General features: G+C 46.3%; 7 protein-coding genes across 9 annotated transcripts; 2 read left to right on the top strand and 5 right to left on the bottom strand.

Annotated features, from left to right (window-relative positions):
- Positions 1-14,839: 14,839 nt before the first annotated feature.
- On the bottom strand, positions 14,840-15,868 carry LOC117845965 (pectinesterase inhibitor 8). The gene has a single exon (XM_034727062.2). It carries the CDS (start codon positions 15,676-15,678, stop codon positions 14,989-14,991), a length of 690 nt encoding a protein of 229 aa, XP_034582953.1. The 5' UTR covers positions 15,679-15,868; the 3' UTR covers positions 14,840-14,988.
- Positions 15,869-24,899: 9,031 nt separating this feature from the next.
- On the bottom strand, positions 24,900-25,733 carry LOC117843074 (pectinesterase inhibitor 8). Its single transcript, XM_034723640.2, has one exon. It carries the CDS (start codon positions 25,587-25,589, stop codon positions 25,023-25,025), a length of 567 nt encoding a protein of 188 aa, XP_034579531.1. The 5' UTR covers positions 25,590-25,733; the 3' UTR covers positions 24,900-25,022.
- A 2,304-nt stretch (positions 25,734-28,037) lies between these two features.
- Positions 28,038-28,939, bottom strand: LOC117864609 (pectinesterase inhibitor 8). Its single transcript, XM_034748738.2, has one exon. It carries the CDS (start codon positions 28,784-28,786, stop codon positions 28,226-28,228), a length of 561 nt encoding a protein of 186 aa, XP_034604629.1. The 5' UTR covers positions 28,787-28,939; the 3' UTR covers positions 28,038-28,225.
- A 6,139-nt stretch (positions 28,940-35,078) lies between these two features.
- LOC117852880 (uncharacterized) lies at positions 35,079-40,239 on the top strand. The gene is made up of 3 exons (XM_034735169.2): positions 35,079-35,233; positions 35,711-35,749; positions 37,377-40,239. The coding sequence occupies exon 3, from the start codon at positions 37,377-37,379 to the stop codon at positions 39,405-39,407; it is 2,031 nt and encodes a 676-aa protein (XP_034591060.1). The 5' UTR covers positions 35,079-35,233; positions 35,711-35,749; the 3' UTR covers positions 39,408-40,239.
- Positions 40,240-42,813: 2,574 nt separating this feature from the next.
- LOC117844711 (protein GL2-INTERACTING REPRESSOR 1) lies at positions 42,814-44,072 on the bottom strand. 2 transcript variants are annotated; one of them, XM_034725483.2, is made up of 2 exons: positions 43,549-44,072; positions 42,814-43,467 (listed from the first exon to the last, which is right to left on the bottom strand). In XM_034725483.2, the coding sequence occupies exon 2, from the start codon at positions 43,453-43,455 to the stop codon at positions 43,036-43,038; it is 420 nt and encodes a 139-aa protein (XP_034581374.1). In that variant the 5' UTR covers positions 43,456-43,467; positions 43,549-44,072; the 3' UTR covers positions 42,814-43,035. The 2 variants fall into 2 exon arrangements, with proteins under 2 accessions (XP_034581374.1, XP_034581365.1); XM_034725474.2 differs by having other exon boundaries at positions 42,814-43,471; positions 43,549-44,070.
- A 14,456-nt stretch (positions 44,073-58,528) lies between these two features.
- Positions 58,529-60,679, bottom strand: LOC140222519 (uncharacterized). 2 transcript variants are annotated; one of them, XM_072293276.1, is made up of 3 exons: positions 60,510-60,679; positions 59,328-59,500; positions 58,529-58,946 (listed from the first exon to the last, which is right to left on the bottom strand). In XM_072293276.1, exons 2-3 carry the CDS (start codon positions 59,478-59,480, stop codon positions 58,779-58,781), a joined length of 321 nt encoding a protein of 106 aa, XP_072149377.1. In that variant the 5' UTR covers positions 59,481-59,500; positions 60,510-60,679; the 3' UTR covers positions 58,529-58,778. The 2 variants fall into 2 exon arrangements, with proteins under 2 accessions (XP_072149377.1, XP_072149379.1); XM_072293278.1 differs by lacking the exon at positions 60,510-60,679 and having other exon boundaries at positions 59,328-60,461.
- A 6,837-nt stretch (positions 60,680-67,516) lies between these two features.
- LOC117845112 (probable F-box protein At2g36090) lies at positions 67,517-68,889 on the top strand. The gene has a single exon (XM_034726031.2). It carries the CDS (start codon positions 67,685-67,687, stop codon positions 68,660-68,662), a length of 978 nt encoding a protein of 325 aa, XP_034581922.1. The 5' UTR covers positions 67,517-67,684; the 3' UTR covers positions 68,663-68,889.
- Positions 68,890-71,118: the final 2,229 nt, after the last annotated feature.

The following is a 71,118-nucleotide window of genomic DNA, read 5'->3' as shown; positions in this document are numbered from 1 at the left end:
TTACAACGAGCTCTTCCTCACCTCCATAGACGAGGAACATATCTTAATGCCCAGAATATATGCCGCTTCCCCTAAGTCCTTCATCGAAAAACTATTTTTCAGTGAAGTCTTTACGGACTCAAGCATAGGAATGTTATTTCCAATCAGTAATATGTCATCCACATATAAGATTAGAAATACTACAGAGCTCCCACTAACCTTCTTGTAAACACAAGACTCTTCTTCGTTCTTGGTGAAGTCAAACCCTTTGACCACTTCATCAAAACGAATGTTCCAACTCCTAGATGCTTGCTTCAATCCATAAATGGATCTCTGAAGGTTGCATACCTTTCCAGCATTTTTCGGATCGACAAAACCCTCGGGCTGTATCATATACACGTCTTCAGCTAGGTTTCCATTCAGGAAAGCTGTCTTGACATCCATCTGCCATATCTCATAATCGAAATATGCAGCTATAGCTAGAATAATCCGAATGGACTTAAGCATCACTACGGGCGAGAAGGTCTCGTCGTAGTCAACTCCTTGAACTTGTCGAAAACCTTTTGCGACAAGTCGTGCTTTATAGATGTGAACATTTCCATCCATGTCCTTTTTCTTCTTATAGATCCACTTGCACTCTATGGCTTTAAAACCATCAGGCGGGTCAACCAAGTTCCAAACTTGATTGTCTCCCATGGACTCTATTTTGGATTGCATGGCACTCTGCCATTTTTCGGAGTCTGGGTCCATCATTGCTTCTGCATATGTCGCAGGCTCATCATTGTCCAACAATAATATTTCCCGCATTTCGTGGAGCCTTGCCGACCTTCGTGGTTGTGGCGGTGCTTCTCTTGCCATGGGTATCTCAACTTGTTCTGCTACGTTAGCATCACTCATTGATTCTTGCCCGATCGGCTCATCTTGAACTTCTTCAAGATGCACTGTCTTTCCACTCTTTTCTCCTTTGAGAAACTCTTTCTCTAGGAAAACCCCGTTCCGAGCGACAAACACTTTGCCTTCTGATCGGTTGTAGAAATAATATCCCAAAGTTTCCTTTGGATATCCCACGAAAATGCACTTATCCGACTTGGGTGTGATCTTGTCCGACGGAAGTCGCTTGACAAACACTTCACATCCCCAAATCTTTAGAAAAGACAAACTAGGAACCTTTCCAGTCCATATCTCATTTGGTGTCTTAACTACGGATTTAGATGGTACCCTATTAAGTGTGAAAGCTGCTGTTTCTAGAGCGTATCCCCAAAATGACAACGGTAGGTCCGACTGGCTCATCATTGATCGAACCATGTCTAACAAAGTTCGATTACGTCGCTCGGATACACCGTTTCTCTGAGGTGTTCCAGGCGGCGTAAGTTGTGGAACAATTCCGCAACTCTTTAGATGATTGCTAAACTCGTGGCTCAAATACTCGCCTCCACGATCACATCGTAAGGCCTTAATTTTCTTGCCACGCTGATTTTCAACTTCATTCTGAAATTCCTTGAACTTTTCAAAGGTTTCAGACTTGTGCCTCATCAAGTAGACATAGCCATATCTACTAAAATCATCAGTGAAAGTTATGAAGTATTGGAATCCTCCTCTAGCCGTCGTGCTCATTGGTCCGCATACATCACTATGTACGAGTTCCAATAAGTCTACTGCTCTCTCAGGAAATCCTGTGAAAGGCGTCTTGGTCATCTTGCCTAGCAAGCAAGCCTCACATGTCTCGTATGATTCAAAATCAAACGAAGTTAGAAGTCCATCAGAATGGAGCTTTTTCATGCGCTTTTCACTTATATGACCCAAACGACAATGCCACAAGTAGGTAGGACTCAAATCATTAGGCCGAGGCCTTTTAGCACTTACATTACAGACAGGTGAACCATCAAGATTTAAAACAAATAATCCATTCACAATGGGTACAAAAGCCATAAACATATTATTCTTAGAGATCACACAACCATTGTTTTCACTCGTAAATGAACAACCATCCTTCATCAAGCATGAAGGAGACAAAATGTTTCGACTTAAACTAGGAACAAAATAACAATTATTCAACTCCATAATAAATCCTGACGGGAGGTGGAGTTGCATCGTCCCGACGGTCAACGCAGCAACTCTTGCATTATTGCCCACGCCGAAATCAACTTCTCCTCTTTCCACGCTTCTACTTCTTATCATTCCCTGCATCGAATTGCAAATATAAGCAACCGATCCGGTATCAAATACCCAAGAATTAATAATTGTATCAGCGAGAAATATGTTGTCTATAACATTAACAACAAGCGTACCTGAGGTAGAAGTACTCTTACTTCCGCCATTCTTCAAGGAAGCTAGGTACTGCTTGCAATTTCTCTTCCAGTGACCAAGTTCATGACAGTAAAAGCACTCTTTGTCTGGAGCAGGTCCAGGTCCAGCTTTAACCTTGGGCGGTGGGTTTGGCTTGGACGTTCCAGCCTTGCCCTTCTTCTTCCAAGAATTGCCCTTCTTCTTAAAGCTAGGCTTGTTCTGTATAGCCATCACATGGCTGGTACTAGCGCTTTTCTTGATGTCAGCCTCTGCTGTTTTAAGCATGCCACACAGCTCATTCAGACCCTTCTCCGTCCCAAGCATATGGTAGTTCGAGATGAAGTTCCCATAGCTAGGCGGAAGAGACGAAAGAATGAAATCAGTGGCCAACTCTTGGCCCAGTGGGAAGCCTAGCTTCTCCAACCGTTTAGTGTAACCAACCATCTTGATTACGTGTGGTCCTACTGCTGCGCCTTCTGCTAGCTTGCTCTCAACAAAGGCCTTAGACACATTGAACCTTTCAGTCCTGGCCTGTGTTTGGAACATGTCTCTAAGCGCCACGATCATATCGTGCGCCTCATGGTTTGTTTCGAACTGCATCTGCAGCTCGGGTTCCATGCAAGCAAGCATAAGGCAGCTTACTTCGAGGTTAGCATCACATGCTTTCTTGTAAGCATTCTTAGCAGCAGCGGGTGCATCATCAGCAGGTTCTTCTGGTAGTGGGTTGTCTAGAACATCTTCCTTTTTCTCAGCCCTAAGAACAATTCTCAGGTTACGGATCCAATCCGAGTAATTTGTTCCATTCAACTTGTCCTTCTCAAGGACCGAACGCAAAGCAAACGGTGTAGTGCTGCTAGGTGCCATTTAATCTACAACAAAGTAATGTAAAATATACTAAGACAAACGTATCCATGATAGAGCAAATCACATTAAACTATTTTAACAGAATCTACTCCCACTAAAATCAATATCCCTCTATTGAAACTTAGTGATTCAGGATCCACAACTAACAAGTCCACTAGTGAGCTTTAGCATCACCGCTAGCAAACAAGGTAGATCGGTAAGCAACTTTTGCTAATCATATCACATATGACTCCTGTTGTTGGGTGACATCTCTATGTCTCGGTGCCCAACCTTTATGCCCCAAGGTCCTTAACCGTTAAGATAACCTTGTTAAGCAAACCAACCCTTATGCGCCTAAGTGTCCGACACAAACCCGTCTAGTCAAGGAAAACTAGTGGCACCCTAATTTCATAGACCCACCACTAATTGTACAAGACATGGGACGGTGCAAGTTTTAGTTGGGAGGGCATACTAACTTAAACTTTGTGAGGGATCATTCTACTTCTAACATCACAGCATGCAGAAAGTAAAACATAAACAGAATAGCATTCACATAGTTGTGACACAGTATGGCCCGTTTTCATATGGCGATCTCCATCTCCATAGAATCTGTTCACCATGGTGATCTCCATCTCCATGTTCCATGTGCGCCATCCTTCTGGTGATGAGTCCTCCAAGAACTAGAACATGCTATTACGCCTAATAGCTAGTAAGGAAGCTAGTAATGAAGATTACATAGTTGCTTGGATCATCACAGATTGGTACGCAGACCATTAAATACATTAATATGACAACACTTATGGCTCCTGCCGTGTTGCCGTACGCGCGACACGCAGGTCACGAATGAGTTACACACATGCATCACATACACAGAGGGGCCATACTGATCACAAGATACATACATCCTGCAAAACAGAGTTAGGCGTTCTAACGTTCCAAACTTCAGAGGCCCGAAACTCCATCTTAGAGGCCGAATTTGGGAAATCTAATTACGCCGAAACTGACAAAGTCAGTCGTAATTATGTGTAACTTTTTCTGTAGATCAATTTTCATATACAATTCGCCTCGATCCGAGATCGTACCGAAAAGTTACGGCTGTTTTACCGAAGCATACGCATACAGCAAAAATCCCGACCCCGGCAGTAGATCTCATCTACTATTGCACATCTAATGCGTCTGGCGTATGACAATGGATTTCGATTCGACCAATCATATTGATCTTCGCTCACTGCAACTGGATTTATGTGTATCACTTAACTCCGATGGCGGAAACCGACCGGTAGGAGTATGTCGTTACACTACCATTGCAGCAAGGGCACGAAACCAGGACATAGATCAAACTAAAAACTCGCATATCTCCATATGCACACATCCCGAATCCAAAACTAAGCAGCTACGGCTCTGATATCACTGTTGGGATACGAGGTAGGCTACACTAGCGCAAATCAAAATTTCTACCGCGTATAACCAGGAAGAACTGCCGTATAAGGATCACGGGATTACCACTCGATGCACTACTGGTGCGGAAGATGTAGATATGCGTCGATGCAGTGAAGACGATCACGTAGTCGTACGTAGTCGATCAACGTAGTCGTACGTAGTCGATCACGTCGCGTCCAGCAGCTCCTCAGCAGCTCGTCCACGTGCAGCAAGATCGCCTCCGGTGCCGCGGCTCGTCGTCGGCTCGTCGTGGCTCGTCGGCGGCTCGTCGATGGCTCGTCCAAGTGCTGCAGGCGCAACACCTCCAAGGTATCCACACGTGCAGGGAGGAAGTGTCGCAAACCGGACTGCTAGATCCGCGAGTTGCAACAGGCGAGGGCGTGGGAGGCGCGGCAGGTGTGTTTCGCCAAAAGGTGTAAACCCTAGGGCGCCCCCACCCCTCTATTTATAGAGGTTCCTGACGGGCCTCTGGGTCCGAGGCCCATTAGTACTTCTAAACCTAATCCAACTCGGATCAGATCCGAATTGGGCTTCCATCCCCTTAAGTGTGTGACCCTATGGGTTCGGATACGTATAGACATGGCCCGAGTACTCCTACTCGGCCCAATAGTCGGTAGCGGCCTCTAGCAAGACGTGCCAACTCCTATACGCACACGAAGATCATATCAGACGAACCATCACAACATAATATACATACTATTCCCTTTGCCTCACGATATTTGGTCTAGCTTCAAGCCGACCGCTCTTTCTCGATCCTGTGATTCGGAATCCCTTTGTAGGTTAACTCTTAACCGTACGTAGCATGGCCATGCATTTTCGGATCCGATCACTCGAGGGGCCCAGAGATATCACTCTCAATCAGAGAGGGGCAAATCCCATCTTGATTGACCATGTCTCATAACATGCTTCTTGACAAACCCGAAATCTACCTTTATAACTACCCTGTTACGGCGTAGCGTTTGATAGCCCCTAAGTAGGTCGATCCACATCTAGAATACATGCGACAATCTCAGGTCTAAGGACAAAGCGTATATGTTGTTTAAAGAGAGAACTACTTCTCGTGTTGGGTCAGTCCTAGCACATGTCTCCACATGTGTCCACATTATTAGTTCAACATCTCCATGTCCATGACTTGTGAAACATAGTCATCAACTAATACATGTGCTAGTCTAATATTCATGTGTGTCCTCACATGAACTCCGACTAGGGACAACTTTAGAATAACCATACAAGTAAAGAGTTTCACATACAATTCACATAATTGCAAATCAATTCAAGTAGCCTTTAATGGATATTCAATGAACACAATATACAAATCATGGATACAAATGGAATATCATCATCTCTATGATTGCCTCTAGGGAATACCTCCAACAGTCTTCCACTTGCACTAGAGTCAATCTAGAAGGTACCTAATACCCATAGCTCTTACATACGGATCATGCTTAGCCTACGGGAGTGGTTTTGTCAACGGATCAGAAATGTTCAGATCCGTGTATATTTTGCATATCTTGATATCACCCCAGTTAACGAAGTCTCGAATGAGATGAAATCGCCACATTATGTATTTGTTCTTCTGGTGGTTACTTGGCTCCTTTGCTTGTGCAATTGCCCCATTGTTATCACAGTAGAGATTCATTGGGCTGGACGTGTTCGGGAACACACCAAGCTCAATGAGGAAATTTCTTATCCAAACACCCTCCTTCGCGGCTTCCGAAGCCGTGATGTACTCGGATTCTGTCGTAGAATCGGCCACCGTCTCCTGCTTGGAACTCTTCCAACTAACAGCACCACCATTTAGCGTCAACACAAATCCTGATTGTGACTTTGAATCATCTCTGTTGGTTTGGAAACTAGCATCGGTGTAACCTGTTACAACGAGCTCCTCCTCACCTCCATAGATGACGAACATATCTTTAGTCCTTCTCAAGTACTTAAGAATGTTTTTCACCACTGCCCAGTGACTCTCACCTGGATCAGACTGGTGTCTGCTTGTCATACTTAGTGCATATGAAACATCTGGGCGAGTACTTATCATTGCATACATGATAGATCCAATAGCTGAGGCATATGGCACTCTACTCATGCGATCCCGCTCATCAGCAGTCGAAGGACACTAAGTCTTGCTGAGATGTATGCCATGTGACATAGGCAACAAACCCTTTCTTCACCTCTTCCATGCTGAACCGCTTCAACACTTTGTCAATGTAAGTATCTTGGCTTAATCCTATAAGCCTTCTTGATCTATATCTATATATCTTAATGCCCAGAATATATGCCGCTTCCCCTAAGTCCTTCATCAAAAAAATATTTTTCAGTGAAGTCTTTACGAACTCAAGCATAGGAATGTTATTTCCAATCAGCAATATGTCATCCACATATAAGATTAGAGATACTACAGAGCTCCCACTAACCTTCTTGTAAACACAAGACTCTTCTTCGTTCTTGGTGAAGTCAAACCTTTGACCACTTCATCAAAACGAATGTTCCAACTCCTAGATGCTTGCTTCAATTCATAAATGGATCTCTGAAGCTTGCATACTTTTCCAGCATTTTTCGGATCGACAAAACCCTTGGGATGTATCATATACACGTCCTCAGCTAGGTTTCCATTCAGGAAAGCTGTCTTGACATCCATCTGCCATATCTCATAATCGAAACATGCAGCTATAGCTAGAATAATCCGAATATACTTAAGCATCACTACGGGTGAGAAGGTCTCATCGTAGTCAACTCCTTTAACTTGTCGAAAACCTTTTGTGACAAGTAATGCTTTATAGATGTGAACATTTCCATCCATGTCGATTTTCTTCTTATAGATCCACTTGGACTCTATGGCTTTAACACCCATGGACTCTATTTCGGATTGCATGGCACTCTGCCATTTTTCGGAGTCTGGATCCATCATTGCTTCTGCATATGTCGCAGGCTCATCATTGTCCAACAATAATCTTTCCCGCATTTCACGGAGCCTTGCCGACCTTCGTGGTTGTGGCGGTGCTTCTCTTGCCATGGGTATATCAACTTGTTCTGCTACGTTAGCATCACTCATTGATTCTTGCCCGATCGGCTCATCTTAAACTTCTTCAAGATACACTATCTTTCCACTATTTTCTCCTTTGAGAAACTCTTTCTCTAGGAAAACCGTGTTCCGAGCGACAAACACTTTGCCCTCTGATCGGTTGTAGAAATAATATCCTAAAGTTTCCTTTGGATATCCCACGAAAATGCACTTATCCGACTTGGGTGTGATCTTGTCCGACTGAAGTCGCTTGACAAACACTTCACATCCCCAAATCTTCAGAAAAGACAAACTAGGAACTTTTCTAGTCCACATCTCATATGGTGTCTTAACTACAGATTTAGATGGTACCCTATTAAGTGTGAAAGCTACTGTTTCTAGAGCGTATCCCCAAAATAACAACGGTAGGTACGACTGGCTCATCATTGATCGAACCAAGTCTAACAAAGTTTGATTACGTCGCTCGGATACACCGTTTCTCTGAGGTGTTCCAGGCAGTGTAAGTTGCGGAACAATTCCGCAACTCTAAAGATGATTGCTAAACTCGTGGCTCAAATACTCGCCTCCATGATCAGATCACAAGGCCTTAATTTTCTTGCCACACTGATTTTCAACTTCATTCTGAAATTCCTTGAACTTTTCAAAGGTTTCTGACTTGTGCCTCATCAAGTAGACATATCCATATTTACTAAAATCATTAATAAAAGTTATGAAGTATTGGTACCCTCCTCTAGCTGTCGTGCTCATTGGTCCGCATACATCGGTATGTACAAGTTCCAACAAGTCTAATGCTCTCTCAGGAAAACATGTGAAAGGTGCCTTGGTCATCTTGCCTAGTAAGCAAGCCTCACATGTCTCGTATGATTCAAAATCAAACGAAGTTAAAAGTCCATCAGTATGGAGCTTCTTCAAGCGTTTCTCACTTATATGACCGAAACGACAATGCCACATGTAGGTAGTACTCAAATCATTAGGCCGAGGCCTTTTAGCATTTATGTTACAGACAAGTGAACCATCAAGATTTAAAACAAACAATCCATTCACAATGGGTGCAAAAGCCATAAACATATCATTCTTAGAGATCACACAACCATTGTTTTCACTCGCAAATGAATAACCATCCTTCATCAAACATAAAAGAGACATAATGTTTCGACTTAAACTAGGAACAAACTAATATTTATTCAATTCCATGATAAATCCTGATGGGAGGTGAAGCTACATCGTCTCGACGGTCAATGCAGCAACTCTTGCATTATTGCCCACACGGAAATCAACTTCTCCCTTCTCAACGCTTCTACTTCTTATCATTCCCTGCATCGAATTGCAAATATGAGCAACCGATCCGGTATAAAATACCCAAGAATTAATAATTGTATCAGTGAGAAATATGTTGTCTATAATATTAACAACAAGCGTACCTGAGGTGAAAGTACTCTTACTTCCGCCATTCTACAACGAAGCTAGGTACTGCTTGCAATTTCTCTTCCAGTGACCAGGTTTATGATAATAAAAGCACTCTTTATCTGGAGCAGGTCCAGCTTTAGCCTTGGGGGCTGGGTTTGGCTTGGACACTCCAGCCTTGCCCTTCTTCTTGAAGGTAGGCTTATTCTGTACAGCCATCACATGGCTGCTACTAGCGCTTTTCTTAATGTCAACTTTTGCTGTCTTGAGCATACCACACAGTTCATTCAGATCCTTCTCCGTCCCATGCATATGGTAGTTCAAGATGAAGTTCCCATAGCTAGGCGGAAGAAATGAAAGAATGAAGTCAGTGGCCAACTCTTTGCCCATTGGGAAGCCCAGCTTCTTCAATCGCTGAGTGTAACCAACCATCTTGATTACATGTGGTCCTACTGCTGCGCCTTCTGCTAGCTTGCACTCCAGAAAGGCTTTGGACACATTAAATCTTTCAGTCCTAGCTTGTGTCTGGAACATGTCCTTGAGCCCCACGATCATATCGTGTGCCTCATGATTTGTTTCGAACTGCATCTGCAAGGTCGGGTTCCATGCAAGCAAGCATAAGGCAGCTTACCTCAAGATTAGCATCAAATGCCTTCTTGTAAGCATCCTTAACGGCAGCAGATGCATCATCAGCAGGTACTGGTGGTAGTGGGGTGTCTAGAACATCTTTCTTTTTATCGGCCCTGAGAACAATTCTCAGGTTACAGATCCAATCCGAGTAGTTTGTTCCATTCAACTTGTCCTTCTCAAGGACCAAACGCAAAGCAAACAGTGTGGTGGTGTTAGGTGCCATTTAATCTACAACAAAAGTAATGCAAAATACACTAACACAAACGTATCCATGATAGAGCAAATCACATTAAACTATTTAACAGAATCTACTCCCACTAAAATCAATATCCCTCTATTGATACTTAGTGATTCAGGATCCACAAGTCTACTAGTGAGCTTTAGCATCACCGCTAGCAAACAAGGTAGATTGGTAAGCAACTTCTTGCTAATCATATCACATATGACTCCTGTTGTTGGGTGACATCTCCATGTCTCAGCGCCCAACCTTTATGCCCCAAGGTTCTTAACCGTTAAGATAACCTTGTTAAGCAAACCAACCCTTATGCGTGTAAGTGTTCGACACAAACCCGTCTAGTCAAGAAAAACTAGTGGCACCCTAATTTCATAGACCCACCAATAATTGTACAAGACATGGGACGGTGCAAGTTTTAGTTGGGAGGGTATACTAACTTAAACTTTGTGAGGGATTGTTCTACTTCTAACATCACATCATGCAGGAAGTAAAACATAAAGAATAGCATTCACACAGTTGTGACACAGTATGGCCCATTTTCTTATGGTGATCTCCATCTCCACAGAACCTGTTCACCATGGTGATCTCCATCTCCATGTTTCATGTGCGCCATCCTCCTGGTAATGAGTCCTCCAAAAACTAGAACATGCTATTACGCCTAATAGCTAGTAAAGAAGCTAGTAATGAAGATTACATAGTTGCTTGAATTATCACAGATTGGTACGCAGACCATTAAATACACTAAAGTGACAAACATATGGCTCCAGCCGTGTTGCCGTACGTACGACACACAGGTCACAAATGAGTTACACACATGCATCACATACACAAGCGGGCCATACTGATCACAAGATCCATACATCCTGCAAAACAGAGTTAGACGTTCCAACGTTCCAAACTTCAGAGGCCTGAAACTCCATCTTCCTAGCCGAATTTGAGAAATCTAATTTTGCCAAAAACGGCAAAGCCATTGAATTTCATGTGTAACTTTTTCTGTAGATCAATTTTCATATAAAATTTACCCCGATCCGAGATCGTACCAAAAAGTTACGGCTGATTTACCGAAGCACACGCACACGGCAAAATCCCGACCTGGTAGTAGATCCAATCTACTATTGCACATCTCATGTGCTTGGCGTATGAACCTGGATCTCGATTCGACCAATCACATTGATCTTCGCTCACTGCAATTGGCATTACGTGTATCACTTAACTCCGATGGCGGAAACCCGACTGGTACGAGTATGTCGTTACACAACCATTGCAGCAAAACCACGAAACCAAGATATAGATCAAACTAAAAACTCGCATATCTCCATATGCACACATCCCGAATCCAAAACTAAACAGCTACAGCTCTGATACCACTGTTGGGATACGAGGTAAGCTACGGTAGCACAAATCAAAAATTTCTACCGCGTAAACCAGGAAAACTACCGTATATGGATCACGGGATTACCACTCGATGCACTGATGCGGAAGATGTAGAATCGCGTCGGGGCAGCGAAGTCGATCAGCGTAGTTGAACATAGTCGATCACGTCAACGACTCGTCGGCGGCTCGTCGTGGCTCGTCGGTGGCTCGTCCAAGTGCTGCAAGCGCAACACCTCCAAGGTATCCACACGTGCAGGGAGGAAGCATCGTAAGCCGGACTGCTAGATCCGCGAGTTGCAACAGGCGAGGGCGTGGGAGGCGCGGCAGATTTGTTTTGCCAAAAGGTGTAAACCCTAGGGCGCCCCACCTCGCTATTTATAGAGGTTCCTAACGGGCCTCTGGGTCCGAGGCCCATTAGTACTTCTAAACCTAATCCAACTCGGATCACATCCGAATTGGGCTTCCAGCCCCTTAAGTGTGTGACCCTATGGGTTCGGATATGTATAGACATGGCTCGAGTACTCCTACTCGGCCCAATAGTTGGTAGCGGCCTCTAGCAAGACGTGCCAACTCCTATACGCACACGAAGATCATATCAGACGAACCATCACAACATTATATACATGCTATTCCCTTTGCCTCACGATATTTGGTCTAGCTTCAAGCCGACCGCTCTTTCTCGATCCTGTGATTCAGAATCCCTTTGTAGATTAACTCTTAACCGTATGTAGCATGGCCATGCATTTTTGGATCCGATCACTCGAGGGGCCCAGAGATATCACTCTTAATCAGAGAGGGGCAAATCTCATCTTGATTGACCATGTCTCATAGCATGCTTCTTGACAAACCCGAAAGCTACCTTTTTAACTACCCTGTCACGGTGTAGCGTTTGATAGCCCCTAAGTAAGTCGATCCACATCTTGAGTGCATGCGACAATCTCAGGTCTAAGGACAAAGCATACATATTGTGTAAAGAGAGAACTACTTCTCGTGTTGAGTTAGTCCTAGCACATGTCTCCACATGTGCCCACATTATTAGTTTAACATCTCCATGTCCATGACTCATGAAACATAGTCATCAACTAATATATGTGCTAGTCTAATATTCATGTGTGTCCTCACATGAACTCCGACTAGGGACAACTTTAGAATAACCATACAAGTAAAGAGTTTCACATACAATTCACATAATTGCAAATCAATTGCAAGTAGCCTTTAATGGATATTCAATGAATACAATATAAATCATGGATACAAATGGAATATCATCATCTCTATGATTGCCTCCAGGGCATACCTCCAACACTTCATGCGGGAGTCTGCCAGAATGGTCTGGTAGAACCACTTGGACAGCCAAGCAGTCTCCCTCGGTCTTTGTAAGCCTTGGCCAGAACGACTACGTGGTCTCGGGGGCAGATGAAGATCTGCTCATAGCAGATCTCCGTCTTGACATCCTCGAATGTGTGGAACTTCTTACGGATGGAGGCGGCGTGGAGATGAACAAATATACAAGCGGAAGGGTTCACCCCTTCAGCTTGGAAGGCCCACTCAAAAGTGCTAAGGCGCACAATCGAGTTTGGGGCCACATGCTAGATCTCGAGCCCGTAGTAGGCCAGCACGGAGGTCAGGAAGTCCGAGCACGGGAAGCGGAGCCCACACTCGTACTGCTCGGCGAAGACCACCACCTCGTTAGGCCATGGGGATCACCTCTCCTTCCGAAGCACGGACCAGGGAGCGGTTAGAAACCAGCCCCCGCTCGTGGAGGCCGTCTAGGAAGTCGTCATTCACCATGCTCACCGGGAGATGCCAGGAGAGGGGGAGCTCCGCCCACACTTTCTTGGTCTTCGGAGGGTCTCCTTCCGAAGTGGCCGCTCGCTTCGGAGCCATGAGCAGTCAAAGGGGAAAGGGAACTCAATGAGAGAGAGGTGGCGCAAAAGCCACAGGAAGCGAAATAGAAGAGAAGAGAACGCTACGGGCAGAAGGAGGCGTGACGGCTAAGGAAGGAGCGTGGCTTGAAAAGTAAACCCTAGAAAGGAAGAGGGGGCCGATATTTATAATCCTAGCAGGACCCAGACAGGTGCGCAAGGATTTGAGTGGTGGGTAGGACCGAGGTGACCCAACTGCGTGAGCCAACAGGGGAATGACGCATGTCCCACTAACTCACACAACACTACCAACAGGCACTCGCCCCCTCGCATACTGTGCCCGGTGTGATTCCTCGGGTCTCGCCCGCCTCAACCCTAATGCCCACGCCAAGTGGCATGTGGGAAGACGAGGATGCACCGCCCAAGTAGGCTGCGGGCTTCGGAGTAGGTAGGAGAAACTATTCCACCCCTCCGGACCGCTCTCCTGTCCCATTCCTCCACCGGTTGTCTTCCCAACTAGCTGGAAAGGTCTTAGAGCCCGTCATCCAGAAGCTCGGACGATGAGCCTTGAGAAAGGGTTGTTGTTGGGGAATTGGCTCAAGATCACAGACCGGAGGGATTGTCCCCGCCGGAGCACTTTCGAAGGTCGGAAGCCCCAATTTCCCCCGTGGAGAGTTCATCCCTTTTCTCCCTTGTCCTCCCCGATTACAGGGATTCGAAGGACGATGAGCCGTAGAGGCAGGGGAGAGGGGGGCCCGGAGCCTCCAGGGGTCCTTCAGACTTGGTGTCCGAGAGATTATCGCCGGCTCCAGAGTCCCCAGCGGAACGTGATAGGAACAGGATAGCTGGCAGAACCACAAGGAAGGTAAATGGCCCGGCCAAGCCATTCGGGACCCCTCCGGAGGTCTTCGACTCCTCCAGGAGCACCACCCTTTCAGGAAAGGTAGAGGAATGGGGGGCCGAGTCAACCTCCCCCCCCCCTGGGGGGGCCTCAGAGAAAGAACTTTAACTTTGTGCGTTCCCTAAAGGGAAAAGAAGTGCACCCACGTCAGCCCTAGTCACTAGGGGCTGCCACGCCCACCCCCCATGCGGAAAGTCCTCGTACAGGCCGCCACGTTAGCTCTAGGTACGGAGGACCTCCATACCCGGAGGAGACTTTGACCTCGCTACCCCTAACATTGCATCCTAGTGGGTCCGGCTCCACGGGAGCTGTACCGGGGGCACAAGGGTCCTTTGCCCGAAAAGACCCTATCCACTAAGGCTATCAATAGAAGGGCTATAGGCTCAATCAAGACACAACATCCTAGCCACTTAGTTTCCTAGAAGCTCTTCTGAACAAAGGTCTTGTCCAAGAGCCACCATCTACTGTTTGGGCACTTTATAACCACCAACATGCCTATTTTCTAGTAGTAAGATCGGGTCTGACACTATCTCGAGGTTCCAAGTTAACCTACCAAGAGTGGACGTGAGTATGTCTGGATCCACGCCAATATTTGTATTCGAAGCTAAAATATGAAAAATATGTAAGTTTTTCGTTGTATAGTCCATGTTGCAAATTATAGTTTACTTTAGATTTATTTTAAATTAAATTAAATTTCTTCAATTCTCGTTGAGTTTATAGAAAAATATATTAATATCGGTCCAGATCTTTGGCTGTGAGTTCGGCAATAGTTGAATTCAGGGTAGCTAGCAGCTATGTGCGAGTGCGACCACCACTGTTGTCACTACCCTCCGCGCCATTCTCACAATCTCGCAAGTTGATTTGTTTTCCTTTGGAAAACTTTATATTACCAGAAATGATGGAAACAAGCCTAACTTCCATTCTTATTCGAAGAAAATTACGCCCCAATGATTGGGTACAAGCCTAGTACAAGATCAAAGAAACAAACTCGTTCACGGTTCTGAACGCATCACTTGATGAGGTCGGTGATGGCCGTGCACACGACACCGATCTGGCCGGCGTACTCGCCGCGCCGCGCGAGCGGCGACGACGGGATCCCGGCCTCCGCGAAGACGTCGTCGCACCGGCGCGCCAGCGCGGCGGCCGCCGCTGCCATCTCCTTCCCCGCCGCGTAGTCCCGCGCGTTGATGTCGTCGTACGCCCCGGCGAACGCGAGCTCCATGTCGAAGTAGAGCCTGCGGCACTGCCCCAGCGCCGCCCTCCTCTTCGCGTCGTCGCCCGCGCCCTTGCCCGGCGGGCCCGCCAGCAGGGCCTCCGCGTCGCGGACCGCGCCGCCGGCGTTGTTGACGCCGAGGTTCGCCGCCACCTTCGCCAGGCCCCAGGCGTCCGCTCCGGGGCTGTCGCGGTGCCTGCTCAGCTCCGACACGCAGAAGCCGTAGTCGACGCGCGCGTCGACGCCGGCCGCCGCCCTGCACGTCGTTTCCACTGTCGCGTCGGCGGCGAGGAGCGTGGCGGCGAGTGCCACCGCCGCGAGGAGGAGGCTCTTCGATGGATTCATCATGCTCCGGTGGGTGGCTTCTGGACAGAGCGCGGCGGCGTTGATTCTTTGATGGATTGCAGTCTGGTGGTGGTGATTTGAAGAGGTGGCGTCAGTTCTTAACGTAGTGCAATTCATTGAGATACGTTTTGGACACTCCATTTATCATTGCATTAATTTCATAGGATCCTCCTTTAGTCCTTTTGGCGCCTCATTGTCTTCTCCTAAACACAAATACACAAGCTGGAGGTTCCTGCGATTGGCATATATACTCCGTGGAAGGAAAAGTTGAATGGCAGTATATGTAAAGGAAAACAGACGCCCACGAGAAATGTAAGTGAAGATCATCACTTTTCAAGAACATCGAAATGTTAATCATCCCTATGATCCCTAGACACAACAAATCCCAGACCAACATCAACCCCCATCACCAACTAACTAATTTGTGTTTAATTATTTGGTGATTTGGTTTTCAGCTCAGCAGCCAGTCAGCCACCCGGCCTCACTATTTTCCCTTGTTCATCCGCTGCCAACATACTAATACCATCAACAAAACAAATGAATTCACCTTCAAATACAATCAGGGGAAAAGCTAGCATAAAAATGATGTGGTGCGCCACTAAAATATACATCAAGCAAATATTCCTTGTGATATATGGCAAGTATTAGTCATTCAAAAAAAATTGCTGCACCCTGGTGCCCAGGCACCAGGGTAATATATGGTGGTGTCGCCCCTGAATACAAGATAAGTTGCTTCAAGTTTAGCTAATTTCAACACAATTTTGTAATTTGTACACCACCATCTTAAATCAGGTTCAGTACTCAGGATTTCCTTTTAAATTCATAAGACCTAAAAAAATGTAAATTTGAACTGCATGGTAACAACTATCAACTGAAATCATGAAACTCATCTAACTCTTCGAACTAAGAAAACCTAAATTTTCAAGCATCCTTCAAGTTTCAACTCAAAAAATTGTCATTTTGTACTCAAGGTCAAACCTTTCAAACTCATAAAACCTAAAAGATCAGCTTGTTTAATGAAAGTTCAAATTCAGAGTCTTTGATTTTTTTTTTAAACATGGAGATAAGGAGCTAGATGTTGGCATCCGTTGTTGGGTGTTTACGTGCCTTTCAACATTATTCTATATTGTGCTTATTGTTCAACTCAATGTGGAATTATTCGGATATATGTGATAAGAAATAATTGATGCGGAATTTAACTTAAGGAACTGGTACTCAAAGTGCTAAGGACGTTTGTGCTGGAATATAGTAGAGGAACAAGTTGAGATCGACTCTGCTGCAATGTTTATTATGTACGTACATATTTGACCCAGGTACAAACGACGGAAGAGCTAGATTTGCTTTGCAGGACCGGCTCTGCAGGCTGTCAACCCACATGATCAGATTGGGGGACTAATATATTTTAGACTCATTAAGCTGACCTATCTGATCGTGGTTGGTGACATAGTTCAAGAGTTAGGATTTTTCCGTAACATATCTGGAAGTGGAGCCCTCTAACCTCATGATGCGTTGTGAACAGCACCACAGAGGAACGGCTAGATCGTCTGAATCCACAAAACCCTCATTTCATTAGCATCAGAGCCGGTGAAGCCTCCGACGGCGACACGAAAGATCGTCGCTGGAGCTATACCCTACTCCGCTGCAAACTCTGCTTTCCGGCCGGTCACACCTGGTCGTCTGCGATTCGCCCCTGTGCCGGTCGCAGACGTTGTCGCAACTCGATTTATATGCGTAGATCGAGGAAGCCCGCAGCCGTCTTGTGCTGCCGACGTCCATCTAGCGGCGTGCGGCCCTGCTCCACTGCAGGCTTTGGATTAGATGATGCTGATCCGAGTTTTTTTTTTCCGCCGATCTGTCAGGTTGCCGCCGGAATTTTCGCACCGAAGAACGTGTCGTTCGTTAACGCCGTCCACGGTCGCCTCTCGCCGGTCTCGCGGCACTGCTCGCGACGGTGGCGAGTAAGGGATGTATACGTGCTTGGAGCGGAGGCATATGCCTGCCTGCCGTGTTCGCAATTCACCTGCATGGGCACCGAGGTCTGGAACAGGCAATGCAAGCACGACAATTGATGGAGATTGGAGAGAATGCCCCCTCCTGTCGCGTCACTACTGCAGGACACAGCATCATCCGAAGGGCATCCTACTCGTTCCTGTAAGGTGTCCAGAAGGATTGCTCGACTGACGAACTGAATGCACAACTGAATGGCTAAAGATCTTGCTGCTCCTGACAACAGGAATCGTGAACTCTTGGTCAGGAAGGGACAATGGAGTTATGGAGATAGCAGGAAATCAATTTGCTACTGGATTTTTTTAATCTTCATTGGACTCGGCTGCACTATATCTATTCGAACTGGAAGCAAGGAAGGATTTCACCAAGATCGTACTCCTTCCTCCGTCGTTGTTTTATGTAGCTGGAATCGACAGATCGAGGAAGCCACATAAAAAGATTGACAAAAGTATGTAGCTGGAATTGTTTCATTATTATCACGGTCATGAACATTCGTTGTGCTACTAACAGGAGGAAAGCAAAGACGAGTGTGCAAGTTGGATTTTCTTTCCCCCGATCAACATGGAATCCCACAGCTACGTATTCGGTAACACCTTTCTTGCAGTGGCATCAACAATGTTTTCTTATAGTTTGCTGCGCGATCATACATCTTGGATGCTCAATTCATCACGGTTTGGAAAATGAGATATTATATTTTTTTTCTCTGTTGTGAATACTGACTATATTATTGATGAATAACAAACCGGAAAGGCCAACTAAGATGTCACTGCCCAGGGGAAGGAAAGTTATGACAAAGATAATGATATTTGGATAAATAACATCAATGGTTTTTCATATTTTTGTTGGAACCAATGATTGGCCCCTATGTTGCTAAATATAATGGTGGACGGATTGCATGGAAATTAATATGCTAATCTGGAAAGTTTTATTAACTCCACTGAGGAGGAATTGCAGAATCAGTGGTATTATTATTTTTTCTGGAAGAAATGTACTCTATGGTTGTCCTACACTTTTTGCCAAACTGACTGGAGATAGTTCAAGATGTCATGTTATCAATTTTTTCCCGGACATTCAGTATGTGATATCGGATACTATTCACTCGTGGAGGAATATAGAAAACTCTCCAAGGGAAGAATCCAATCAACTATTGCTAATTGCACCTTGGGGAGGAAGATATAATACTTATAAAGGAATTGGCGAAGAGGAAGGTCTGTCTATAATTTTGTATGCATAAAATTTTGTTTAACACTACTTTTCCAAATAGTTGGGTCGTGCATTCTGGTTCTATACCCCATATTGCTAGTGATTATAATTTTTTTACTTCCAAGCAAACAATTCCAAAGAAGTATACGGTTCCTTTATTTATTCTAAAATTAAATGATTCTTTATGGAAAACTGCAAATTTGTAATGCACCTGTGAAAGGGAATTAAACTCGGTGAGGAATAGTGTCCAAATACTCTCAAGGAAAAAGAAGGAATTAATAGCATTGGAATTTTGTGCTATTTTCTTAAATGACCATACCTTAGCTACTGGAATTAGTTGTTGCATTAAAGCAATGGAAGGAAGTGTGTGTGGCTAAGGGAATATATTGTATCATGAGGTCATGGAAATTGCATCACAACCTATCACCTATTTTGGAAGTTCATGGTAATAGTAAACACACTGAGGAAGTTATTATTGTATCCAAGAGGTGGCAAATAAATTAAGGTATGTTTATTTGATTTATTTGTATATAACTAACATGGTTGCAGATTCACTGACCAGGAATTATTGCCTAAACATGTTAGATACATGGAACTTTATTTTATTGATTGAAATGTATCAGTCAAGTAGGAGATGTTGGGTTTTTATGTGCCTTTCAACATTATTCTATATTGTGCTTATTGTTCAACTCAATGTGGAATTATTCGGATATATGTGATAAGGAATAATTGATGCGGAATTTAACTCGAGGAAGTGATACTCGAGGTGCCGAGGACGTTTGTACTGGAATTAGAGGAACAAGTTGAGATCGACTCTACTGAAATGTATATTATGTACGTACATGTTTGACCCGGGTACAACACAACGGAAGAGCTGGGTTTGCTTTGCAGGACCGGCTCTGCAGGTTGTTAACCCACATGATCAGATTGGAATTGATCTCCTATATACAACTGATCATGGCACATGACTGACACATGTGTGCTAGGGACTAATATATTTTAGACTCATTAAACTGACATGTCTTATCGTGGTTGGTGACATGGTTCAGGAGTCACACGGATTTTTCCGGAACACAGATGGAATATTTGTTACATCTGGAAGTGGAGTCTATAAATAGGTCCCTACCCTCTAACCTCATAATGCACTGTGAGCGGCATCATGGATAAGACAGAGGAATAGAGGGTAGACCGTCTCCGTGTGGCTCCTCTCCTCAGCTTCAACCTGAATGAGTGGCATATATGGCGTGGTGAGGTTGCCCATGGGCCATGGGGGAAGAACAGGGACTGGATCACTAGAAGATGGTGACATAGGAGAAGCATGGTGGCAATACAGGTTCTCCCTTTGCGGCATTGGAATAAAGAGGGAAACGGTAATGATGGAGCATGTTGAGGATGACATAGTGAGTACCTATTTAGGCTTAGGGGATAGGCAAAATGTCAGAAGAATGCAAAAGTTTCATTGTTAAAGTCCATCTCAAAGGAATTGCCGGGAGAGACAAAGCCTAGTAGTGTGTCATCATGAAACCTCCACCAAATGTGACAAAACTAGGGACCATGCTAATTTGCGCACGTACGCATGCACCATGGATTTAGACGACATATCATTTTTCCCTGTTTTTACTTTTAAGTCACGTCGTCCATGGTAAACTCCTTGTCCTTTTCGATCCTAAATTCATATTGGCAAACTTTAATTATTACCGGAAAAGCGGGGTAAGTTGAGAAAAATTGTAGCCACAACAATCATGGATGACTTTGTAAAGGAGGTACTTACTAAACATTTTGGCAAAAGATATTCCATACAAACTGTTTGAAAAAAATCATCATTTATTTTTGCAAAAAATAAAAGTTCATCATAAATCCTCCAAAAAACTATTTAGCAAAGTATCACCGAAAAACTTTGTCTGGAGATTGAGCGAGACGGGAGGGGGCCCTCACCAAGTCACCAGTCTACCAGTGCAGTAAGTCTGGAACATGATGATGGATAACAAGCGCTAAGATTCTTCTGAGTTTAGGTATATATTGTTGCTGCACGAGTAACCTTTTTCAGTTAATCGAGTGTGCCTATCTTTCATCACCTTTTTTTTGTTACGTTTTAGCCATTTTTTTAGAAAAAAAGAAGTGTCGGTCTCTTCCGTGAGGTGGTGATCCGATCGAAGAAGCAGCCCAAGCAGGTGAAGCTACTGATGCCTCCGTCTCCGTGGCTCGATCACGACTCACGGGTTACGTACAGGCATTGGTGATTTGGTGTCATATAAGTTTGTGCGTGACAGACAACACATACTCGCAACAACACGAGTAACAAAAGCGCAAGCTCGTGTGTCAGTCGACGACAGAGTTTGCTGCCGCGGAGCTCGATCGACGGGCGTCCGCGACTTGATTTGATCAATCTAACTAAAAGCCTTCGAACAGCCTTCATCACTTCTTGGAGGTAGCTGTAAAGCTTGCCGATTATCTTACTCCGTAACTACGTACCTACCTGCACATTAGCCGTGGAAATGCAAGTAAAGCACACTAACATTGCGCTGCTTTCAGCCCGTCCTGTTATGTGGTGCTCGCTAGAAGAATTACAGGCCACATGCCTTTTCCTTGAAGCAACAGCTCTCCGCACCAAAAGGGGCGGGAGCAGGATGGCGGAGGAATCTCATCCTATTATTGTTCGCATTATCACTAAAGAATAAGCGCACGCACCATTCCTTTTTCCATGGAGCCGAAAAGCATAGTATCCTGTCCATTTCACCTTTAGTTTCGCTGATGAGGAGAAGATATTATGAGGGGAGCCGGGCGGGGACGCAGCCGGCGGACGTGACAGCTGCTGCCGCCGCCGCGTCGTCGCGGCCGATAAGGGAACGGCCGGCCGGGGCCTTTTGCGCTTTGACCAGGAGCGCCGGATGGAATGGAACGCGCGCCCGCGCGTTCCACTCGGGCGCCCCACAGCTTTGTGCAAAGCGAGGCCACAAGGTTCCGGGGAGTTTAAGCAACTCTCCAAATGCTTCAACGTGTACAATCAGTCCGCAAGAATTTCGTCGAGGTAGCACCAAAGTGCATCGGTTAACAAATGGAATCGTTTCCTGTTTCTGAATCCTAAGCAAACCTTTGAACCCTGCTCCAACATCCATCCAGCCGACCAAAAAGGTTCATATAGCAGTCGGATATTCTATATCGGAATTTGAATGTTCAATGTCCGATATCGTATTTGAATCCGGATACTCAAAGTTGGGTATCCGATATCCTTGTGATATGGATATCTATATCTAACACAACTAACACTATCCGTACATGATTCGTTTTCATCCATATGACCATATATATACTCCTGCGTGCCATAATCCTAGCAGAACGATCATCTTGTCCATCAATCATTTTCGTAGTTACGGTAGTTGCCATGGGTATGATATTATTTGGGTTAATTTAAACAGGGCAAACCAGAAAAGTAGAAGGTGTTTCCCTCTATAAAATGGTAATAGAAGCATTTCTCAAGTTGAAGCGAGGAGAAGGTATTATATGGAATTATAGTTGGAAGTTGGAACTGAAGGCAGTACTACGTGGATCATTTGAAACTTTTCGTTGCTAATCATGCATGCCCCGAGACCAACGGAAAGCTTGAAAGTTGAAACCTTTCGAAAACTGAACAATATATGTATACTACTCAAAGTCCAAAACTCGACCACCACTGCGCTAGAAGGGAGAAAATAATTAGAGATGAAGACCTATAAAACATTTATGCTCAGGTGTAGAAGTTTTAAATAATTTTGAGCTTACTTAGCAAGTATTCAAAATGTTTGAAATTTGCTGAAAATTCTTTGTTGGTGGGTGCTTAATGCCACCCGCCAGCGCATAAAAGCTGTGCTGGCGGGCGCTAATGCCGCCCATCAGTGCAAGGCTCTGTACTGGCGGGCGGCATTAGCGCCCGTCATCACGATCTCTCGTGTATAACGCGCGACCAGGGCACCAAATTTTCTAAGTCCCGGCGCGAAAGTTTCACTACGCCATCAGGCTGCTAAATTTTCGTGCTGGAACCGCCACCCTCCTCGACGCCGTCGTTGCTGCGGCCCCCTCCCCGTGCGCTGTCGCGGCCCTCGTCCACAAGCACCGCCGCCCTCCTCCCGTGCACCGCTGCGGCCCTCCTCCACGAGCGCCGCCGCGGTCCCCTCCCCGACGTCACCGCGCCTCCCCGTTGCTGCCGCAACCCTCCTCCACGAGCGCCGGTCGCGCCGCAACCCCCTTCCCAACGCCGCTGCGCCTCCCCGTGCACCGCCGCGGCCTCCTCCCGGTCGCCGCCGTGCCTCCGCCAGCCCAAGCCGCCCCCGCACCACCCTCCTCCCTGCCAGCCACCACCGTGGCCTCCCAGTTTGACACTGACGCCAAGCCGCCGCCACGCTAGCCCCCTCGACGGCACCCAAGGCAGCCACGCCGCCTCCTCTACCCTAGCCGTTGCGCCTCCTCTCCCGAGTCCCCTCCCCGTCTGTTGTTTTTTTTTTAATTTAATTCAATTATAATTATTGTATTGAAAATTGAGATAGGAAAATTTGGTGTATAAAGATTTATTGATTGCAATTTTTAGGAATAATAAATTTGTAAAAATTATGATAGAAAAATAGTTGGATTTAGTATACAAATTGTTGTAGATATAATTTTTATGTATATAGGTTAAAAATTGTGATATGAATAATTTTTATGTATATAGGATACAAATTGACTGTAATGATCAAAGTACAAATAGATGCAGCAGAGACACAAGCAGAGAAAGATGCTACCAAAAATAAATTCACAGAGAAGAAATGCACAAAGTGTCCATATACATTTCTAAAGTGATGTGGAAAAGGCCTGACAAGCAATATATCATGGCTCCTTGCGGTTTTGAGTAAGCTAGTTTTAATTACTATATATATACTAGGTGCTACTTAATGCTGTCTATAATATAAATTATTTTAATATAATGCAGTGATCATTGGATTTGCATCATGATTTTACCTAAGCTAGGAGAAGCAGTGGTTCTTGACTCAGCAAGCTATGATAGAGATAGGTACAAGAATTTCATAGGCATTATACAAAAGTAAAATATTTCTTGGCAGTACTTATGTGCATGCTGTATTACTAACTTTTGTCTTTATATCCTCAAAGTGCGTACAAGCTTAGCATGCTAAAAAAACGGGTCCCACAATCTAAAAAGGATGAAAGCTATGAAAATAATATATCATAAATACGTAAGAACATAAAAACTTGCTTTTTTCATATATTGTAGACTTGTCATTAATAACAACTCATCATTGTATCATTTTTCTATTTGTTTGCACTACCACAAGCAATCTTCCGGCTATTTGCTATACGGATATTACGTGTGCGAGTTCATCAGAAATAATGGGAGGTACTAGATGAATTCTGAAGATGTAAGTCTCTTATACACTGCCATAGCTAACTTCCTAATGGTAATACATCATAATCTTCATTTACTGTTTACCTGTAGATGCCTACCATCCGCGGTAACTATACCAAGATCGAAGACAAACAAATCGATAACGTTTGTACGGACATGGCGAGGTTCATCCTACGCGAGATTTGTCATGAGGATGGAGCATTCTTTGATAAAGATGGCGCGTTGATGGTGGACGAGTGCACAAATCTTTATCGGTGGGCGCAGTAGTTTTAATATTAGCGTGGTAAAGAACAGCTCTATTCCAAATGTTGGACTTTTAATAATGTGAATTATGTATTATGTATGATGCAGTTTTTAATAATGTGAATTATTTATTATTCAAGTTTGTTGTTATTTGGTTGGAGATACATATTTCAATTTGACGGCTAAAAACTGGTGGGAAATAAAAATAATAAATAATTCACGAGAAATAATATATTGAATGGAAAAATACATTTTCCTTCCACCCGCCATCAGAGAAACCATCTGTGCTGGCGGGTGGTGTAACCACACCACCAGCACAGAAAGCATCAGTGCTGGCAGGTGGCTAACGTCGCCCGCCAGCAGAGAGCGGTCTGTGCTGATGGACGAGCAACCGTCAGCACAGACGGCATTTGTGCTGGTTCAAAGTTGCCAGCGTAAACCTTTTCTAGCCGCTAGCAAAAACCTGTTCTAACCGACAGCGTCATGGCGTAGTGCACGCAAGCCATCCCTGCACGAGGCCACTCACTACTTCCACTAACAAAAACCACACTCTTTTATTGTCTCAAGTTTTCCAAGGCACAACATTTTGACGTGTGCTGTCAACTCGATCGTCGACCACGTTTTTTATACACTACAGTAGCAAAACCACCTACGGTATTCACTTGATGAGGTTGGTGATGGCCGTGCAGACGGTGGCGATCTTCACAGAGTAGGAGCTGTGCTGCGCCATCGGCGAGGGGACGGCGCCGGCCTTGGCGAGGGCGTCGTCGCACTGGTGCGCGAGGGACGCCGCCTCCGCCGCCTTCCCCTTCCCGGCGGCGTAGTGGCGGTTGTTGATCTCGTCCTCCGCCTCGGCGAACGCGAACCCCATGGAGTCGTACAGCTTCGCGCACTGCTCCAGCGCGGCGCGCGCCGGACCGCCGGCGGCGGCGCCGGGCTTGGCGAGCAGTGCCTTGGCGTCGTAGACGGCGTCGTCGGCGTTGTTGACGCCCGTCAGCGCCGCCACCTTGGCGAGGCCCCAGGTGTCGGCGTCGGGGCTCTCGCGGTGGTTGCCCAGCTCCGCCACGCAGAAGCCGTAGTCCACGCGCGCGTCGCTGTCTGCCGCCGCCCTGCACGTCGTCACCACCGTCGCGCCGGCGCCGGCGGCGAGGCAGCCGAGCGCGACCGCCGCGGCGGCCAGCGCGCCAGCGGCGAGGAGGCGAGCGGTCGGCGTCGTCGGCTTCATCGTCGTCGTCGTCGATCGACCAATTGATCCTGTTGCGTGCTCTGTGTCGCCAAGGGAGTGATGATATAAGCTCGCGGCGGCTTTCCTTTTGCTGGGATGGGACAACTGAGACAAGATTTTGAGGTGTGGGGGACTGAGGGAGTCTGAGTTGCCTTATATAGAGCGCGGATCGCGAGCCAAAAGCAAATGCTCGCGGGCCTTCATCATTTGAGCCCGTTCACAGAATGGCCTGTTCCGATCTTTTGATCAAGCCCATCACACTAACAGCCCAAACATTATCAAGGCATAATGTGCTCATTACTCTTATCCGTTTTGGACCGCTGCTGGCTTGGAGAACGATGAGGAGAGAATTCCTTATTCGACACCATCGGGGAAAAAGAAGAAGTTTCTTATTTAACATCGGGGAAAAATCATGATGGATGGATGGGTAGCGAGGGAATTACTTTACTTCTAAATCGTTCCTTCAGTTTGAAAAAACTGAACATAAATTAAAAAAAAAGAACCATAATGATATACTCCTTCTGTCCCAAAGCTGTCCTAGGACCTAGGTCATACTATCTTATGTTTGACCAACATTATAAAGAAGAGTGTAAACATCTACTATGAAAATTACTTAATGATAGACCTAATTATACTAATTTGGTGTTATAGACATGATATTCTTTTCTATAAATATACATAGAGTACTTACGATTAATTAAATACAATAAGATCCATGTCAATATAATTTCATGTACTCCTAAAATATTGAAAAAATGAGCATACTATCATAAAAAATAAATTTTAGTTTCAACAAATCACATGTAAAATGGTAAACTTATTTTGCAATTGACTGTGCACAATTTAAATTGTGAGACACAAATGATAGGAAATCAATATGAACCTAAATATGTGTAATAAATTATAGGAAACTAAAAAATACTTTTGCAGAAAAAAAGATAATAAAATGTATTAAAGTCGCAATGGAAATCCAATATTTTTCATGTGTGCCAATGCAATAGCAACATAGCGCAAACAGACGCTTAGAACATCTCAAAGTCAAATGGTTCATTCGGTCCAAATATAAGATGTTTAGTTCCATCTTATGACCTTTAACTTTGACCAAGTTTGTAGAAAAATACATCACCAACTACAACATCATATTAGGTGTTGTTTGGATCTACCGGTTAAATTTTAGCCTGCTAAATTTAGCTACTATGGATCCAAACATGACCCAGTTAAATTTTAGCTAGCTAATTAAATATTCTTTCAACTGGTTGAACCCAGCTAAACTCAGATAAATTGGTAAAAGAATGAACCGCCCCTCCACCTTTCATAGGAAAATCAAGAAGATTGATGAGACGTGGGTGGGAGGGAGGGGTAGGATAGACAAATATCTTTTCAACGATCATTTAGTTCGTGGATCCTAACACCCTAGCTAAAATTTAGCTAAGATGATATTTAGCTAGTTAAAAAAGAGGTGCTAGCTAAATTTTTTAATGGGTGGATCCAAGCATTGCCCTTATTCCCAGTAAATCTACCGTAACATGTCTTAATGATGCATTAGTAGGGTATTATGGGTGTTAGTATATTTCCTACCAATGTGATTGATCAAAGTTAAAGAAGTTTGACTTAAAACAAAATCAAAGTGTTTTTGCATTGGATATTCGTGGAATACTTACTAACTAACAAGCAAGCAGTTTTTGCATTTTATTTTTCTACCCAAACCTATGTGAGATTCTATATGGTTCGATAGTTTGCTCCGGTGGATGTGTACAAAGTACAATAATTGTGGCATGGCAGCCAAAGGCTGTATTCCCACTAGCCAAGAAGAATACAAACGGTTGGTTCCGATTCGTCTAGTATGTGCAACAGCAAATACTGCCGTTGAAGCTAAAACGGCCTACATCGATCGAGATGAGAGAGTTTGGATGAGAGGCCACGAAAGAGATTCGCCAAGAAGGCAACAAGTAACAGGAGGAGGGGCTTCATCATATACAAATGCAAAAACAATGCATCCTCGCCCGTGGTCCGCGTCCGTTGTTTGCACCAAACGTTTTCACGGGCAACAGCTCGTGCAGGACCGCCCGTCACCGGCAGTAGTCTTCCTGTAGGACCGGCGCCGGCACCGGCAGGGCTGCAGCGGCACATGGTAGCCTCATGGAAGGTGACAAGTGCTCTACTACGTGGTCTGCTCTGGTTGCACCCGGTCCCCGATCGATGGGAGTATGGGGCCCTCCACCGCGCGCAGAGCAGCGCCGGAGCCGGAGGCTAGCATGCGGCAAGCATTATTTGCGAGCAGCGTCGTCGTCGATTTTCCGCCACATGGATCGATAAACGACGACGCGAACAAGGAGGAACCGTCGAAAAAGAGAGCACCGAGAAGATCAGAGAAGAAAAAACATCATGCACCAGTTCATTTAGTTCCATCATTTCATTAAAGCAAAGTAAGGAGATGAACAGGAACAGTAACCGGAAACGAAACGCTTTTATTCTATCACAATTTCTAGCGACAACGAGCTCGGGTAACTGCCACATCACGTACGACCGCGTTACTCCGGGGGGTGTAACCAGCGCATCAGAACACTCACGCCGGCGGATCGCGACGCTACGCAGCCAGCAAATGCGTCACCTGGCAGGCTGGCCGCTGGCACCACTCACTTGATGAGGTCGGTGATGGCCGTGCAGACGACCGCGATCTTGGCGGACTCGTCGCCCCACCGCGCGACCTGCGGCGGCGGCGGGACGCCGGCCCGCGCGAAGGCTCCGCCGCACCGGCGCGCCAGGGACGCCGCCTCCGCGGCGTGCTCCTTCCCGGCCGCGTAGTCGCGCCGGTTGATGCCGTCGTAGGCCTCCGCGAACGCGAGCTCCGCCGCGTCGTAAAGGCCCCGGCACTGCTCCAGCGCCGCCCGCGCCTTGCCGGCGTCGCCGGCGCCCTGCTTGGCGAGCAGAGCCTTGATGTCGTAGACGGCGTCCCCGGCCGTGGCGACGCCCACGTCGGCGGCCACCTTCGCCAGGCCCCAGGTGTCCGCGTCGGGGCTGTCGTGGTGGTGGCTCAGCCGCGACACGCAGAAGCCGTAGTCCACGCGCCGGTCTCGGGCCGCCGCCGCCGCGCACGTCGTCTCCGGGGTGGCGCTGGCGCCGGGGACGCCCAGCGCGAGCGCCGCGACGAGGGCCGTCACGGCGGCGGACAGAACGCGGGCCGTCGAAGGCATCATCGATCTACCACTCCACTAGCTAGCCGGCGGTAGAGCTCGGTGGCTTTGCCTTGCGTTCTTGGACGAGCTCAGTGGCAGAGTGGTGTGGACTATGCCACTATGGAGTGGAGTGTGGCGACTGATCAGCTCGGTTGTTACGAGCTGGGACAAATCTGACGCGGGGTTGCCCAACTGTGTTGTACCAGCAGAATTGTCTAGAACTTCTGTGGGCCCGTCCGTGCTGTCAGTTTGAATTTTTTTATTTTTTTATTTTTTTTCGATTTTGCAGAAATATACAGATGGAAAAATTGCAAATCTAGATTATTGTCGCAGGCCCAGGCGGCGGAAGGGCCTTACCGCCGCCTCAGCCGGTGGTAAGGCGCCGACCCCGCCAACCCATATCATTACCGCCGGCTGGGCCGGCGCTAACTCCCTACCGCCGCTTCCGCTGCCTGGGCTAGCGGTAAGGATACGGCCCCTGCACCGCCACGGTACAACTAGCGCGCGGGCGGTTAAGGGTCCTTACCGCTGTCTGGGCCGACGGTAAGGACCCTTGCCAGGGGTTCCCCCTATAAAAACCCCCCGCAGCCAGGCCTCAGGCCACCCAGCTCTCCTGTTATTTTTTAGAGGAGAACCAAAGAGGGAGAGAAGGAAGAAAGAAAGAGAGGAAAGAAGGAGAAGAAACCTCCTAGTCATCAGGTAAGTTTTTCAATGTCGTAGTATAGTATATCTAAAAATATCTTGTGCTTTTAGATGCTAAAAATCTAGCTTAGTTTGTACAGTAGATTTGGTATTTAGTTCGTAGTTTAGTATTTAGATCTACAGATATGTTGTGTGCTTTTAGATGTTAAAAATGTAGTTTAGTTAGTATAGTAGATTCGGTTTTCAGTTCATAGTTTAGTATTTAGATCTAGAAGTATTTACTATTATAGTTTCATGAAATTTTAATATTTTTATTATACAACTGTAGGATGCCAAGTCGTGGAAAAGCTGGAAAAGCAAGGTAATCTCAGTGCACGTTATTACGTTAACTCGTAGTCGTATGATTTAATCTTAGTTGCTTCCGGTTGTTACAACGAAAATGGTAAAGGTGGAGTGGTGTTCGGTTGACCGGAAATGCCTTCGGCCCTCTTCCTCTGCCTAGTGGTGTTCCAGTGCCCATGTACTTTTGCGGCGATCCTTGCAAGGTAGCTAAGTCCGATGAAGAGGACACGTATAGGCAGAGGTATTGGATGTGTTCCAATTTTGCGTTTGAGCCTACACTTTGTTAGCGCCGCATTAACAAGATGGTGAGGAATTGATGTTGTGCAATAATTATTTTGTGTCATATGACATTTTGCATGGTTTTTTTATTTTGTAATAATTACATTTGTTGCAGACCCCTCCACCGCTCTGTGATTTTGAGCAGTGGATTGACACTGGGATCGAGCCTGAGGACAAGGAGGAGATGCAGTACATGTTGCGTTGGGCGGCAGAGAACAAGGAGAGGATGGAGAAGAGGCTCAGAGAGGAGGCTGTAGAGAAGGAGCACAAGGAAGAGGAGGAAATGAGGCGTCTTGCTGCGGAGAGGGAGGAGAGGGATAGGAAGCTTGAGCGTGCACGCCAAGCGAAAGCAGCGATGGAGGAGAACCCCGATGCCCTGAGGAAGGAAAAGTGGCCTCGTTGTACTCAGTAGGCTCTGTTATTGGCTAGTACTCCATTGTGTGCAGTTGGACCTTTCGTTGTGTGTCCATGGTTTATTCATGGATAATGTTGTGTGTTGTTGGACCTTTCATTGTGTTGTGCTTAGGTCATGTGCTCCGTTATTTGCCGCACGATTTTCATTCGGAGTGATCGATTATTTTAATTGTGTGCTTTTAATTCTTAATTGGGAAATGTTTAGACTTGTATAGTGAACGCATGCGAACAATGAAAAGCATTTAACTTCTTATCTAGATATAGCAGTCCTCGCACATAAAGATAATCCTACACATCATAATCCTACAAATGATAAAAAAAATAAGAAGTCGCCCTACGCACTAAATGCGTCCTCGCTTGAAACGAGGCTCGTCGGCACCACGACCACGCCTCGCTTCCTGCTGCGATACTCTAGTCTGTTGCCGATCGTACCTCCAGGGCTCCGGCGGGTGAATATCGCGAGTCGGACGTCCTCCCGCTCCCTCCGTAGGAGGTGTCGCGAGGTACTGGATCGCATCCTGTGTAGGACCCTGTGGTGTCCCGAGGTACTGGGTTGCACCCTGTGTAGGATCCGGGGCGTCTGCCAGCTGGGAGGGACCGAGGAGGTTAGGATCCACTCTGAAAAGGTCATCTAACCAAGCAGGGCCGCTGGACCTCGCTGCCTCATCGTGCGAGTCCTCTGAAAGCCATCCCTGGTCTGCGTAGCCTGTTATAATCACAAAGGAAACAATTTTGTTAGTTTGGTTGCGTTCTTAAAATGGAGTATAACAAATGTATGCATCACGTACCTACTGGTCGTATCTCCGGTGCAGCTGAAGAAGGACAAGAGGACCATGCGGATTGCATCACGCACCTGCTGGTCGTATCTCCGCTAGCACTTTCATATGTTGTTGCCGGGCAATTCTTGTAGGTGTGACCGCCTTCGTGGTACTTGGAGCATAGACGGACATCAGGACCAGCTTCAGATTGATCCATGTCATTATGGATACGCCTGTTCCCGCGTCGTCCCACTCCTTGGCACATTTCTGGATTAGGATTAGGAATGTAGCGGGCGACATTCCCAGGATTGTTGACAAAGTCTCCCAGCAAACGATATCCATAAACCTCGTTTCTCCAAGTTTGCCATATGGTTTCTTTGAGGAAATAGTGTGGCATGAAACGACGGGGTTCGAGGTCCCCGCCTCAAAGCATGCAACAATGACATGGGATCAAGGCCTGTGAAGCAACCTTGGTTTGTGGCAAGAGCAAACACAACCTTCATTGCTGATGATGCACTCATGTGTGTATCTCTCGCGCCTCCCACCCATTCGAACTTTGTCCCTAGAAACAACTTCGAACCGGCATTCCACGGCTCCCACTTCTTTCACACGATGTAAACGAGCTTTCTTTATTACTTTCTCCATGTACTCTATCATCTTGTACCCAAATATTACGTGGTTGTCGCACATTGAGTTATCAGCCAATTGGTACCTTTCCCTGAAATACTTCATTGTGCGGTAAAGGTAAAATTCGACAATACCAACAAGGGGTAGGCCCCGAACACCGTGCAGGACCCAGTTGTAAACTTCAGCTAGGTTTGTCGTCATTATACCCCACCGTGCACCTCCTTCATCAAAGAGTAATGCCCACTTTTCCTTCAGTTCATTCTCAATCCACTATGAGAAAGACTTGATGGATCTTCCCCGTCTTCGCCTGACGTTTGGCCCGTTGAGCCCAACGTCCTCAAGAGACACAGGTTGGTTGGCCTCACTATTGATCGCCCTCTTTGCTAGTTCCTCGCAATGCTTTTTTGTGACGTTCTCAAGTTTCTTCCACAGCAGGTTGAACTTCCTCTCCTGATTCTAGCTGCACAGGCGCTTGAACAATTTCGTAAGGGTCTTGTTCTTGTATTGGCTGTGAAAGTTTGCACCCATATGCCTCATGCACCACCTACTCTTCAAGTCCGGCCATATCGGCGCTCTGAAACGCTATTGACTTCCATTATGTAGGTCGTCGATTGCTTGTATAATGCCTTTGTGCCAATCATGAATGAGACAGACCCCCTCGACGGCCAACACAATCATGTTATTCACCCCCTCGAGGAACCAGTACCAGCTATCTCCAGACTCCTCCACAAAAGTGATCGCAAGCGGCAACACTTGATTGTTGCCATCAGTTCCAATATCTGTCAATATTGTCCCTTTGTACCTTCCAATCAGAAATGTGCCATCAATGCAAATGACTGGTCGAGAAAGCCGGAAAGCCTGAATGTAAGGACCCAACGCGAGGAATGACCGCTGTAGGACCTGTTTACCTGGAAACTGAAGAGCTGGATATGATTTCAAGTCGTAGAAGCTTCCAAGATTTCTCTGGCAAATGGTATGCAACAAGGCAGGAATGTTGTCGTAGGATGCTTCGAACGTACCCCACTTCATCTCAAGCGCCTTCTGCTTAGCACGGTAAGCTTTGTTGTAGCTGATCTTGTACTTGAACTTCTCCTCTATAGCACAGATAATGGACTTGGGCTCGAAGCTTGGATTCTCCACTATCTGAGGGTACATGTATTGAGCAACAAATTCAGTAGTGAGGTTGCGTTGTGTTCCTTCCAATTCAACTAGCAAGCATTGGTGCTCAACCTCTTTAGTCACCTCCCAGTAATCTTTCCATTTGCCCTTGTATGCATGTACCCTGAATGGGCAATCATTTCACACACATCGGACATCATACACCTTCGGGCTACTCTTTTCCACCCTGAACTGACGCTGCAAACACAAAGTGGACCATCTCTTAATAGCCACCTTCACTTCATCCCCACTTTAGTACACAGCCCCCACGCATACCTCATTCTCCCTGTACTCCCAAGGAATATTTTCCCCAATATTGACCTACAGGGAGGAATGGTTGTAATTTGACCAATTTCGCGGTATAGGATAATCATCTTCCTCATCCGACGAGTCCTTCTCCACGGCACCATTGGCCTCCCCTCATTCCATCTCCATCTGCTCTACTAACTCAGAAATTTCTTTGCCCTCATCAGCCTCTCCATTTGGTTCCCGAGATGCTACATCATGTTTTGCATCTTCATGTTCTTGTTCTTCGTAATTAAATTTTTTGTTTCCACCTGCAGTACTCTGCACATCTTCTTCCGCTTCAACTTCATCACCTCCGACTTGTTCTTCAATATGAGTGCTAGGTCCACCCTTCATGAAAAATTGGACATACCATATGATTGGTAAACCTCTTCTCTTAAAACCATCTATGTAAGCCCGATATCTCGAAGTTCCTTCAAGCGGAACTAACTCCCAAAAGTGTATGTCTGGCCATCTTTGCACTACAACTCTCACACACACATCCGCTTAATCTCTGTCAACACCTAAGTCTCTACAGAGCCACTTGCATATGCCCCCAAGTTCTCTCTCTTGCTCTTGGAACACACTTGGTGAAACAGGGGAATCCACTCAAATCTACCCCTTCTGGACCATATCTAACCTTCCCCGGCCCATAGTACACTTGAATATTGACACTATCAGACATGCCTGGTAACATACATGAAACGGCAGTCCAAATTATTCTCACCACTATACATAAGTTAACTACAATAACGACCTCAATTGAATAAACAAACAACTATGTAACACTAAATCAAGCTTACTAACTAACTTTATCATAGCCATGCACCACAACAAATAAATCTAATAATGTTACCGAAAAACTATATTGTAATACCTAACAACATAATTTAGTAACTACATTTATCACAATGATTTACCAGAACAAACAAATATAATATTGTTACCGAAAAACTATATTCGAATACCTAACAAAAAATCAGAATTTACTAACTACATTTATTCTAGCCATTTACCATAATAAATAAATCTAATAATGCTGACTCTATTTTACTGTATAAGCTAAATCAGTTATACTAACTAAGCTACATTTTCCTATCTAAAAACAGCTAAAAGTTTCTAAGTCTAGATCTAGATTCACTATTACTTCTAAATCTAGATCTACTAATATTTCTAAATCTCAGATCCACTAATATTTCTAAATCTAGATCTAAACTAAACTAAACTATACTGTAGTATACTATACTAAACTACGAGATTGAAAAAAAAATTACCTAAGAAAGACGGAAGAAATTCCTTCCATCTTCCCTCTCCTCCTTCTTTCTTTTTTTTCTTCCCTCCTCCTCCTCCTCTCCTCTCTTTTTTTTTCCTTCCCTCCTTTCCTCTTTCTCTTCCCTCTTCCTTCTCTGGCTCGCTGCTGGTGCGCACTGGTACTCGCTGCTGGTGCGCACTGGTACAGGGGGAGGAGAGGGGCGCGAGCGAGTTATAAAGGGGGCGACTGTCGATGGCTCAGCCGACGGTATCGGTGACGCCTCAACTCGCGCGCCGCAGTTACGACGGCTGCTGACGTTGGCGGGAGGGCCTTGCCGCCGGTAAGGCCCTTCCGCCGCTTGGGCCGGCGACAATAGCCTGGATTTGCAATTTTTCCATCCGACTGTATATTTCTGCAAAATCCAAAAAAAATAAAAATAAAAAAATTCTGTTAGTTTGGGCCCGCATCCGTGCATCCGGCCCAGGAAGGTTTCGTTGGGCCAGAATGATAAGCAGGCGACGATCCAGCAGCCCAGGTGGTGCCGGTGCAGAACCCACCAAACCCTCTCCTCGTGCTCACTCCTCTTCGGCTGTTTGCAGACGCTTCGGGGAGACGACTAGCAACTTCAGGTCTGCCTGCTGCGGCAGCGGAAGCGGATGCGATCGAGCTCTCGCCCCCGAATCCGATCCAGGGGAAGAGCCGCGAGTACGGGTGAGTAGGCACCACATCGTTCCATCCATCTAGGTCCGCGTCCAAACCTTGCCCTAGATTCATGCCCGCGTCATCTTGATCCACGCGCGGTGCAAGGTGTGCCTTTTTGTTTTCCCTTTACGAAATTTCCTGCGAGAATCGACGGTGTTTGCTGGGGCTGTTCCATTCCCCATGGGTACTCTAGCTTCGGTCTTGTTTGCTGTGTTAAATCCTAGAGAGAGCCCTAATTTCTAGTCGTGCGATGTAAACTGCTGGTGGAACCCTAGTTAGAAATGCAGCCCCTGTTGCAGTCTAGTTGCCATAATCTTTTCCTTTGTTTTTGCAATATATGGGTTCTTGTTAAACTCCATTTCCATGTGGCTTTCTTCCAGTTGTTTTCTCAATTCGGGTCCAAGCATATTGTGGTTCATACTCTGCACTGGCTTATGTAGTTAACTCATAACTTGACCTCGGCCTTGACTCCTGATCTGTTTGCAGGTTCAAGTTTTACTAATTCACTTGGTGGCCACAAACAAGGTACATGTTTCTCACCTTGAGGTTCTGTAATGTGATTTGTATGTTCTACTATCAGCCAATTCCAGTGCCTACATGGTTCTTTTAGATGCACCCGCTCTTACCATATTCTTCATGGTTGCGAAATTTGTACTTCTGCATTAATGTGTTATCTTTATTGTCCTGTAGATTGGCAATGTTTGTTGTTTTGTGATGTAACAGGTGCTGTGAAGGTGTCCTTTAACAGTTTGGTTTCTGTAAATAAGTCTGAAATATAGCATTCTGCTTGTAACGTGTACTGTTTTAGGCTGCAATAATGTGAGGTTGATTGGTTAAAACGTTTGTTGTAACTGTGTGATTAAGTTGGGTGATGTTTCATGCAATGTTTGGAGTTCTCACGATGCTTTTCTTGGCTCTCTTGAGAAGACACCAAACTCAAATGTGGTTTTTGGTCTCCATCCTCAGATGCAACTCTCTTCGCTATTTTTTTTTAACTTCTGTTGCTTAGTAGCTGCATCCTGCAATTGCAGTAATGAATTCTAGATGCAAGCTGTTACTGATCTATCTCCACTATTGTAAATCACATATACATAGCTGTCAGAATGGTGTACTCGGTACTAGTAAATATGGGAATCATCGCAGCATCTTGTTTGTAGAATGCACATTTCACATCAGAATTCAATATTGCTCTCCCCGTTATCTCACTGCAAACCTATCTGTCACTAATTGGTATTGAATTGTATGTTTTTGTTTCATGAAACCAGTGTGTTTGGAAACTTAAACATGATTGGTTCCAGTTTACATGGTGGTAGCTGGTCTATGCAGATACAGAAGTTGAACCCAATATTCTACTTCCCTTTACTTAACTATGCAAAGTATGGCTGCAAACAGGGCCACAGGGGTGCTCTTGAACAAATCCAGATGATCCCATCCATCCATCCAGGATACTCAACAGCTAAGGCTCAAAATTATTCAGTACCCTAAGAAAACTTAAGTTCCATTAATTGTGGTTAAAACTAATACATACTTGTTGAACGATACTGTTTATTTATACATCCTACATACTTATGGTGATGTGGATACGCAGGGATATGTGTTTTTTCCTTCTATTTTGATGGGAAGCAGTTCTGTATGAGTTGCGCGGTAGCATACTCTGTAAAACCATATATTTGTGCAGGCTTGGGTCAGCTCTAGAAGTCTAGATCAACATGAATTTAGTTGATGATATCTGCTCTGTTAGATTTTTTTTAGCTTGCTGTTTTTTCTTGAAGCTTATTTGTTCTATCTGATTGTTATTTTTTAGAGTGGATAGTTTTACTGATTGCATTTGTACTAGTAAGAGGGTGACATAGGCACTAATTAGCATTTATTTACTTATAATGATCCGTGCATCACTTCGAATTCATATGACTACAAGAAATACGCTTTGATGTTTGTACAATTTATTAGTATTGTTTTTGCAATAGAAATGGGTGACAATGAATGGAGTTCATTTTTGTTATGTACTACCTTGGATGGCTATTCAGTTATACTCATGTCAGCATGAGTAATTATTAAGAATTTAGTTTAGCAATGCTATTATCTTCCTTTCTTTCATTGATTGTTATTGAATTGCTAAGTGGAATTCTCAAGGAATATTTTTCTGTTATAGATGTCATTGCATATCGGGCGGCTTTCCCAAGATGTGCGGCACAGTTATCTGGAACAACTTTTCCAGAGGTTTGGCCGTTGCACTGTCAACCTGAAAGATGGATACGGGTTTGCAGTGTATGATTCTGATGGTGACGCAACTCGAGCCCTGCGGGCCCTGCATGGGAAATATGTTTGTGGGGAACGCATCACTGTTAATTGGTCAAAACAGCAGCCCAGATGTTCTCAGGGTTTCAGGAGGAGTTCAAGATTTGTTGAATCGTTTCGTGGAAGGAACGTCAGAGATGCTCGAGACAGTATTAGGTTCAGGGATTCTGTAGCTCGTAAGAGTCATCCAGCAAATCATGATCAGGGCCATGATCCTGATGCTGTGCCAGAAAAGGATTCTCATAAATTCACTGAGGTTGTCGATGATGCTGGAGAAAACATTTGTGATGATCTAGCGGACGCAAAGAGGGATGAAGGTGGTACAATTGATGAAGATCCAGGGGAGGTGAAGACAGACAAAGGTGGTACAATTGATGTAGATCCAGAGGAGGTGAAGGCGTACAAAGGTGGTACAATTGATGAAGATCCAGGGGAGGTGAAAGCGGGTGAAGGTGGAACAATTAATGCAAATGCAATTGAACATGATAGATGGGCTGAGACTGGAAAAGGTACCCCTGGTGGAGACAGTGATGATTTTGACCGCTATGAGCCTTATCATGGATATGATAGGCAAGAAGAAACAGAAAATGTGACTAAAGCAAGCTCTTATGATTCTCGTGAACCCAGACGTTCTTCAGAGAAGTGGTGGGAGCACTCAGATAAGCATGTTGATGTAAGCCATGATAAATCAAGATCTCCTCCAACCTGTTATAAATGTGGTGTTGCCGGCCATATTGCGCGTAATTGCCCTCAGGGAATAGATGATAACTTCAAAGCAAGGAGAGATGGATTGAACTTCAGGGAAAAATGGCAGCTGAGGCAGAGAAGATTTGGGTCTCCCTCAAGGAGGCGACCAGAAGTTCATGTTCATCCATTGGATCAAACAAATCATAGGGTTCAAGATGGTAGGAAACCATTTTCTGAGAGGAATATGAGACTGCCTAGGTTGAGTAATGTGCTCAGAGACAGCAGAAGACATGCCCACTGCAGTGAAAACATGCCACAAACTAATAAGGAAGCACACAAGAGAAGCAGATCTGAAAGGTCACGTGGATCATCCCCCAATTCTGAACCTTCAAGTCACTCTCACCATGATAATGTTAAGGGATCTCATTCCAACAGGACTTCCTCAGATTCGAGATCTAGATCTCCCCGATCCCAGTCTCGATTTAGAGCACATTCTCCATCTTATTCTGCTCATTCTAGTTCAAAATCAACTCAGCATGAAGGATCAAGATCAAATATCAACCATCCTGTTCCATTTTCAGTATCTGCTTCACCACAGCACAAGTCATCACCTGATGTAGAGAACAAAAATCTAGAGGGCCTGATGAATTCTCGCTTGGAGGACAATTTGGAGTTCAGGACAAGATCCAAAGTGAAAAGCATGGATGATAACAAGCAAGAAGGAAAGGAATCGGTATTGAACAGCAAGGTCCTGAATGGGGAAGTGGTTGTTCCTGATAAGGATGCTAATACTGCTGATTACACAGGGGTTAACTTTGATAAGAACTTGGTTGATGATAATGCCGCCAATCGAGTGCAAAGCCAGAATGTCAACTTTGAGAACTCTTCATCAGTGAAGTCAAAGCAGGACGTTCTGGCCAGAAATGGGAGAAGCAAGTCCTTGAAGCTAACAACTAATGAAGTGATCGCAGCTCTGAAGCACTATGGGATGGAGCCACAAGAGAATTCATCAGATCAACCTGTGGAGAAGTACTTTGGTGCTGCACGCCTGTGGCCTTGGGAAATCATTTACTATCGCAGGCGTAAGAAAGGTCCAATATCTACAGAGAATTATGCTAAGCGAGTTGAGCAGAACAAAGAATTTGGTATTGTGGATCAGTATGTCAGAAGCAGCACTGGTTGGTGGGAGTGCCCTTAGCAGGTTGGTGGAAGAAGCAGCAATGTCAGAAGCTGTTTAGTTGTTTCCAAGGCTTTACATGAATATGCCCTTAGCACTCTAGAGGACATTTTGAGGATGACAAGGTTTGTGCGCTCTTGCTAGGTTTTATTCTGGCTCGTGTTAGGGCATGTTGGGATGTGAGGATTAGACCCAATCCCTTCAGACTGGGAGGGAAAATGAACTAATGTCCCTGCTGACCTGAGGGGATTGAGTGTAAAACCTACCTATTCAGGCAAGCACGTTACTTTTATTCCCAGTAATTCGTGTTCTCTGAACCACAAGTCCACAAGTAATAGGTTTTTCCGTAGCCAACATGAATAGAGCCATTAACACAAGAACCAAAAAGTAATAGGTCTTTCCATTGCTATGATTCTTAATTTCTTATGGGTAAAAGTTTATGCCTGTAGACTTCGTGTTGGAAAATGGTGATGGTAATGCACTGTGTTTGTCAGTGTTATACAATCATCATGCCACATGTTGATGTTGTTATCATTTGTCCATCTCATGTGTCTTTTGAGTTGCAATGCTTGAAGGTTTGATCCCACTAGGTTCATTTTGGTGGTCAACAGACATCAAGGAACAGCCTCATGTTTAACAAATCCACGATGAAGTTGAAAGAGTTATCTCTCTCGCCATCAAGGTCTGGATATGTATTCCACCAGAAGTAATGTTTGTAAGCAGCTACCTTTATGGCTTTTTCAAAAGATTAAGCAGCTACTTTTATGTATGACATTAGCGAAACATATTCATAATTGTCATCAAGAGCACATTGGTGAGAGATAATATTGGCCCTTCCTGAGGTCTTCTGCTTCTTGTGGCTTCTCTTCTTGTGATTGATAGCTGGGAGTGAGTTGTTAGCGTGGAAATGTCTCTGGTTGGTACGTCCTGGGTGGATAATGATCTTTGTTCGGTACTCTCTGTATGATCAGCAACTTGTGGTCTAGCTTGTTGCTGCATTACTACTAGGGGTAACGCAATTCATTGATCTGCAAGGTGTTCTTCCCCCACATCACAGAACTTTTGGATAGGGTGAGCTATTGCACATCTGCTTTCAACCGTCATTATCTTAGCTTTCTTTTGGGAGCTGGGTAGGTCACTGTTACAAGATAAGCAGAGAAGTTTGCATTATCTTTGTTGGCTGGATTGCTTCCCCCTTTATTACCTTAATGGGCTCTCCGCCATCTAAGCTTTTGTTTGTTCTTCCTCTTTCTGTTAAACCTTTGTGTTAACGGACGGAACGGATGGGAAAAACCATTTCCCATTTTCGTTACCATATTTCTTCAGTGGGAACGGGATAGCCGGAAGCGGGAGCGGGACCAGGATATACAGGATCACGGAAACGAAAAAATGCGCCGGGGGGGGGGGGGGGGGGGGGGGGGGGGGGGGGGGGGGGGGGGGGGGGGGGTTTGGGGGGGGGGGGATGGTAATTTTATATACATTATAAACACATACACACAAAACTGTGCCAGCCGGCAGCCGCAAGCAGCACTTTTTGCACAAGTGCACATCAGCGGCAACAACAAAGCACCAAGCACACTACTAGCTGCACTAGCATCACCTTCACAAGCCTTTCTCTCGGATCCTGTCAAAGAATCAACAGAATAACGGATATTTGCGTGGTCTTCTAGGGCTACTGTGCTACCGCTACTTCAAAATTAGTTCGCTATTTGCTAATTTACTAATGCTAATGCTACTGCTATTTGCACAGAATAACGGATAATCTAAGTAGCTAACTGCAAGTGCTAGTAGCAGAACCATAACTTGTGTACTTTTGACAGACGCACCGGCTTGGCCTGTTGGGCTCATGGACTAAGCGATTGAGAGGTTGAGGAGGGGCTAGGGACTTAATTTATTAGTCTATCCCGTATAAGGTAAAAAACGGGTTGAATATAGGATTATCTCGGTTGGAAACGGGATCCCGCAAATACAGGCGGGATACACCCTCAACTGTATCCCATCCCATTCCTGGATACTCCTGCCCGTTTCCCGACCTTGCCTTCCCATTTTCATATAACTCAAAATATAGGATAAATATAGAAAAAATATAGAAAAACCGGCGGACGGAAACGGGATTTTGTCCGTTGTGCAAAAACCACCTGACCCTGCTTTGTTTTCTTCTTTATCTTGTGACGCTGCTTTTTATGGCCCATTGTGACCGGTGACGGCCAACAAGCTCGCCGTGTGCCTCTGGCCGTATCTGTGTAAAACGGTGGGTCACGACAGCGCAGGCGAAAACGCACAAACGTTTGTGATCTTGCATCTGAGAAAGAAACCGAACCTCACGCACGCGTATCATCAATGGCAGGTGACATCAGGTTTGGTGGATTTTGCATCGGGTTTCTTGCTTCAAGTTGACAGTTTGGCCTGGGCGTAGAAGGTTTGGATTTCTTCTTGCCAGCTCTCGCACCTTCCCATCCAAGACGGATGCCGAAAGCTACGGCATCCCTGTCGTTCGTCTTCCAAAGCCGGTTCGTGTTAGATGCGTTCTTTCGTGCCTGCTGCGTTGTGTTAGCCGTGCTTTTGCCGTTTGACAGCCACTCCTACAGGTTACAGCCAGAAGCACCCCAAATCAATGTCTGGCACTCCAACAAGGAGTGAAGCTGTCTGCCAAATCTAGAAATGTTTGGCCTGGCGCATGGGTTTTGTTAAGGTCGTAATAATGAAAGTTCTTCTCCAACTGCACAAGAACTAAGCTTTGATGTTTCTTTTCTTTTCTTCTTCTTTTTGATTGTGAGTAATTGCTATTACGTCAAAGATGACGTGATTAGTCCTCGACACGAGAGGACGGACGGGGAAGATGGGAGAGTTGGAGACGTGAGGCGCATTGCTCTTGCCTCCAGTCTTTGATCGCAGATCGGCAGGGGAGGTGGTGGCAAAGTTGACCAAGGGTGCCGCGGCAATTAAGGTCGCCGCGTCGCGATTCACGCAGGCGCGGGATTTTTCAGATGGAAACTAAAAAGAAGCCGTGTTGGTTCATGGAGCGTGACGACGGCGAGTTAATGGGCGTATTCATTGCGTCGCGTCATCGCGATGCCTTCGTTTCATTAGCGTCTTCCTCCTCCTCCCCCCAATCCTCTCAACTGCTCCGCTCCCCATCGTTTCTTTCTTTAATCTGACGTGAAAACTCAATCGCAAGCGATTGAATTGCAGGCTTCAGCCGACAGCAGCAGCTCTCTGAAATGCCAACAGCACCGCCGTTACTGTTCTTCGCCTTTTTCATGTTCTGCTCGACAGGGATGCGTCACGAGTCATTTGATTTGGAGTTACTAGTAGAGGTTATCGCATCAATCGCCATGAAAAAGCTGTGTTTTTTTCTTCGGTTTTTATGTTGTCTCTGGGAAAAAGAAAAAAGAAGAAGCAAACAAGAGGCTTTTGGTCCTGCATCTGAGCACGAATGATCTCATGTTCCATTTCTCTCCAGTGTATCCGTGATATACCACGGTTACCACCTCGCCGTCGCCGGCGGCGGCGGAGATGATATATCATGGTTACACTGGAGCAGTTCTTTTTCTTTCGACGACATAATTAATCATTGGAGCGCTACTGATGATACTAATACTAATTGGGGAAAACTTCTTGTTTCCCGATGCGGCGGCTCCGCGAACGATCACGACCTCCTGTTCCTCCTGCCGCCGCCGCCACTGCCGCCGGGGGTGCTATTGCAGCCGTAGTTGCCGCCCTCCCGGCCGCCGTTGGCGTTGCCGCGGGCGCCGGCGCCGGCATGGTGCAGGAAGTCGAGGAGGACGGGGCTGCGGCACCGCGGGCAGCGCGGGTCCGCCTCGGAGAGCATGACGTACATGAGGCAGCGCGGGCATGCCGCCAGCACCATGGACGTCGCCTCCGGGCTGTCCGACCACTGCAGCCCGTGGTGCCCCCGTTGCGGCGGCTCCCGCTCGCCCTCCGACGACAGGCACGAGCTCGGCGACGACGACGACCACTCCTCGTCCGACGACGACGCCGGCGACGCCGCCGCCGCCGCCGCCGGGGGCGACAGGTGCAGCTTCAGGTCCAGGCCGCCCCGGCTCATCCCGCTCTGTCGCTGCCTGCGTATCAGCATCCGAGCAAGGTTAATCACTAATTGACACTACTGCTAATGATGATGGTGCTGAGAGAGGCTTACAGCTTACTGTCTTGCGATGCTCTGCAGCTGCAGGGTGTGCTCTGCTCTGAGGAAGCTTCCTTCCCTGCTTCCTCTGAGGAGTGCTCCTGCCTCCTGGTGCTTCGGTGGTGGGGAAGAAGAAGAGATTGCAGCAAGTATTTATAGTGGGGAACGGAAGCTCAAGCCATGGAGGTCAATTGGTTTTCTTAAATGCCGCACTGTTGAGGAGAGTGAGTACTCCTACTTGCACAGTTGCACCTTGTTTAATCCACCATATTATACTCCACCCTAAACACACTCACTCGTCACTTCATTGCTCACAGCATTCATGTTTCTGTTTTATGGGACGGAGAAAGGAGGCGGTGGCGGGCAGCCTGGCAGAGCAACCGCAGAGGCGAGGTGAAGCGAGAAGCAATGCAATGACCCCTCGAGCTCGGAGCTCGGGAGGAGGGGTTCGGTTCGTGCGGACGGTGATGGTGGATTGGTGGCGGAAAATGACCCGAGGGAAGAAGGTGACGGCCGTGAGGGAGACAGAGGTAGGTTGGTCGCCCATGGGTTGTTGCCGTCGTGGCGGAGAACCAAGATCTCTCAGGCGAAGTCAGGTGCCTCAGACGCAGCGACGGGGCGGATCCTTGAGCTGGAGATGATCGCGACATCGTTAGGTCAGTTCCGAGTTTCACGAGAATTCCATGGCATTAAATTATCACATTAGTAAAATTGCTGACTTAGTAGGCGGTTGATAGAGGGAGTTTCATCAGATGAGAGAAAATTTTCATCCCCATAACAATCATCTGGTATAGTTATCTAGTTCTCAATCTAAGTAACTATACAATGAAACTGTGCATTGAGACTGAATTTAGACTGCAAGTCCGTAATCGTGCGGTCCGTGTCACCGATTCGTCTCCTATACTACTACCTAGTAACAAATCGAAACAAAACAAAACAAAAAAATAAACTGATTTGATCACCCACGACGGATTGCATAATTGGTGGTTTCCATTTTTCGTTGAATCATCGTGTTCATTCAATCCAGTGGTTGCTTGCTGCCACGACTCGGCTTCCGATCCTTTTGATCGCTTCAAAGCAGGGCTGGCTGGCTTCGATCGCTTCCACAACTTGAATGAGGCCATCAATGGGATTTATGGGCTACAGTGTTCTCCAAAGCATCAGAGTAAATGTACTTGAATGATCGATGGAGCTACTGTTAATTGTGAGAGACGGGATGGGGTGGCCTAGCAGAGCTATAGCAACCCAGTAGCTCTCCAATTCAATACTCACTCACTCCTCTCGATCGGCTGCCGCTCCACTAATTATCTCATTCATGCGGTGCAGTTTTTGTAAATGGCGCGACACGAAGCCTGCCTTCCCGTGCACCGCAGCCTATGGCACGACCTGATGAACCTATTGCTACATAGCATCCTGATTTTGCTCCGAACAGTGGTTTTAGTTTAGGGTGTGTTTGTTTGCACTCAATCCTTCACCTTACTTCATAGTACGTGGTTCTCTTGTCTTGCCAATGTCAGTAGCTCATTTTCTTGCAAAAGTTTGCAAAACCGTGGGTGAGTGATAAAATTGGTGACAAGATTTTGGTAATCCCAAATTTTGATGCTAAACCAAAACACCCCCTTGTTTTCAAAATTCTAAGACAATCACTCGGTTTCCTCATCTTTCGTCTTTCTTCAGGAATCCTCCACGTGAACTAATTGTGGAACATGAGGGGTGGAATTAGGTAAAGGTGAAGGTTTACTTTCGAGCTTCGACTGGAGAATTAGTTAGGCATAACAACATGGTAGGCATTGCCAATCATAAACTTGGAGGTCGGTGTTGGCCAAGGTAAAATGTGAGAAGAGGAAGCACAGCTGAGGCTTACAGCGGACGGATTTGGTCGCGCCCAATGCAACCATTGAGAGATAGGTAGGGAAGGTAGGAAGAAGGGTAGTGGCACAATCAAAGGCTTGAGAAGGTGATATGAACATTGAATAATGCACGAGGGTGTGTTAGTTTCCGCACGGTGGAGTGTGATGGCTACACGTTGGTGGGGTGAGGATTATGGTCCATGGTTATCGCGCAATTTCAAGGATTTTGGTCATGTTTAGAGAAGGTGTAGTATCCATAAATGTAGATATTAGAGAGGTGCGGCCCTGTTTAGTATGATTCCAACTCCAAACTTTAGGGCGGAGTTGAGCGTAGAGCAAACCAAACATCACAACTCCACCAGTTTCTTAAGCAGCCTAACTCCATGGAGTTGGTGGAGTTCCAGTTCATTTTCTTGGGGTGTGTTTGGTTTGACGGTCGAAGTGGGTTGGGATGGGTTGGACCCAAATGGACCAGTGTTTGGTTTGAAATTCATTTGGGTTGGGATGGACCTAGGAGGAAATATTCCTCCAAGATGCGGGTTGGTTGCATTCCTCTGAATCGGTCGGACCACTCCGACCCACTTCTTCTCCGTCGCCTCCGTCACCAACAAGTTGAGCGCGCGGAGACAACCCGGAGGAGGTCGAGGGGACGTCCACCGCCGGACAGGGGGCTCCGCCCAGGGGATCTTCACCGGCTGGCCAGGGTGAGCTTGGGTTCTGCCCACCGGCGCTGGGCTAAGGGGAGGCGGCAGAGCAGGGGCCGCCGGCGTCGGGGCCGAGCGAAAACTGCTAGCGTTGGGGCCGAGCGGAGGCAGCGGAGTAGGAGGCTGGTTGTAACATCCCTCTTTTTAGAGCATTTAAAAATACGGACTTTTTAAAATTTTTGTTTAAATAAAACACATCCTCTCTTCTCCTAAATATTCAAAACCAATTTTGCAAATAAATCTTGCATGGAATCTAAGCATGTGTGTTGCATTTGATTGCTCTAGGAATTCCTCAACAATCTTTTCTCTTAATCAATAGACCTTTCTTTAAAAACCCTTAGAATTAATATTTGAATTTTATTTGAATATTAATCCTACTCGGATCCTATGTCAATACTATTCAAATATAATATACAAACTCTCGATCTTATCTTTATCAAAACCATTCATCTTATCTTCAAGAACTTAGGAGATAACCCACTCGAAACACCCTCCATTTCAAAAATCCTTGATCTAATATTCAAACCCCATTTGAGTATTAGCTCGAACCTCTAAACTCTATCCCAATAAATCTAGATCCCATTCCTATATCTAAATCCGGCCTGTACTTCAAAGCTCTATTCAAATTTGAGCCATATTCAAGTTTGAATAAAAAACCTATTCAAAAACCCCTTGAACAGATAATCTAAAACCCCCTATTCACTAACCAATTCACTAACCAGGATGACAACCTCTGATTCAGCCAACTTCTTTCCGGCCCAACCCACCTCCACCTCACTCGGGCCCAACATCGCGTGGCCCAACGACTAGGCCCAGCAGGAACCGCAGCCCAGCTCGCCTCCACGCGCCAGCCCTGCCTGCTCCCCCACGCCGCCCGCACCATGACCGCACGCCGCCGCCGCACGCCATCACCCGCCGCCGTGCCGTTTTACTGCACCGCCGCAGCCCTTTTTACCCCACCACTACGTCGACGCCCAGTGGCTGCAGGCCACCTCACCCCCTCGCCTACCCCTCTGCCCTGCCACCCTGCACCACGGCATCTTCCCCTCCTCTCCCGCCGTGCAGAGCACCGCCACCACCGCTCTACTCCGTCGCGCCTACCTTCGCCCGCAAGCGAGCTCATCCATTTCCCCTCCCTCCTCTCTGTCCAAGCAAGCCACATGCATGCACACGTGACACCTCACCCCACCATTAATGGCACCACCAGCCGATTCTATCCACCTCGCCCCGCCGCACTAACATGACCGGCCGCCGATGCACACCCCTTTCCCTCTCCTTCACCGCCAAGGAGCCAGCCGGCCTCATCCACCCGGCAACATGGCAGTCCCGCCCGCGCTCTCCCCTATCCCCATCCAGCCAAGCCTTGACACCTGCCACCCACCATTAAAGATAGGCAGAGCATGCCCCCTTGCCGGTCTCATCCTCTCTCCCTTCCTTCGGCGCGAAGCAACACCGACGCGATGTGGCGCCCACGCAAGCACCCCCCGGCGACTATAAATAGCGCCCCACCCCCTCATCGGAGCACCCCACACCCAAGGTCGTCCGGGTCTGCTATCCCCTAGCGGCCGCGACCACCCTAGCCTCTCCCTCGCCATCCCAACAAGCCAGGCGAGTTTGCCATGGCCTCCTCTTCCTCCTGGCTCGAGCCGCGAGGCCGGCGGTGACCTGGAGCGCCATTCTATCGAGCTCCCGACGCTATGGCTGGGGGCGCGCATGGTGCCCTGGCGGCGACACCCGGCCCCGAGCGAACCAGTACGGCCTGTCAAACTCCGTCCCCCCTCCTCCATCTAGATCTCTCTCACACTCACCCAGACGTGCGAGCCCGACCCTTGACGCCGTCCGTCCCACCGTCCTGCTCCCCTCCCCTCTCGCCCATGAACCCGGCTCACAAGAACCCAAGGCACTAGCCGCGCCCTAGTCGACGACCCTAGGACCATGGGTCCACAGCCTAGTGGCCGTAGCCCTCTCCCCTCTGCGTTAGCCAATAGGTAATTGCTAGGTGCACCCCGATAGTATACCCAAACTCGCACTTAGAGCCCTTACCATATCCCAAAAATTCCCCCAAAATACTCAAAAATCCTACACAAAATTAGAAACATATACATGCATTTCTTTTCCATTGTGCACCTCAAATAAATTATTTTTATATAGAGACAACTTCCACATAAATAAAAACCCTTTATAAGCGTACCTAGAAGTTCGCCTCTTACTCTTCCATATTCCAAAAACCCTAGAAAAATTTCTAAAAATATCTTAGAGCCATCCAAGCCTATTCCCATGCCCATCTTTGGTCTCCTTGCCTAGGCTCTGCCTCAGTGGCCGAAGTGAGTCTGTCGAGCAAGCTCTAGCTTTGATTATCCATCCGCTTGATCTTGCCCGAGCTCTACCCTAGTGGTCGAAGTGAGTTGTCGTGCAAGCTCTCTGGCTTTCACTTGATCTTGCCCGACTACGTCTATTAGCCATGTGTACTGTCCCCTAGTATCAGGACAGACTCACTGTCGCACAAGCTCTCAAGTTCCACCCCTATCCTAGGATAAGGAAACTTGGCCAGCTCCACCCGCCGTAGGGTCGAAACCGAACTTGTCGTACAAGTTTCTTAGCCTTGAAATTCACTCACCACCCAACATCCAAATTATTCCTAGAATCTACACCAAAACCTAGTCGTTGTGCTACCCAATCCAAACCACATATATCAACCTAACCTAGCCGATATGCCGCCCAATTCGAACCCTAGATATCGATTAAACCCTAGCCGTTATGCCGCTCATCCAGAACCCTAGAAAATCCATTCCTAATTTCTTCAAATTCTCTTAGATATTCCACAATTATATCGATTAATTATTTAGAAACTTATTTCTCAATAATTAATAAACCATTCATCTTTTATCCAGGGATTATCCTTAGAAATTTGATAATTCCCAAAACATCCATCAATCGTTCTTTTCCATTTTCTTTAGTCGTACATTGATTGCTAGAATTAATTGTATATTTATTTGTTTGTTTATATGCTTGTGTGATCTGAGGACGTGACAAAGACCCGGCCGAAAGCCAAGGATCCAGAAGGTATGAAGCCGAAGTGCCGACCGTCCAAGAAGACAAGTAGACGCGTTAGCCTGACCAGGCTCCAACAAGAAGCTAAGGATCTGGAAGACGAGAAATCAAGACCCTGGTCAACTTAGGAAATGTTAATGAAGCAAGTCCTAGCACCAACCTCGCTAATCATATTTTTGTCCTATAGTTATAGATAATAAAATATACCAAGATAATAATTTGACTTGCATGATTTCTAAAAACTATAAGGGTAATCCTTCTATTCTCTCTCGCCTTGAATTGAAGCTATTGCTAGCCAAAAATCATATTAATGACCCCGATCTCGACTAGATCGATGATCAAGAATCATACCTTGGAAATACCACAATCATTATATTTTTATGAAAAACCCTAGATGATGTGATTTTAATAAAATGAATCGACTAAAGAGTTAGAAACCCTTAAGAACAGGACATGGGAGTAAGCGGGCAGCCTCGATGGAGGATCCTTCCCTAATGCTTACTTCGGTCATGTAAGGACCGGCTTGCGGGAAAGTCTTTTTAATGAAACATGCAACCATACGTGCTAAAAAGGTACAACCTTTGGGAGTGCCTAATCATGTGAGGTCTTAATTCACACCCCACTAGCTGAACTTAGTAAACCATCCCAAGGGGCTACCGCGGGCAACAGGTAGGCTGGAGCAGGACCTTCGCATAGTCCCAGATCCAGTCAGCACAGGTCATAGGTTGAGGTCCAAAGGACCTGATGGCATTGTATGCCACATTATGATGCATCTGTTTCCCAGGATAGTGTCCATGTATGGATGTAGTATGGCCCCTGTTTAGACCCTAGTCGTACCTGTGGATGGAATTAGAGAATGTTGTATAGAAATAAATGCTGGTGGGCATGGGTCTCCTAGGTCAATACCGCGTGAAGCTAAGGTGTGGGCTGATCAAACGTATGGATAAAGTGTACACCTCTGTGTAGAGTATAATCTATCTGGATAGCCGAGGCTCACGTTACGTGCCCACATAGTCCAAGCTCCCATTGATTAGCATTATAACTTGAGTGTGTAGTGGCCGAGGCCCTAAGAGAGTAATTTGGAATAAGGCGTAAGCCAAACCAAAAGGACCCTAACGGTCTCTGATGCTTATTAAAACTTGGGAACTGGTAGGGGAGGTAAGATTCCCCTTGCAAGGCCAACAACTTAAAATATACTTTCTTTCTCTTCTCCTTTTTTCAAAACTCACCTCACCTTGCATAAAATAGGTTTATTATTAACATCAAAGCTCATATCCTTTCCTTGATCTCCCCCTGCATTTAATATAATTTCAATGCTAGGATATGCTGAATGCCATTCATAAGTGTATTCAGACTTGCTTTCATTTGTACAGGGCTAGGACTTATTTGATGCTCTAAATTCATTCTTGAGGAATGGGTATCTGCACCGCTCTCCTCTACGTAAGGTGAAACTTATTTTCTATGATTTTATGTGTCTTTTATTATTATGATACTAATCTGTGATGAGATCTGTATTAGTCTACTAATCTAGGGACTAATACAGGTAATCAGCGGGACCTTCAGAGTAAGGCCCCCACATCGACTATCGGCGATGGCGTCGAGTGGAGGCAGTGGAGCAAGAGGATGAGGGGAGGTGGTGGAGCAGGGAGTCGTGGAGGCTGCCGGCGCTAGGGCCGAGCGGGGGCCATGGAGCAGGGGCCACGAAGGCCGACGGTGCTAGGGCCGAGGGGAGGCGGCGGAGCATGGGAGCTGAGGAGGTACAGAGGTAGCGGTGGATGGTGAGACAGACAGGGCCTCTGCGCAAAAAGAGATAAGGCTCAGGTGGATGACAGGTGGGCCCCACGAATAACATATGGGGTCCACTGGTAGCTGTTGCTAACATCGTTAAAATGGCATCCATCCCATTCCTCTTAACCCCTCCAACCAAACAAAAAACAAGAATAGATCCATCCCTCCTAACCAAACATGAGATGGGTTGAACCCAACCTACAAAAATGGGACGAACCCAACCCATTCCACTTGGTCCCAAAACCAAACACATGCTTGGAGCACCTCTTTTCCGGCTCCAAACCCCTTTGAAGTGAACCTAGACGTGGAGTTGGGCATAATTACCCGCCACTACTACTGATTACACAAGAAAACGGTTCGTTTTTATTCTTTCTCCCCTTCTCCCCCGTCACCATCTTACGTGTCGCCAGCCCCTAGCGCCTGCGTGCCGCCACCTACCTCCAACACCGCCGTCGGCCATGCGCCAACGCCCGCCCCGCCCTCCACCACCCACCTCACGCACCATCGTCGCCTACCCCGCTCGCCGCCCCCCGTCCAGCTGCCACCCACCTCGCCCCTCCCTCCCCCACCCCACGTCCAGCCCCCGCGCCGCCTCCAGCCATCTCGCACGCCATTGGTGTCCAACCAGTGTGTCGCCGTCATGCACCCTGCGCTGCCGCACGGCCAGAGCTTCGGCCAGCCCGGGAAGGTAGTTCATGGAGCACAACAGAAAGAAGATAAGGATGGAGGGGATTTTTCCAGATTGAGACTTACACCTAGGACTCACAACCAAGGGTAACAATAGCAATCTACTGTGAGAACCTTCTTTTTTGGAGCTGATCACCCTTCTAGCCAAACACCCCCATCTATATAGCCCTAACTTCATACAAAACTAGCTCCAGCTGGAGTTTGAAGTTGGAGCGAAAAATGGTGGAGTTGGAGCCATGCCAAACTAAACCTAAGTAGGTGTTTTGATATATAAATCCAACGGTTCAAAGTTTAGGTAGGCGCTATCATTGCTGATTTTAGAACAGGCACTGCCGCACCGAAAGCACAAAAATAAAACAAAAAATGAATGCTAGTCATTTTGCTGATGTTCTTAGGTTCACACATACCTCCGCCAGCAATAGCACCTTCCTTTCTTAGACCTTCACCTCCTAAGCTGAGAAGGTGTAGACGTGTAGTATTCCATCGATGTGGTTTTTCCATGAGTGAATATTTGTTTTGATCTTTGTCATGAACCGTAGCGATACGTACTCTATCAAACCGGCATTTGAAACACATTGGTGGACTCATGGATTAGGGTTTCTATAGTATTTCCGTAATACGAAGACCATGAATCAAGCAACGTATGAACGATTTATCAAAATATGACATCCCAACTATATATATCCACTTAAAAACGTCACTAGTACTCCACCGCCCATTCCGATATTTTCCTTCCATTTTCTCACGACCAAGTGCTATGCGTACACAGTGAATGATGCGTCTTCAATTCCTTGTGACGCGCACACATTAAGAAGAACGTCACTTCTTTGCTTAAAACCCCTGTCATATCTCCCCCTCCTTTTTTTCCAGCTTGCTATGGCCAAATGGCGATGCCTATCAATGCTTCGCACCAGCTATTGAATTCCACGGTTGACTTGTTACATCTTCGTGCAGGAGGAGCAGACGTTGCGTCCGGCACGCATGTGCTCGCTTCATTAGCTTCGTGCCTGCCTCATTAGCTTGAGAGGATACGAGAGGTTAAACTTTAGCAGGGTTACATCGGATGTTCGGATGCTAATTAGAAGGATTAAATATGAGCTAATTACAAAACTAATTGCACAGATGCAGTCTAATTCGCGAGGCGAATATATTAAGGCTAATTAATCCATCATTAACAAATGGTTATTGTAGCACCACATTGTCAAATCATGGACTAATTAGGTTTAATAGATTCGTCTCGCGAATTAGACTACGTCTGTGCAATTAGTTTTACAATTAGATTATGTTTAATACTCCTAATTAGTATCAAACATCCGATATGACAGGTGTTAAAGTTTAGTAGGGGTCTAAACTCGTTAAAACAAGGGAGATGGACAGGGGTTTTGTTCACAGGGCTAGCTCGATCTTGAGTCTTGAGTTAGCCGTAGATCATACTCGATCTATACAATGCAAGCCCGTGCATTCTGGAGTACAAAGAGTCAAAGATCGAGTCTTTTAGATTTAGTACCTTCTTTGCTTGCTAGTTTTAGAGAATGCCATTCGGCTAGCTTAATTTATTTCTGATAAAATAGTTGTATCGTTCACCGGCAAATTCCGAATCAACGGGGGACTAGTGGTGTTTAAGGCAGGCTCGATTGGATGTCTCGTTACGGTCTACCAACATGTTCCCTGCGATCATCCTGAAAATCGACCTGGGTTTGGGCACTGTTTGGTCCCGTGCTCGGTGTTCTCAACTAGTCTCGGAACAGGGGAACGCTGAGACCTGAGAGTGCCTTGCCCTTGCCTGCGGATTTACATGTCATAAATAAATTACCCCACTTGTCAGTACATACTAACGGGATTTCTTCCGTGTCTCCTCCAAAGATTGTTCTTCACGAATAGGAGGGCTATAATACGCCCGTGCATATCATAGTTCTAAATAGCAGGCCAAGGAGATTTAACGACTGGACTCTCTGAAACAGCTAATAGCGAGCTAAATGAAACTATAGCGAGCTATAACGACTAAATTGTACTACATGAGAAAAAATAGTGATACTTTGTCTATAGCGGGCTATAGCTAAATGTCATCAGACCAATGCCTTGCCTTGTGTTTTTACTATTCCCGCGTGTGCGATAGACATCAAGACTAAATGGGTAGAATGGTACTCGAACTTTATACCCAGCGATTGTTCACTGTTGATAAAATGGGAGTACCACACGCTAAAAGTTCCTACTATGTTTGGATTGAGGGTGTTAAAGTTTAACACCCTAGTTTTTAACACTTTTTAACACTTTGAGATCCAAACAGATGTGTTAAAACTTAGGTGTTAAAGTTTAACACCCCAAAAACTTTAACACCTCAAGGGGGTATTAAAAGTTGTTAAACTCGTTAAAAGTGGTCCCCCTCTTCACTTTTTTCCACCACTGCCCCCTTCTCTCTCCTCCCTCTCTCTCCACCGGCCATAAATGAGGGGGCAATAGAGTCATTTCCCATCAAAGGTGTTAAAGTTTAACACACCATCCAAACACTCCAATGTGTTAAACTTTAGCACTCCATTTGAGAGTGTTAAAATTTTAACACTTATTAAACTTTAACATGAGGTATCCAAACAGACCCTAAGGCAGACTAAAATAAATCATGGTACAATCGGTTTGTTAAACTCCGCTAAAGATCAAATGGTTCCAACTCACTTTCATGGAACTTCACTTATGAATAAAGAGCTCATAAAACCTTGTTGAAACAGAGTTGTATGAATGTGTTGTTTGCGATTTTTTTAAAAGAAAATTTTAGTTCCTGTCGAAACAAGTTTTAGGATCCCTTAAAATAGTCATTGCACAAAACGGACGCTTATGCAATCAGCCTCGGGATCGAGTAAGCCTGCAGATAATTTGCCACCAATAGCCATGATTCTAGGGTGCTTGTTAGTAATTACTAACGTTGAAACCAGGCAAGCTAGCGTCGGTGTTCGGGGTAAAGGCTGGGCTGGCTAAACCCCGGCGTCCTCTTCTTTAGCTACCTTCCTACTATTATTGGCCACTTCGTAGATGCCCCACTGCACTGCAGTTGCATCTGTCGATCGTAGCTCTTGTCTTCGTAGTGTCTTGTCCACATATAAATTTTTGCATTTGTATTGTATTTTTTCATTGAGCTTTTTTATAGTACACAATACTACTACTTAGTGGATATAGCATATATAAAATCTAACTATTCATTATTATGGATAATTTAGTAATTATTACATTGTAAAAGGTGACATTTCAAAATGGAATGTTCTTTTAAACTTTATGCTAATGTCAAAAATAAAATTATAATGATATCATCTATGTTCTTTTACCATGATACCCTTATACTACATATAATACTTATGTATACTAACCATACCACATGTGAATGTTTCAGTAGTATACAATTAATCTTGACCGTCGGATATTTTTTATAGTAGTCATTTTTTTAACAGTAGTTATAGCCTAGTATTGTGCACCGTAAAAGAGCTCTTTTTCATTAGGAAATAAAGTTCTATTTTCACCCGTCAACCGTAGTAGAAGTCTTATTTTCAACCCATAACTACAAAATCGAACGGGAACCGGCCAAATATTTCTAGTCTTGCTTGAAATTAAGATTGTGGACTCGAACGCTCTCGCCGATGCATGGGTGTGCAGACAGCGCATTAATCTTAAGATGGTGGACTCACTCAATGTGCAGACACCGCAATTAAATCCTCCCGAGGTTAAGTCCATACACTTTGAATGCAGCTAGTACGACTAATGCGTATAAAGTAATCTGATGAACCTAAGGTCAACTCCTACGCTAAATACTCATTCAATTCCGTTTACTTCGTCGGCTAGAGTAGCGTGTGAAGTGAAATCCCTAGCACAAGCTTTCGTTTCATGTCACGCGATCTCGCCTAGTTTACCATCCAATCCAACAGAGTACGGAGTAAATGTTAAGGATGGGTGAGTTGCCGGTGCGTGCTTGGTGGTGGTGTAGACATGTGCGGCGACATGCCGCGTCCGAACATGGAAGAGGACTCGTGCGCACGAGTGCTCTCGCACGAGCGCGTCTGCCTGCGCCGCGCATCCCGCTGAACGGATATGATTGTGGTGGACCCAGCGCAGAATCAGCAATCCCCCTTGACGTTGATGTAGGCTGTTAGTGCTGCTGATGTGTGAGATACTGATATTGTTTGATCAAAAGCGTGATACAGTTATACAGCTCCTTGACCCGGAAGAGCAGAGTCTGGTCTGGTGTGTGCATGCCAACAGTAGCATGGGTTCAGAACACTATTAACAATGTTCCTGTCCACAAGTAGATCATCTTTATTTGCCACAAAATGGACCATAAGAGCTGTTCAGATCCATGAAATGGGCCATGACCAATGTATCCGAGTCCAACCACCATTACTCACTCTTCTAACATGAAGAAGGAAGCAGCAGCAGCTTGCTTCTTGGCGGTGGGATTGTATTTGGATGGCTGAGAATTGGAGGCCACATTTGCAGTAGCAGCAACCAAGGTTCTTCTCATCTATCCCTGCCCATCTCCAGCTACATACACAACAGCAACTGACTCGCTCTGCTGCTTATAGGACCCCAGCTTACACGGAGCATGCACCAGAAGAACCACATGTGTACTCCCTCCGTCCCAAATTACTATTCGTTTTGACTTTTTTTTAGATACATAGCTTTCGCTATGGATCTAGATATATCTATATCTAGATACATAACAAAAGTTATATATCTAGAAAAGATAAAACGAATAGTAATTTGGGACGAAGGCAGTAGATGACAGTGTTGCTCAACATCCAACGCCAGATGCAAATGTTACACCTTAACGGCACACAGGGCAGACGCATCAAACTACTGCAGGGAGATAGGGGCTCCCGTATCTCAGATCCAAATCACCTGTTTGTATACGCTTTTCTTAGCCACGCTTGGATTATAATCTAAGCAAAGATTTTCTCGCTTCTCGCTTTTCGCTTCTCGTAGTTCAAATCGTTGAAGCGGCTTACCACATAAGCGAGAATCGGTGGAAATAAGCAAAGCGTTTGGCGGGATTCTCGCTTATTTCCACCAATAAACTGCTTATAAGCGGATACAAACGGGACCCAACATAATGGACCACAGAAGAAGCATCTATGTGATTGTCATAGGCAGGGCAGGTCAGGTCAGATCATGGCCCATGAACATTGAACAAGATTGATCACCGCCACTGGGCACAGGCCGCACAGTATTTGGCCATATTGACCTATCGTATTTCTGCAGATAATTACTCCATCACAGAGGTTCCCCCAGACAGGGACATCTGCAAAACACCTGCTCTAATGAAACCAGGAGCAGAGCTACAGAACATTGATGGCAACTGAGCAACTCTTCCATGATGAAGCGACACAAGCATTGCCGAGCTTCCAGCCGTACAGAAGCAGATTTCTCCAGACCTTTCTACCTTGTTTATCCTGGGTAGATATGCGTGGCCTCGGAATTTACCCACATCGCACATCTGAAAGACTGCAACAAGGGTGCGGTTAGCTGATAGCCTTGTTACAAAACTAAGAAAAAACAGCAAAATGATTCCCGGTTCATGCAACATTAACCGTATTAAAAAGAGAGGATATGTGACTGCACAGATGAACAAGATAAATGTGCAGGTAAGCCTTGTAAACAGATGAATGCAAGCACCATACAGACATCAGTGTCACTGATAAAGTTGTAATCATCGCTCAGAGTCTAAGCGTCAAACTTAAGAAGTAGCTTGATGTTATCAATTCGTCAACAGTGTTATTACCTCCATTTCGTCTAAGGATAGCATTCCAGCCCTTCAACGGCACCTGCGTAAACAGTGGGAGCAGGCAGACTCATCAACATGAATGCCTTATAGTACAACCTGCTTCAACTGCAAGAGATTAGTACTAGCAAAAACCGAAGCAAATGTCCCCAAGTGAGCACATCATGAAAAGTACTATTTAGCCTTGGATGCTCAAAAGCTAAGCATGAGGCTGTTAGACGGTTACAGCCACTTAAGTAGATGGCATACCGACAGCTCCTTTTCAAACATTGCTGCTCAAACAAGAGATGCGGACCTAGCAAAAGGCATTAAAACGTTTCAGTTCAGCATTGATGAACTAGGAGTAATGTCGACGAACCAAATAAGACTTTAACCTCAATGCATTTACCCTTCAGCCCTTGAGTGATGTAAGTCATATAGATGAATGCCACAAATACCCTGGAGGTTGAGGCCTCGAGTGATGTAAGACATATAGATGAATGCCACAAAAGTTATCAGATAATCTCAAAGCACGGAAAAACCATTGTGTAGTATCATCGAACTGAAGTTTAAACAGAATATACTTATAATCAGCATCCTTCTTACTTCTTCAGTTAAAAACTTAAAATGTACAAGGCAAACATAAGTCATAACCCAGGACTGACAAGAGAAGTATTGGCACAGTATTCAACACTACCGATAATGTATCCAGATATTGGTATAGTAATAAGTTATTACCAGAAAACATGTGGCATTGGATCCTTTACTATGTCAATTAAACAGATTATAACCTCCACACTACGGCCACGGTGTCTGCATATTTCACCTATATCCCCTGACCTCCACATCAAGAAACACTCCTACAGTAAGAATCACATGCGAAAACAGCATATGCTAGAAATTCTGCTGAAATTAAAGCATTGGAAATATTGCCAAAACGATTGAAGCTACATAAATGTGAAAATCGTACCGTGAAATCTGTCGACAATAGAACAGATCCGTTCTAGTAAAAAGGTTGCAGCATGCTATGAAATGGGGACAAATGGAGGCTGTAACATGCCAAACCAGAGTCCTCTCCTATCTGGAGAGCTCTGTCCTGCCACATCAGTCTACTGATTCAGAGCTAATGCCAGAGCACACATTAAAGAGCAATTTACACTTTCAAAAACACTCTCAGATGGCAAAATTTATGGAGGATAGAATATAAAGTTTATGTCATAAAAATATATAGATGTCAATCATAACAAAAGGAAAATACAATTACACAGATTCTCAAGATCAGCATTCTTTTTGCTTTGCAACTGATCTAATACTATTCTGTGAAGGCTAATACTACATTATAACTGCTTTTACTGGGAGAAATTCGCTGCCAGCATGACTTTGTCAATATCCCATCTTTTTTTTTTATCCACATAGCTCACAACATTATCAATCATCCATCATCTGGTGCCTCTGGATTTCACTAATATAAGATGTTAAAGAAGTCCCAGAAGAATGGATTGTCTTATTATTTTCACGGCATTGCACCAACTGTTGCTGAAGATTCTGGATGAAGTCATTCAATTTCTGAATCATCTTTTCTTGAGATAAGATTATCTGAAACAAGTATAAGGTTATAGCCAAATTTGTACAGGCACCTACAAAAACAATATCAAGCAACATTCCTATGGATGCCAGGGAAACTTCCAATTGTCTTGTATAAAATAATCTTCTTTCTAAGCAATACAATAATCTTCACTATGTGCAGGGCCGATAACATATAAATATAAAAAATATAAGGTTCCTGAGCTTGTCTCTCCACCGGTGGTATATATTTACCATGAAAATAAGATATAGGAAACAATAAGTAGCATATTGTTAGAGCGCTGCTATTTACGTAGCTGTTTTTCATCTCAGATCAATTTGTGGAAAAATTCTGCACAATCTAAAACTCAAAAAAGTCTCACTTAAAATATTCAGATACAAACAGTGGCTCACCTTATCCTTGACAAGCTCTTCTCTACTTGAAATATGTTGATGGTTGCGAGTTGTAGATTCCAACTCATTGACAAGCTGTTGCTTCCATTCAAACTGGGATGTAACTATGAGAATCACCAACAGAAAGACAAGCACTACAGGCCTTGACACCATTGTATTGTACGAGAGGAAACCTAAAAACATGATCAATGAACATATTACTCCTAGGACATCATCATTCATCTGAATATTGCAAATCACTTTAAAAATGAATCTAGGAAAGTAAACAGAAAGCACGCAAACAAAAATCATGAGCTCTCCTTTCCTTTTCCCCAGTAGCTACATATGAGATAAGTCACTTTTTTCTCAAGCAAAGGCAACTTTCCCAGCTTTATATGAAAGCATAACAGAGCACATTACAATGATCGACTGCTAGGGATGCCAGCTACCATTACAACCACAAAAGAGAGACAGAGACTTAAAACGCTGCCAGATTTTAACAAGTTTCTCAGCTCATACTCATCTAACTCAACTCTCACCTGATCTAATTCGACCCACTAAGAGACACTAACCAAGGACGTTCCAAATCGGAAACAGGAGCTGCAAAAGGATCAAAAGAGAAAAAGGCAGGCTGCCCGCTTTGTTCACCATGCAGCTTGGAAGAGGTAAGTCACATCGATGCTATCTGAACCAGTAAGCTGTTCGGTTATTGAAGGATTTCCCTACCACACGTGACTGAAGTGGAAGAGTATGCCCCATGGTAATGACAATAATTGTTTTAATAATTGCTATACTGACGCTGAACAGCTGCAATAAGCAACTCAATAGCAATTTCAGAATCAGTCGAAAGGCCTTGACAGGACTAAGAAGCCTCACGCGATTAGCAACCGGTGAAATCCAATTCTCGTCGCAGGCGCATGATAGGGGAAAAAAAAGCGCGTGCTCGATTAAAGGAAAAGACCTAAAATCCCACAAAAAGGGGAAAAAACTGGAGGAAATTTTGGGGCAACCAGGTCGAGGCACGCCAACACGAGCAAATTTAACAGACACTGTCGTACAGGGAGCACTCTAATCCGTTGGCATAACACTACTACGATCGCAGGAGCAGGGACCGAAGCGCGCCATGCGGCGAGATGAAGCAATGAACTGAGCGGGCGTGTGGGGGAAGGCGACGATAGGAGAGGAGAGGAGAGGATAGCTCACAGGGCAGCGGCTCATCGGCCGAGGAAGCAGCGGGCGACGCCTCCCCCAACGACCGTAGAACTCGAGGGCTAGTACGGCGAGGGCGCGCCGAGACGGCGGCTGCGGCGGCCCGGCCGGAGAGAAGCGGTTGCTTGGGACTTGGGAGGAGGAAGTGAAAGAGGGGAGAGGAAAGAGAAAACATGAAGAAAATGCGGGGAACGGAACGGGGGAGGAGAACGGCCGCGGGCGCGGGGCCCACACCACAGGTCTGGACGATGTGACGCCGGGAGGTTGTTCGGAATTTTTTTTGTCTCGTTTAATTGAGAGGGGCAAAGTTTGCATTTTGTCATAAATACGTAACTGTAGAATTTTATTTGTATTTATAAATTATTGTCCAAACATTGAGTAATTAGGGGGTGTTTGGCAGGGAGGGGCTAAATTTTAGCCCCTGCCACATCGGATGTTTGGACATTAATTAAGAGTATTAAACATAGTCTAATTATAAAATTAATTGCACAACCCCTAGGCTAAATCGCGAGACGAATCTATTAAGCCTAATTAGTTCATGATTTGACAATGTAGTGCTACAGTAACCATTCGCTAATGATGGATTAATTAGGCTTAATAGATTCGTCTCGCGCTTTAGCCTAGGGGTTCTGCTATTAGTTTTATAATTAGCTCATATTTAGTCCTTCTAAATAGCATCCGAACGTGTGATGTGACAGGACTAAAGTTTAGCCCCTGACATCCAAACGCCCCCTTAGGCTCAAAAGATTCGTCTCGCAAAATACAACAAAACTGTGTAATTAATTTTTGATTTCATCTACATTTAGTACTCCATACATGTACCGCAAGTTTGATGTGATGGGAATCTTCTTTTTGCATAGTGCCAAAGTTGGGAAAAAGGGGACTAAGCCCATGTTTACTTCCCTCCAAACTCCCAACTTTGATACTATGCAAAAAGAAGATTCCCCATCACATCAAACTTGCGGTACATGCATGGAGTACTAAATGTAGACGAAATCAAAAACTAATTGCACAGTTTTGTTGTACTTTGCGAGACGAATCTTTTGAGCCTAATTAGTCAATGTTTGGACAATAATTCACAAATATAAACGAAACGCTACAGTGTCGCATTTATGGCAAAATGCCAATTTTGCAACTCCCAACTTGGGAAGTAAACAAGCCTAGATAAGCCCTGATCGGACGGCACGCCGCTACGACTCGCGCCGACGCACATAGCGATGAATACAGGACGGGAACGGGCTGGAAAACTTTGTCACCATCTTTTTTTTCACCGGAAACCGGAGTGGGTGCGGGATAGTTAGGAGCAGGACAGGAACCAGGATATATGAGCGTACGAAAATGAACAAATGCAGATAGAAATACAACGAAAATAGTCGGGAATCGGGATTATACATTGAGATACACGTTTCCGTACACATTGCATATAAACACACACTAGTACATTAAAGTAGTACCGTTGCTACACATAACACTTGTATGTGCTTTGTATTGTATCGATATAAACATGCCTAGGCAGAGCAGCACGCTAGCACCATGCACTGCAACCGAGAGCAAGCTACCAAGCTAGCATACGAGTAGCACACAAGGCAGTAGCAATATCAAATTTCATCCCAAGATGCTTTTGAAAATAAAAATAATCATCACGTATAGCAATGCTGCTCGCGCATGAGCCTCCTACCCCGCTGCCCATGCATGCGCAGGCTGCAGTGCCGGACGTCGGCCTTCAAAGCTCGACCCTCGTTCATCGCGTCCACTGATTGTGGACGTCTTGAGCATGTTGGGCCGAGATCTCAGACCTGAGGGAGCGAACAACTATGATATTGGACCTATCCCATATAAATAAAAAAGGATGAACACGGCATCATCCTGGTTGAAAACGAATCCCGCAATATGGACGGATACACCCTCAACCGTTTCTCGTCCCACTCCTGATCACCTTCATCCCGTTCCCTGTCCCGTTCCCATATTTTTCCGTCCCATTTTTGTATGGATAAAAATATGGAATAAATGTAGAAAAATGGACGGGCAGAAATGAGATTTTTTTTCCATCCGTTCTCATCCCTGGACGCAAACTCCGGGAGTGGACGGTGAACGTCATAAATCTCGGTTGGTACAAGGAAAATTCTAACCTCAGCATTTTCATAGATCATCTCATGCAGTGCCACATAAGATTTTTATTGATGTGGAGAAGAAAGAGTGAGGAGAGAGAAAGAGGTCGTTGTTTTGGAAAACAAGTGCCTCAGGCTAGACTTTAGGATTATGAGTCGACTACTCCACAATTGTACGAGTTGTTGTTGCATTGCAACTCTTAATATTTCTTTTTTTCTATGCATAAATTAAAGAAATAGTTACTAGGAGACAACATAAAATAACAACTCATTGTACAGAGTATTTGTTAAATCGTCTCAAGATTACGTGTCAATACATGAGACCAACTATTAGACAACACCAATATACTTCTCTTTAAGTATTGCAAAAATGTGATATTCATCACATGTTTCATTTAGTGCAAATCAACCCTTTAACTAATTAAATTGGTGCATTTATCATCCCCATCTTAGTTTAATGATGGTTTAGTGCCATATAAGATTGATTAGGCCATGTAATTATTTTACGGATCATTGTTTAGTTATGTCTAAATGTTGAGTCAATCACTATAATAATTTAGTGGGAATCGTTTCATTAATTTTTTCCAATAAGTTGTCTTGGCAGAGGATTTACTGATTTGTTTTGACTCTGTATCTTTGACTCATTACGTTACATTGCTAAACAATGATTAGTCAAATTATTACGTGGTATAAACCGCCATTAAATAGCACTAAATTATTATTAAACTATGGTGGGATGAAAAATGTACCGTTTTAGTTAGTTAATGGGTTGATTTGCATCAAATGAAATATAAGGTGAATATCACACTTTTGCAATACTTGCTTTTTCTTATTATTTTATTCTACTACGAAATTAGTACAGCCATGCTACGCGATTTTGCATTCCAGGCTTGACGCGCGTTAGGGGCGAAAACAGAGAGAGAGAGAAGAACCGAGGACTCAATTAGGGTGCAGGCTTTCACTAATCACGTCTAATGGCATTGTAGATTTGGAGTGCATGGGGTCTTGATCCATAGCAAAAAGAAAATCTAGTAGGTCCGAGACAGAGTACATTTGAGCTGGCACGTCGCGTCTTCCGATTTTTGTGATGGAGCTTTTATTCAACATAAAAAAAGTTTGGTAACAAGTTCTTGAGAATGTTTGCGGCCCATGCATGCGAAATCCCCGTTCCACTTCCTTCCTCCCTCTCTGCAGGAGCCAGCCCGGCGGCTTCAGGCCTTTCCTCCTCATGGGCCTACTTGCGTGTGGGCTAAAAAAGGCTTTCGGCTGGGAATAAAGAAAGCAAGTCGGCAGGCAGGCAGGCAGACAGGCTCGCGGCCCGAAAGTCAAGCGGCGTCCGCGACACTTACTGCTCGCAGTCGGCGACGTGCAGATCCATTGCATCCAGGCTGCAAGCCTGCCACTACTGCGCGCGCGAGAAAGAGGAGGCACGCAGATAGGAGATAGCATCCGCGGTGCTGGCCAGAGCGCTGATCGGGAAGGGATCGACAAGGTACGGTGCAGCCCCTTGTCATCGTGAAAGATAGATCAAAGGGAAAGTTGGTGAAAGAATGACATCAGAAAGGAGAGGGGCGGTCGGGTACTAGCAGGGGCACGCACAGCGGCACAGGTCGGGAGAGAATGAGATGAAGCATGGGCGGCGCCCGGTCGTGCTCGATCTCCAGCCTCCATGGCGCACGTGGTGACGGGGACACTTCATTCAACGGACGATATCAGCCTGATAGAGATGGCGCGGGCCGCCCACAAAAGAAATAATCCAACCGCATGCATACATTGATACATGGCATGCCACATCTATCAGCGTGATGCACCCTGCTGATGTTTCGTAGCTTCAACTGCTCCCATTCTTGTGTGTATCCTGTGAGGTACGGTCAGCTTTCTACTTCAGCAGTCCTAGTAAGTTCGACGTCAACGTTTTCAATCGGGAGTTTTTGTGACCAGCTGTGACGGGACAACAAGTGATCCCTGAGGGGGCGTTTGGATCCATGGACTCGGGTCACATTGGATATTTGAATACCAATTAGAAATTAGAAGGATTAAATGTGAATTAATTATAAAACTAATTGCATAAGCCGTGACTAATTCGCGAGATGAATCTATTAAGTTTAATTAATTCATGATTAGCACATATTTACTGTAGCATCACATAGTCTAATCATGGACTAATTAGGCTTAATAGATTCATCTCGCAAATTAGCCTACATTTATACAATTGGTTTTGTAATTAACCTATATTTAATACTCCTAATTAGTATCTAAACATTCGATGTGACAGGGACTAAATTTTTAGACCCTAGAACCAAACATCCCTAAGGTTGCCGACGTCTTAACGGAGCACGACTAAGCAGTACTATTAAATTACTTTCAGTTTTAGAAAGCACAATGCAATGCAAGGGGTGGATTGATGGAATGATTGAATGGGGGCCATTTCATGAATCGCGTTTTTTTTCTTCATATCCCATCTTTTCCTAACTGAATGCTTCATTCCAATCCAACACATCGATCTTCACTGATTCATACGAACAAATTAAATGAGCAACTTAATACTCCATGCAAGTTTGAGAACTGCTCCGGTAAGGCAAGAAATAAGTTAATTATACCCATGTTGCAATAGACAGTCCACATCTACAATGGCCATGATCAGGGGCGGATCCAACCGTGGGGACTGGGGGTTGGAGCCCCCTACCCCCGCTCAGCCCATGGAGCCTTCTAAAAGTTTCATCTATGGATGAAGATGGGAGGAAGAAAATGAGGAGGAGGAAGAAGAAAAATAAAGGAGGAAGGAGGAAGAAAGGGAAAATAAATCCCCCTCCCTTCAAATTCTAGTTCCGTTGGCCTTGATTGGTACAGCGGTGGGGAGAAGCGCTTTCTCAAATAAGATGCACTAATATGGGAAAAACACTTCTCTGATAAACAGTTGTAGTCCAGCTTCCACGTTTTAGTACATATGGGAGCTGTGGGGAGAAGCGCGACAAGGAGAAACTGATTTCAGCTTATTTTGACCTTAAGTCATTTAAGCTGTTTGTTCCAAACAGGATCAATAATGGTGGATGTTCGCCAACCGGAGAATAATTGCTACTCGGGTCAATGGAAAAGACACAAGTACGTGCATCTCCTGCAGATGATCCCCCGATCCTGCCGGATGCATGAATGTTCGTATGAATAGGATCACTACTGCAGCTGACACGACGATTGATCCAAACAAATGTTTGTACACTCGAGGACAAGACAGTGAGCCCGGCCGCTTTCTCTTCTTTACTTAAACTATGCAAAGATTGTGGAAAAAAGAGAAAAGGAGGCCCCGGATACCGACATGCGCTCTCACGTAAGGGATCGGCGCCCACTCCTCAGACAGGAGGTTACCGGCAAACGCCTCACGGACCATAACTCGGATGAACGGCCGGCGGCGAGTAGCTAGGCTAAGATAAGCACGTCGCCGTCAGCTGTCCCGGCCATCCCATGCATCAGCAAAGACCAACCCCACTGGATACTTTAATTGCGGGAGAGCGAGGCCGTACCAATCCGATCGCCGATGTAGCCTGACGCTTGTGCATTCAACTAATCCCGAGTTGGATTAATGGATCGGTTCTGCTGTCGATCGATCGGTCGAGCTGACTTGACATGGCCCCCGCAGGAGCTGTCATTATACTATAGCTTTGGATATCTGTCTGACCAATAATGCAGCTGTATTTTGGTACTAGTATGGTATTATAGTAGTTATGAAAATACAGCGGGGACGACGCAACCGCGTGCATGATCTTTGTGCCTCGGCGAAGCGATGAGATATTACACTATTGAAAAACTGAGTGTTCATCCCGAAATTTAATACTGGTTGCATTCTGATCCGGTACTCATGTGAGCATTAGTACCGGTTCTAACGGATAGTCCCCGAGGAGCCCCCGTAACCCCCTTAGTGCCGGGTGGGAGCTTCACCTGGTACTTAAAAACTCCCATCTCGCTCCACGCGGTCACCTTATCCACCCGACAGTTATCCACCCGACAGTCCTTCGTTCTTCTCCTCCGCCTCCCCTCCCCTCCCCCCTCACCGCGGGAGGGAGGGGGTGGAGGCGGGTTGAGGCGGGAGGGCGGCGGGGCCGGGCGGAGGGGGTGGGGCTAGCGAGGGATTTCAATTTTTTTATTTTTTAATACCTCTTTAATACGATAAATCAGTATTAAAGGGCGTTCACAATCAGCACAGAAGGCTATTTCTATGGTAGTGTTACCTTCTTTACTGGTAGCAGGACAAAGGGTGTGATCGTAAGGAAACTCTCGCAGGGGCAGGGCATTGAGCTCGATACATAATCGCAAACTAAAATTGTGTGTTCTGGAAGAACATGGGGATTACTCTAAGCAGTTCGCGAAAGAGGATGGCATTCACGAAACAGTGTGCTGTTACGGTGCGGGGGCGCAACTGCGTCAGGCAGAAAACGTGGGAACGGGCATGTGTTCTTCCTCCTGCCCCTGGCCCTGGGGAGTTTGCCACTCCGATCCCTACTAGGAGCACGCGAGCCGAACGCGCCCCGCTCCCAACGCGCAGGAGCCGCGCGGGCATCCCCCGCCGGCGCTGCCTGGTGCCTGCGTTCGGCGTTCCCCGCACGGCCGGCACCGCGCGAGGCGCTCCCTCGCAACCCGTCCCGTCCGGCCCGGACGCGGGGCAAACTCCACTTGGCGCCCGCGCCCGCGCGGTCGTGTCGTGTTGAGCCTTGTGCTGCTAGTAATTTTCTATGCGCCCGTCCGTCTCCCCCGCTGGCCGGACGGACCCGGTGCGTCAGGCTGTCACGGTCGTCGCCTTCGCACCCGATAGGAACGGGACGGCACGGCACGACGCTGCCGCGCAAGGTAGCGAGATACCCATGCGCGCGCGCGGCGCGCCTATAAAAGAAAGGAGGAAGCTGTCGCTCCGCTGCCACATCGCCATCCCATCCCCGCTTGTCACTAGCTTGGGCCTTGGAGCTTTTGCCGCACCCGTGGCTTGGAGCCACTCGATCGATCGACCCCGTCGTCGTCGGCCCTGCAGCTAGCTTGCACCGTCGACCGTAGAAGCTAAGCGCGGGCCCGGGAATGGCGTCGACCACCACCACCACCACCACCGTGGAGGACCTCCCCGCCGACGTGCTGGCCTGCGCGCTGCGCCGCCTCGACGGCCGCTCCCTGGCCGCCGCCAGCTGCGCCACCGCGGGGCTCCGGGCACTCGCCGCCGACCCGGACACGTGGCGCGCGCTCTGCCTCGCGCGCTGGCCGTCGCTGCTCGCAGCCCGCCCCGACCTCCTGTCCTCCTCCTCCGCCGTCTCGCCGCAGCGCCTCTTCGCCGACGCCTTCCCCTTCCCCTGCTTACCAGTGGACGCCGCCGCCGACGCCGCTCCCCTCGCGGGACCCGAGCTCCCTTCCGAGCTCGTCTCCGCCGTCGACCTGTACCACGGCGGCGCGCCGCTGCTCTCCCGCGTCGTGGAGACCGCCGCGTCCTCGACCTGGTTCCTCTCCTCGCCGTTCCGCGTCGACGCCGTGGAGTGCAAGAGCCCGGCGCCCATCGTCGGCCTCGGCCTCGGCCCCGGCCGCGCCGGCGGCGCTGTGGCGGCCCCCGCGGAGCTGGAGCTGAGCTGGGTCGTGGTCGAACCCCGCGGTGGCCGCGCGGTGAACGTCTCCAGCCGGCGGCCCGTGGCCGTGGACAGGCACTGGTACACGGGGGAGGCGCTGGTGCGCTACGCGGTGGTGCTCGGCGGCTGCAAGTTCGAGGCCACCGTCACCTGCTCGGAGGAGACCGGGAGCGTCAGGGAGATCAGCCTCGCCGTCGAGGACGCCGACGGCGCGGCCGTGAGCGGCGAGGGCACCCTGCGGCTCCTCGCGGCGGCGATGGCGGGGCCGAGGAAGGGAGGGGACGGGCAGGAGGAGACGGCCAAGCGGAGGTACGAGGAGTTCGTCAGGAGCAAGAGGGTGAGGAAGGAGTCCAAGGCCAGGAAGGAGGTGCTCGTCGACCTCTGCTGCTCGGCCGTCAGCGCCGTCGCCGTTCTCAGCTTCGTCGCCGCCGTCGTGCTCCGGTAGAGCTACTACAGTTCTGGCCGATGCATCTCATCGTCGCCGAGTTCTTGGCATGTACAGTACATACTTCTAGGAGAGTTCTCTTTCTTTTTACACAGCTCACCGAGATAGTGCAAGAGTTTTTCTTCTTCTTTTTTTCATTTGCTTATTATTAGGCACTCAAGTTCGTGATACATGATGTACGGGAAATTTTCCAGTGAAACAAAAGAGAGAAAGATACATGACTCTCACGGTCTCTTCCTTTTAGAACGTTATATATTTCATCAGTCACGTGGGAGCTTAAATTGATTTCTGTGAGATTTCTGAAAAATTCCTACTATGGAATCTCTATGTTCTAAAGGATGCCTGAAAATTTGAAACATGAATGTCCAGACTTCTCGTGGCCGCACTGGTCTGTTGATCAGTCGTGGCAGGCAAAAAAGAAGATCGCAGTCAATCTGCATCACACGTTCGCTCGCTACCCTGATGAGTCAACATGTAAGTGTTCGAGATGACTTGTTCCAAAGCAAACGTCAAATTTTTTTTCAGGCGCAGGTTTTACTGGTACGTAGTGCTAACGTCAACCATTATTTTCAAGACACGACACAGGCACATAGCTTCTTCACTCTGAATCATGTCAGGATGAAAAGATCCTAATGGCGGAGACTGGGCGCGCGGAGGAGGAGACAGGCCGCCGGAGCGTGCGCCGTGTCGAGCTCTGTCGCGCCGCGGACTGCTTGTTATTTTTTTTTTCCGGCGAAGCCCAGCAGAACATTGCAACACAGGAAGCAAGTGTGTTGGCGGGACTCTGCATGAATAATTAGATTAGCTAGCTGGCTGATGCGGGTCGCCTGCGGGCGCCTGCAGGCAGGCCCGCTTGCATCCTTGTACGCACAATAACTTGTATGAAATTATGAATCTCGTAAACTAAACTACATAGTGTTCTCATAAAAAAAACTAATCTACATAGCGATTGTGGTTTTTTTCTTTTTGGCGAAAGGATACATTAGAAGAGACGAGGAGAACAGAAATCAAAAGGTTTTAGGGAACTTACTACATCAGGTACTGCAATAATTATGATAAAAAACTAGACAAAGGGTGTCGCTGATTAGCACATCAGCCGGGCCGCGTACTCGATCTCAGACGACAGCCCCATAATTTTTGCTTTTTCAGGAAGTTTTTTCAGCGACTTCCCATTTTAAAAAGCCAAGACTTGGATGGAAAAGCCAAGCTACTACTAGGACACAACTAGCGCTAATGTGCGATTGCGGATAAGCCTCCCTTTGTGATACTGTTAGAAGATGTGTACGTGCTGTGTGTGTACATGGACCCTAGCTCAGGCCAGTTTCCTACCGTGCTCTAGATGGATTAGGATGTGCAGTCTTATCTCTTGGTCAATTGTATTTCTATAAACCTCAGCCTATATATATTTGTACATGTTTTTTGAGGAAACAAACGGGGGAGTTCCCCTAGTGATTATATATATAGAGAGAGTATCTTACAGGTTCATACTAACCAAATTAGGAGACAAAGAAGGAAACAAAGAAGATTAAAAAAATTACAAGCTCTGATCTAGCTATTGAGACATAGGTTGTTTCCAAGTGTCTTTTACTCTGTGAATAACCAGAGTAAATATATGCTTGAAATGAATTATTGTGCCCTGAATTGTTGGTGAATGCCGTTAAAGATCCAATCATTTCTTGCCATCCATGCACCAGCTCATGATTATGATGACTATTTGTACATATTTGTACATGTTTGTATACCCTAATCAATCTATTATTCTACGCAATATCTATTGCTTTCATGGTATCACGAGTCCGGGTTATCCCCGATTCCTTACCTTCCGCATCCTAGCGCGCCGCCGTCGCCACTCCAGCGCGCCTCCATCGGCGCAGCTCCTAGCGCGCCTCTGCCGGCGCTGCTCTCAGCGCGCCTGCCCATGATGCTGATCCTGCACCGGCTCTCCACCGTCGTTGCTCTCCATGGCCGGCACCCTGCCGCCAAGGCCGCCAAGCGTGCGGCTGATGCTAGCGCCGCCGCCGCTGCTTAGCGCCGTGCCACCCGCAAGGAAGCTCATGCCGCTGCCCTCGTTCGCGCCGTCACGGCTAAGGCCGAGGCCGCCACCGCTGCGCAGGAGCGCGATGCCATCGATGCCCACCTTCGCGAGGCCCTAGCGCGCGCTGCCCAGGAGTGCAAGGGTGCCCCGCCTGACTCCGACAAGAAGGATGCCAGCGACGACCTCTCCGATCAGGCGCCCGATGCTCACCAGGCCATGATGCTCCACGAGGCTGCTGCCGTCCTCAACCTGCACGCGCAAGCCGTCATCATGCAGAACATTCGGAGCCTCATCCCCGTCGTCCTCTACACTGCCACCGACAACTACTCACGGTGGCGTGAGCAGTTTCTCCTCACCGTCGACAAGTAATCGTTGCAGGATCACATTCTCCATGACGTTCCCGCCCTGGCTTTTCCTGATT

The sequence above is a fragment of the Setaria viridis genome, chromosome 1, assembly GCF_005286985.2.
Source record: "Setaria viridis chromosome 1, Setaria_viridis_v4.0, whole genome shotgun sequence".
Classification (NCBI taxonomy): domain Eukaryota; kingdom Viridiplantae; phylum Streptophyta; class Magnoliopsida; order Poales; family Poaceae; genus Setaria; species Setaria viridis.
The sequence above is the reverse complement of the archived record's forward strand: the minus strand, read 5'-3'. Positions and strand labels throughout refer to the sequence as shown.

Coding starts and splice junctions, on each gene's coding strand:
- LOC117845112 (XM_034726031.2), top strand. CDS start 67,685: ATGGCGTCGACCACCACCACCACCACCACCGTGGAGGACCTCCCCGCC.
- LOC117845965 (XM_034727062.2), bottom strand. CDS start 15,678: ATGGAGTGTCCAAAACGTATCTCAATGAATTGCACTACGTTAAGAACT.
- LOC140222519 (XM_072293278.1), bottom strand. CDS start 59,618: ATGATTTTTGTTTGCGTGCTTTCTGTTTACTTTCCTAGATTCATTTTT. Junction 58,947..59,327: donor AAGAGCTTGTCAAGGATAAG/GTGAGCCACTGT, acceptor TACTTGTTTCAG/ATAATCTTATCTCAAGAAAA.
- LOC117843074 (XM_034723640.2), bottom strand. CDS start 25,589: ATGAAGCCGACGACGCCGACCGCTCGCCTCCTCGCCGCTGGCGCGCTG.
- LOC117852880 (XM_034735169.2), top strand. CDS start 37,377: ATGTCATTGCATATCGGGCGGCTTTCCCAAGATGTGCGGCACAGTTAT.
- LOC117844711 (XM_034725483.2), bottom strand. CDS start 43,455: ATGAGCCGGGGCGGCCTGGACCTGAAGCTGCACCTGTCGCCCCCGGCG.
- LOC117864609 (XM_034748738.2), bottom strand. CDS start 28,786: ATGATGCCTTCGACGGCCCGCGTTCTGTCCGCCGCCGTGACGGCCCTC.